Here is a 62230-nt window from a genome sequence, read left to right on the forward strand (position 1 = left end):
ATAGTCCCTCTGTCTCAATTTAAGTGTCTAAGTTTGACTAGACACGGAGTTTAAGAAATAAAGATATACTTTTGAATATTATGGTTTTAAATTAAAAATGTGTATAATATAATAAAATATCCTTTGAATCTGGTGATTATAAACTTGACATGTAGGATATTTGAATTGTCAACTTACTAAATATAAAAAGAGGCGGACATAACCAAAATAAGACAAATTTTAACAACAATTGAAAAATTAAGGGGAAAAATAAGAGGAAAAGAAACAAAATATGGAGGCTCACTAAGAAAAATCGCGGTATCTTTTGTAAAATATACAAATCATAAAAATTAACTAAAGTAAGTAACCAAATTAATCATGTTGGGCCTGTGCATGACATATATATAGTACATATATATATATATATATATATATATATATATATATATATATACACACAAGTGTGAATGTTGGGAGGAAGCATAAAAACTTTTAGAGATAAGTGTATATTAATACATCTGCATTCGAATTTCTAGCTAGTTTCTACCATAACAAAGTAAACACAGAAGAGTTTTTCATTTTGCATTATCATTTGTGTATTTTTTCTGTTTTGCCCTCCTGAATAATTCAAGAAAAGAGGTTTTTGTTGTTGTACAAGGAAATAAAGAGATTTAAGGTGCAAATCATTAAAAATAATAAGATAGGGTGCAAATCGAAAAAGAGAACACACATTAGGGATACAAAATGCAAGGAACTCCAATACACCCAGTATAGGCAGACCTTACTCCCATCTTAATTCTAGAAACAGAGTACCAAATTGTTTTTAATAAGCCTTTAAAATTTGTAGAAAATTGTAAGTAATTACGACTTAGTTCTTAATATTTCGAATACTAGTATACTTTAGTGATGAAAATGGTTATGCAAACATTTTTCTGTAATTGCTAAAAATGTAAATTTTATTTTTTAAAACAAAAATGAGTCAATATGCTAATTCACGCCGTAATTGTATGATTGTAGTTCTGTCATGTGGAGGAAGTCCAACTATTGATGTTGTTTTCACACCAATTATTAATGGTAAACAGAACTACAGAAATAGAACAGATGTCAGAGCAGAAATTATATGTAAAATTGGAAATTGGAGTAAAAGAAAGAGACAAATGAGGAAATGGATGCCGAGTCAGCATAGGGAATTGGTTTCAAACACGGCTCTGATTTGAGACGTTACAAGACGAATTTATGATATCCATCCCCCTTTTGACTAGACAATTGCCAAATCTTATTTTCTCCTTTGTCCTATCATAATTAATAATACTTACAGTTTTTTTTTCACCTGTTCAGTTTATGTGGAGTATATTTTAAGTATGATAATTAAATTTTTATTTATTATTTTGAAAAATAAATTCTCTTTTAATTTGTTAAACTTGATAAGCAAAAGAAGATTTATTCTTCTGCGTCTTTTGAAGGTTAAGCACGCTGTAATTTTGTTTGGCTGCAACTAGTAAAAAAAAAATCTATGACTCGGCATCGGTAAAATTCTCAATTTCTCGTATATTTCTGGAACTTTACCCCAAGAGTTTTGAGTCCTGACGAGGAGAAACAACCACTGTTAATTGCTAGGGGGGTTGAACATAGAAAGTAGTAAAAACATTATTTAAAAAGGAATAACAATTTTAATAAAATAAAAATGCTATGTGAATTATAAAATAGGCGTGAAAGCATGTGAAATGAAGAAAACGATGATTTTCGATTATGTAACATAGCGTGATGATAGTGACATTGACGAATTATTCATCCGCTAATACAGTGCATCTCTGAAAATTGTGTCGTTTATGTTTGGCCGACCTATTGAACTCTCTTCTCGTCACGTGCAAGTTTCAATGTTCATCAGCTAGCTGCTCAATCTCAAATAGGTTGGCGTTTGGACATGAATTTAATTATGATTTGAAATTATTTATTTTGCCTAGAGACTGCTTTGAAGAAGAAATTGTGTTTGAACATACAATTGGATTTATAAAGTTGTATCTTTTTTCATTGTGGCGTTGAAATTTAATCAGACTTAAATTCACAAATTAATTTGGACCATATTTTACGTTCGAGATGTATTGCTACAAACAAATATTATGACTAATATAATCGAATGTATTGATTAAGTCTAACATGTACGGATTTAATTGAAAGACCAATTCTATTGGGCTAATATATCTTGTTGGACTTCACATAATGAGTTCGCTCCATAGCCCAAGGTCCATGTCACGTGTCAAATGACGTGGTGAGCCAAGTCAAGGACCAATAAAATCGTGCCACGTGCATAAGGGATGTAGCATGCCAAGTCAATATAAGAACCAAACAAATGTCACTACGTGTTCAAATGAAATGGTTCAACCAATCATATACGTACGCTCTCCCCTACAGCTATAAATAGGGGTCTTCATTAAGCCAAAAGGAATCAACAAAAATACATAGAGAAGCTCTTCTCACCAGAGGTGATCCGTGAGTATTCCTCATACTAAGAAGTGTTCGTCTCCAAATGGCGAGCCACAAGTTTCCATACCTTCACATTTGTGATCAAACCTTGGCTCCGCATTCGTGGTGGAATTATAAGAACAAGTAATCCGTCAATTCAAGATTAAGCAAAGCCCTTGATTGATGGTCGTGAGGAGAAGAATCAGCGGACTACATCTTTTTTTATTTAAGATTTTATAAATATTGTAACCCCTCGCACAAATCATTGAAATCAAATACTATTACTTGTCGTTATTTTTTATCTCTTGATCATCATTTTCCAGGAACGGAAACTTAGTCGTTATAGATTTGGCACACCCAGTTGGACCAAGTCAGTCGTTCATCTCTTCTCTTACAAATTAAATCCGCAATGAAAGATGGAAGCTCAATTTTTGTGGATATTTCAAGTCTGGTCTTCAAGTTTTAGCAAGCTACAGCCCGATAAACCTGAAGTAGGTAGCATTTGAAGACGCGTAAATTTTACTGTATTCTAGATAGGATTCTACAAGACGAGTCCAATCCATCTTCAAACTCCAAGGTTCAGTAGGGTTTACTAGAGGCTACTCTATCCTAACCCTAGCTTACACCTATATATACGAACACATATTTCCTTAAAAAGACATTTCGAAAATCCCATAATTCTCTGGGATATTCTCAAATAGATCAAGGCATCAAATACAACCTTTATCAAACTGCCCGATGTTCTTGGAGATCAAATACATTACAAGGAGGCCATCTTGCGTTCAAGAAATACGCTATTTATCAATAAATATTCGCGTTTCTTCATATTTTGTTTGTGGTTGCAGTATATATAAAAAATTGTTGCAAATAAATTCACGCCCAGTGAGACCAAGTCTGTCGATTAACTCTTCTCACATTAATCAAATATGCGTAACCGCAAAGATGGAAGCTTCGTTTGGACGTGTATTTCAAGTCTGGTCTTTGAGTTTCTTCAAGCCTATAGTTTGACAAGACATGAAGCAGGGGACATTTGTAGACATCGAAATTTTATGAGACTCTGCAAGATGAGCTCAATCCATCTTCAAACTCTAAGATTCGTTAAGGGTTTCTTAGAGGCTACTCTACCCTAAACCCTAGCTCACGCTTATATAATGAACGCATATTCACTTGAAAAGACATCTCGAATATTCCATAAACTCCAGGGATCGATATTCACAAAGATATCAGGGCATCAAATATTGCATTTCAATTCGAAATACCGATCTGTTGCTCGACGTTCTTGGCGATCAAATACATCTCAAGGAGGTCCAACTCATCCTATGTTCGTGAAGTATGCTAACCATCGTCACATTACGGAAAAAAATTAAGAATCAAGGAAACAAACAGAATTGTATCTGCACTGTTCATTAATAAATATTCTTGTTTCTTCATATTTTGCTTATGGTTGCATTTTATTTTTCACATATAAAAAAATTTGTTGGAAACACTCACAATTTGAAAATCCCACAATTTGTGAAAATTAATTTTTTTACTCAAATTACCGTCAAAATGGTCAGTCGCAAATGACAGTGCTATCAAAGATAACTCTCGCCGGCGGATTGGCACAACCACAACTTGATCGGATTGAGCAGGTGTCGCCATCCGGCAAAGGATCTGGTTTTTTGGGTAAAGGAGGTTTGGGTAATTACTTTTGCAAAAAATATAAGACTTTATTTTATTTTTTTGTAAAATTTTAAAATTATTAGTCAAGTTTTAATTAAAAAAATAAATTAAATCAACAATTTGGAATTAAAATTCTACATGTTAGATGAATTTGGTATTTAGAATCAAAATTAAGTTGAAATTATGTTCAAAATGTCATAAACAAATACAATATCAAAACATCAATTTTAAGTCCAAATTGCATGTCCGAAGGCCTTCTTAATTTAAGAAAATTCAATTGCTTTTATCAAACGGATAAACATAAAATAAGGTATTATTTGACCTAAACATTCCCTATCAATTATGCATTGAAATTTTGAGTATTATTTATGTGATAGTTAATTGTAAATAAATCATTACGTATATGTAGATGTATATTTAGATTTAAATAAATAAATCTTAATGCACATCTTAATATTCAGACGTGTCATCGAATTCAAACGTTTTAGACTTAATAAAATTAAAGGAGTACTAAATATATTTTTTACAAACTTTTTTTTTTTAAATTTGAACTACAAATATTTATTTATTTTCAACTTCAACTCAAATTTTATTAACATTAACACGTCATCTTTAACAAATTGGGAAAAAACATAACTATACAATAATAGAAAAATATTTACAAAACCTTATCAGAATTATTTAATCAACATTGAATGGAAGTAAGGAGATGTTATATCCCGTATTTTGTACATTGGGATATTCCGAGCTAACCGTGATAAGTTAAGGACAAAGTTATATTTTTTTTCCGATTTTGTTAGAGTGCATAAAAGTTGCATATTCGTCTTTTCATTGGTATGGAGTATTAAGGGTAAATTTGGAATAAGGAAAATTAGGGGCCAAAGGTTGGAAAAAATATTTCATGAAATAGCCACAAATGGCCATGTGGCCGTGGGGTCATGTGGGACCCACACATGGCTAGCCAATTGTTTTAAGCCATGAGGTGTACATGTGTGCACCTTGTATTTGTGGAGGCTAAGTATATATATATGTATAGGTCATGACAAAGCAAGACAATTCATCTTTCCATACTTAGAAAATTCAAGAAGCTCGAGAAAAGAAAAGATGGAGACATTCGGCCATGGCTTGGCCGAAATCGGTGTCCAAAAATTGTGATCAAAAAATAAATTTCTTCTAGATTTTCTACCAATTGGAAGGTCCTTATTAACATGGGTAGTTGTTGAGCAAGCAAACTCTTCTTTCTTGCAAACACAACCCTAGCCAAGTGAAGAGCTAAGTGGAAGAGGTAAGGTTCAATCTTCTTTTACATGTGTTATGGATGGTTTGAATGTGTTGTAGTAGGTGGAAATGAATGAAATTCATGAAATTATGTATGTTGAAGCTTGGCCGTGTAGGGGCTGTTTTTGGTAGAACATGGTGAACTAATTTTATGTAGTATTTTGGTTGTTGTTTGTTGTGGATTCTATGATGTAAAATGAAGGTTTAATGATCCAAGTTGAAGTTATAATCGTGTGGGTCGATTTGGGAGATAATGTGATTTTAATATAGTTTCTTGAATATTATGAGAATAATGTTGTAGCGTGTGAATTGTTGGTGTAGTTGATGAATTTGGAAGAAAGAAATGTGTTGTTGTTGTTTCTATTGGAAATGGAGGGTTTCGGGTAAAGTAGTATATTGATTGGGTTGTTTTGAATATTGCGCGGATTGTTTGAAATGTTCTTGAACCTCGTTTGAATGACCTCGGATTAGTACTTGAGCGTGTGAGCGTTGATGTTGGTTCGAATATATGTAGTTGAATTGAATATAAATGGAATGTTGTCGAATTATGTAGAAGAGGGTTGCTAGCGTTATAATGCGTTTTGAATTGATTATTGATGTTGTTGATATGGTTGTTGGTACTGTTGTTGAAGATTTGGCCTAGTTGAATTCTCGGGGTTGTTGAATTTACAGGGGAAATGCTGCCCAAATTTCTGTAGATAAAGTGCTAGCTTGGAATTGGATTCCTAAGTGCTTATGACTAATGTTTGGTGTCTAACGACGTTGTTGTAGATTTTGAGAAGCCGAGATTTAAGTTCAGATTAGCTTAGGAAGCGGACGAGGTATGTAAAGCTTACCCCTTCTTTCTTTTGGCATGTCTTAGGAGTAAATAGGCTATGATACGAGCCTCGGGGTAACTCTATTCTTAAAATCCGAGCATGTCTACGATTCTTATTCACCTCTTGATGTTGGCACTCTTAATATGGTCATATTATGGTCCTTAAGTCTTATGTATGATTGGATTTCAAATGCTGCATAAGGAATTTTTGTTCGTAAAAGATTCTATGTCTAATAATGACCGTAACTTTCATAGACGGAACCGGATTGCTTTGATATGTTCGCAAATGATTCTATAACAAATAATGTCTCTAACTTTCATAGGCGGGCTCGGATTGGTCTGATACTTGTCCGTGGACCCCCGAGACTTTTCTATGTTTAGTCCTAATGACCTTTTTTTTAAAGAACTTAACATGATTGTCGTTTAACCCTCGTGCGTCGATTACTTACTTATTCATCGAGTCTTAAGAGATGATTTATGTGCATGGTTTCTCACTACTGCGCGTGCGTACCTCAACATCTTTCACCGAGTCCCGGCCGGGTATGTATTCGTGCACGGTTTCACCGCATTGTTCACCGAGTCCCTCACTAGAGTCGGGTACGTATATATATATATATATATATGATGTGATGATGTGATGACATGATGTGATGATATGGGGATGGCGGCCGAGATGGCATATGATGATTCTATTCACCGAGTCCCTCACTGAGGGCGGGTACGGTATATATATATATATATATATATATATATATATATATATGATGGCATGATGACATGTATATGATGATTTTATTTACCGAGTCCCTCACTGAGGGCGGGGCACGTTTTATATGTACACGTTATGCATGCATATATACATGATGATTATTTATTCATGTTTCAGAGTCAAGCCTTATGATCTTCTGTACCCCCTCATTCAGTATGATCCTGTTTACTGTGTTTCATGCTTTACATGCTCAGTACATATTCCGTACTGAACCGCTTTCTTCGGGGGCTGCGTTTCATGCCACGCAGGTGTATACAGATGAGTAGAGGATATTAGCAGAGGATGTTCCAGCGGGATTGGCGAGCTCCATTTCCTTCCTGAGCGCCGCCGAGTCGAATATTTATGTTATGGTATTTTGGTTTATGTTAGAGACTTTGCGGACGAGTCATGTATATAATATGTCGGTCTTGTAAGTCGGCTCGTGGCGGGGTGTATCATTATGCATTATACTACAGATTTCATATGTTTACAGATTTTACGTGGTTTGAGAAAGACGAAAAGTATGTTATTGTTTGAAAAACTTTCATTATGCATTCATGTCATGATTAAGGGCCCAGTATATTTATGAGTATCACGAGAGTCAGCGGGTTCGCTCGGCCCTAAGTAAGGGTCGGGTGCCCATCACGCCCTAATAAGTTAGGGTGTGACAGGAGAGTTACACATCGTAATGATTCTTCTGTTAAAGGAATGTAGCTGGGCTAGATTACGGCCACGTCATTAACAAACTTGACTCCCTTCCTGCATTTTTGCTAAAAAAGTTATCTTCCACATCAACAATTGTGTTCCTACTTTCTTTCCATTTAAGTAATCTGATTTTTCCGTATATTATATTTATTAAATTATACTATGTATAAAATACATCATTATACATCTAAAAATAAATTATATCAGGTATATATAATATGACACCTTAATACCATAATATATGTTAAATTATACTATGTATAAAATACATCAGTACACCTCTAAAGATGAATTATACCATGCATATTATATTATAACTCAATAAAATTATAAAATTATCTTATAATTGAATTATACCATGTATATAAATATATTAGTATGCATAGAATATACTCCCTCCGTCCCATATTATTTGGCATTTTAGTAATATGGGACGGAGGGAATATATATTAAGGGAGTGCATATAAGTTAAATAAGAGAGAGAAAAGATGATAAGCATAATGAATCCTAGTTTAGTGGGATACAATTTTTACATCTTCTAATTATCCGCAAGTTTTCTTCTAATATTTTTAAAAAGATAATAAAAAATGTCATTTTTGAGAAATTTTATGAGTTGTGCTAATTATGTTCAAACTCTTAAAAGGGTGACAAGCCACCTAATTTTTATGTAATTATAGTAGGAGGGGGTTAAGTGAAACTAAAGCCACGTGTTGAAAAATGAGAATGCACATTGTGAGCTCAGTCATCACGCCAAAAAAGTAAAACAAAAAACAAAGAAAAAAGAAAAGAAAGAAAGCAGAAATAAAAATTATAAATAAATAAAAAGACATACATAATCAAAGGGAAAGTTCAAAGTCTTCCACGCTTTTTCTTTCTGTGGTTACCTCTCAAAACCCAAATTATTCTCATCAACTTTTTTTTTTGATCCTCCTAAGCTTCTTTCAGGTAAATCTTCACTATGATTTTGTGAATTTGATCAATTTTAATTATTGGGTATCGAAAATTGAGCTTCTTTTACTAATTGGAGTACTAGGATTTTTTTTTTCTTTTTCCTTTCCCTGTTTTTTGGTTCAGATTATTGAGTATTTGTGTAACTCTGATGTGGGTTACATTTTCTTTTGGTTTTTTATAGAGTGGTATTAGGTATAAGGGTTAATTAATTGAAGATTTTTGAAATTTGATATATGTTGATTATTTTAATGTTAAAGATGGTGTTAGATTGTGGTGGGATTTGGGGGGAGTTTTTTTAGTATTGCTGATTAGTTTGAGATGTTATTCTCCAAAGTTTGTTTGACAAAAATGGAATCTTGGGGTTTTTATCTGAGCTGATGTTTGAAGTGTGATAATCAATTATGAAGTTATAATCCAAGACCAGAAAATTGGAAATCGATATCACGTTAAACCAAAGAGAAACTTAACTCGAGTGAGACGTTGTTACGTCTCTATGTAGGATTTGGTCCTTTTTTTGTTTTTTTTTTGGTAAGACGTTTTTCTTGAGCCGAGGATCTATTGGAAACAACCTCTCTATCCCACAAAGTTAGGGGTAAAGTGTGCGTATACCCCACCGTCCCCAGACCCCACTTGTGGGATCACACTGGGTATGTTGTTGTTGTTAGCATTTGATTTTCACCTGCAATGAAGTAGTCATATTACGAGTGTAAGTAAAAGCAGGTAAGGTTGATCATTTGGTGTGGGTTTTCTTAGGTTCTTCTAATTTTGCACATGGGATTAGAAGGCGGGATGTTTGTTGCTTTATTTAAGTAGAGTAATGTCCTAAAGGTTTGATCTTTCGACAGATGGAGGAGGGCAAGATGATGTCTGAGGATATTTTGACTTCGGCAGTGGCATTTGTGGAAGGTGGAATTCAGGATGCTTGCGATGATTCTTGCAGCATATGCCTTGAAGAATTTTCTGACAGTGATCCTTCTACAGTATGTATTCTTCACATTATCCGGTAGTACTGTTAACAGAATGAGCTTCATCGTAGAGTAATATAATCTTTCAATTTGCAGGTGACAGGCTGCAAGCACGAGTTCCATCTTCAATGTATTCTTGAATGGTGACCTCAACGATTCCTTATTAATTAGATAACTCATTTCTAAACTGTTCTTTCACTTATCTTTGTGATGCATAATGCCTTTTTATGACTTTCCGAAAAGATGACATTTTGTGGACATCGGTGGCGGCCTTGGGGCCTTTCTTGTTCCTCTAAATGCCGTAAAGATGAGTTTTAGGCTTTCTCACGGAAAATTAGAATGCTCTATGAAGTGCATTGGTGTGAACACATAAGCTAGACATAGAGTATTTTGACAATGCCAGAGATCCAAATACTGCCATTAAGAATGACATAGGGCTATTGGAATTTGTCTTTGTGTCTGATATAGTCCTCTGTGCCCAACTTTTGGATTCCGTGGTTTTGTTGGAGGATTATGTGCTCTGATTGGAACAGTTTGCTTGAAGATGTAAGAGAAAGGTGGTTATATCGATTTCAGCATTGTGATTCTTTCTGATAAGTAACACACCCATAAATAAACAGTGCTTGATGTTGCTCACTGATTGAGCCTATAGTTAATGTGGAACGAAGTCGTAATAGTTGACTCATAAAAGGTGTGACATCTGTAGTTTCTTCCATGATTCTGGTGTTTCATCTCATCTGTTTAGCTTTTTTTCCGACTGCCCAGAGAGCAGGAGGGAGGGGATTGTTCTTAGTCTTACTGTTGGTTCCTTGCTGTGTCTGTTTGGAATAATAAAAGAGTGAACAAACTAATGAAAATTCACGTCTTGAATCACCAAATTATCTCCTATTACCATTATTCGAACCAAATCCATTTGGAGAAGGTTAAATGCAAATTGCATTGATCAATTGAATCATGGCTGTATCCGCTATTTTGATTTTAATTTTTTTTTTAACATGAAGATAAAATTAGAGCGTTTGATTTATTTTATTTTCTTATTATAAATTTTTGGAACAAAGTTGTGTTCCTTAGAAATTGTCACGGAAGATAATCAGTTGAAAGTATATGAGTTTTCAGGTCTTGACTATATATGCTGCAAATGCTGAGACTAAAAGTGCATGAATAGAGCTTTATTTGACAGCACTAATATCCTGATAATTTTGAATGTATGTGCTGTAGGTGTCAGAGAAGCTCGCAGTGCCCCATGTGTTGGCAGCCTCTCAGCCTGAAAGACCCTAACAGGTTCTGCCTTACTCTCAAATCAGCTGGTTGTTTATCATTTTGTGATCTTCCTTTGTCCTCTTTGAGGCTGTTAATAAATGTGCTTCTCTTGCAGCCAGGAATTGTTGGATGCAGTAGAGCACGAGAGGAACATCAGGATGAATCCTCCAAGAAACACCACAATCTTTCACCATCCAACTTTAGGAGATTTTGAATTGCAGCATGTTAGCATTTTTGAAGTCTGCTAAAATTTCTTTTTCTTATAAGCTGTGTATGGTCATTTTTGTGACCAGATCTTGTGGCTCGTTTCTTTCACAGTTACCTGTAAGTGCAACTGATTCTGAGCTTGAAGAGCGTATCATTCAGCACTTAGCTGCTGCTGCTTCCATGGGAAGGTCACGCCACCTTGTTAGGAGGGAAGGTCAGCGAGTCAGGTCATCAGCTCAAGGTCGTCCCCATTTTCTGGTGTTTTCAACTAATACAAATGCTGCTCCTCCTCCTCCTCCTCCTCCTCCTGCTGCTGCTGCTGCTTCATCTTCTACTCAGAGGAGTGGGGGTGAACCCACTCCTGAAGTCTCGGTTTCTGGTCAGGATTCTCCGATTATTGCTGTTGGAGAAGGTTCAGGACAACTACTTACTCAACCATCTTCTTTTCAAGCTGATGATTCTGCCTCTGGGTCAGGATCAAATGCTGCTGCTAATCAACTTGGGACTTCGCCAAACAATAGGTAAGTTTGTTTGTCAAGCTTCCCAGAGTTTTAATGGCTTCCTCTTCTTTTTTTATGTACATAAGTTACATATTATAGTCATGGGAATGAATCCTCCAAAAATGTAATGAGAGCGCAATTACTACCACAACAACTGCGCCCCTCAACTTTCACAGCAAAAGGGCCTTCTTGTGTATTTTGCCCTTTTTGATGGCTATCTCATGCCTCTTGATTCCCGATCACCATTTTGTGTGTAGGCTCTCTTTTTCTGATATACAGCTTGTATATGGGGGTTTATCCCCGTCTTGTATATGGGGGGTTTATCCCCGTCTTGTATATGGGGGGTTTATCCCCGTCTGTTAATAAAATTATTTACCATGTTAAAAGAAAATTTCCCGATCACCATGAATGAAGAGTGGGTGAGCAAGATTCAAAAGGTATCATAAATGTTTAATTTTAAGAAAGAGGGAAGGGGAAAATAAAGGACAAAAGACAAATAAGGCCAATCTATTCCTTATTTGTGCTTATTATTGAGTTCCGATATTGTAGGAGGATTCCTTCTCAATCTTCTCCTAACAATCAAGACAGAGCTGGCCCATCAGATTTTCAGTCTTTTTCAGAATCTATTAAGTCTCGACTTAATGCAATGTCAATGAGGTACGTGGAAACTCTAATATCATCTCTTATAATTGTTCAGCTAACCTCTTTAAACATCAGAAAATTTTATTTGTTTGTAAGCCCTATTTACTTTCTTTGATCATCATTTTTTAGATGCAAAGAATCTTTAACCAAGAGTTCAAGGGGCTGGAAGGAGAAATTTTTCTCTCGCAACAGTTCAACATCGGACAATGTTCCTGAATCTAGGAATGAAGTCAGTGCAGGTGCTGCCCCTGTATCACACATGATGGAGCATCCGGAAACTACAGATAGCAGAACCGGTTCAGGTGTTGCCCCTGTATCACACATGATGGAGCATCTGGAAACTACAGATAGCAGAACCAGTTCTGCTGAATCAAATGCATTGGGGGGTAATTTACCTGTCGGACATGCTGAGCAGCATATACCTGAGACTGATGATACCCATTCTTTAAATGAGGATGATAGACAAGCCCCATGTGCTGCAAGTTCCGGTTCAAACTAAGTTTTAGATGAGTCAAAGCATTTTCTCTTAAAGGTACTTGTCTTCTTCTGAGAGTTCCAATTCATTTTAGTCTCTCCACCCTTCTCCAAACACAAAAGAAAAAGAAAAAAAAAAAGAAGAGAGAGAGAAAAGCAAAACAGAACAAAAGGAGAGGGGAACAGTAGAGAAAAATGGAAGTTTTTCTCCATGAATATTACATGCTGGTGGCTTTGTAGTCTGCAGTGAGTTTGGCACTTAGCACCTAGTGATATGATGATAGGAGTTGCTCATTGTATTTCAAGTGCATACTGATTAGTGACAGTGACACAGAAAAGCCTTGTTGTGTGAAAGCAAGTTGCTATAGCAATATACCATCGAGCACATTGACTGCCTTAATTGTTACGTGGCTTCCGCTGCTTTCTGGCATATCCACATGACTAGAACATATCTCTGTTTGAGATGTAAATTTTGGTCATTATCCAGAGAAAGAAACCATTGCTATTTTGAGGATAAACTTCCGTCCTTATCTTTGTAACTTTCGGATGCACCAACAGAACTTGTATTTTTGGTATAGTGAAAGTGCGGTGGGAGGCTTGGAAAACATGCTAGAGTTCTTGGACTCCTTTCATACGTAAAGTCCTAGAATTCCCAATCACTTTTGTAACATGTTAGTTCCTTCTTGGTGCTAGACAGCTTAATAAATTTATTTTGCTTATAAAATAAACGGAGAAAGAACTTCGATTAACAAGAATTTGATGTATGGTGACATAAGAGGATGCTAGATGATATTTTAATTAATCTAGTACCAGTGTGAAACCTTACGATTGAGTTGATTTATCTATGGATATGAGTTATCGGCTAGTGGTCCCGCCCCAAAAATGTTTTGAAAAAAAAAAAGTTGGTTTATGTAGTACAGTTGGTTTAGCTAAGTGTTACTTGTTTTCAAGATGCTGTATTTTACTATTTTGTTCTTCTTTTATTATGTTTTTTGAGTTTTTCATCTGCTGTGGTAATGTTGACGTGACCTGACTATTAATGGAGTAGTACAGGATTCGAGGTCACCTCACATGGTGTGAGCTTCTCATCCTTGACCAGTTGGTGAGGGATCCAAACCCACTATCAACAATCCCCTCCCCAAAATAGCAATAAAATTTAAAACATGAAAGAACTATAAATGGGTAGTAGGGTAAATAAGGCAAAGAGTGCCCTTTTTCCCCGCTTCCACTACATTGTTTAGTTGCCACTTCCCAGGGAGGAAAAACCAAAATTCAAAAGAAGGGACCTTTCAAGATTTCGTGCAACATTTTAAAGATCTCATGTAGCAGTTTAAAAACTCAAATAATCTTAAGCGTAGTCGGTCTTTTTCTAAGAAATTATATAGAATCTTGAAAAATCACATGATATATTAAGAAGCTAACTATGGCTTCGTTTTTGGCACCTAGAAATTTCATCAGTTGTGTTTTGATAATTTTGCAATATCACCAAGATGTTATCTTTCAGAACTTTCATGCTTAGATGGAATTTTTTTCAATTTTTCTTCACTGAGAGGCCTCACACGTTCTCGAAAATAGATTAAGAAAAAAGGACTAAAAAAAGTGGAAACTCTTTTGTCGAATCTTCAGCTCAGTATTCTTGTAAGATACCTATCAAAAAAAGATTTCTTGTAAGATGCATATGTTAACATATCAGGGTGCAAGAGGAGTAGGCTGAATGTTATACTTCTGGTAATTGCATGAGAATAGAGTAGCTGTCGTAAACGATAAATTTTTCGAGGCAAATTTGATGGAGAAACTTTGCTGAGAAGACTCTACTACTGTAAATGGACACTTTGTCTACGCAGATTCTTTGATCAAAATGTGCATCAGAAAAATTTGCACCTTAAGCTAGAAATGCATCTACTCCATCTTCAATAAGCATATAAAAGTCTAGTATGGAAAGATAGAAAGGACTAATGAGGAACTTCCAGAATGTAGATCATTTATTCTTCTGTGTGCCCTTTATGAACTCTAGAACCTTGTTGTGGATGTAGCCACTTCAGAAAATCCCTTCTGCTTTTACAAGTATCCTAGAATTGGTTGTCTAGCTGAATATTCAATTTTTCCTGTTAAAAGCCTTTAAAACTGCTGTTGGGTAATAACTAACTAGGGAATCCAATGATGTGCTCGCTGTTCTCTAGCGGTAGTGCATTCTCTTTGTTTTTTTTTTGTTTTTTTCAAAATGTCTGAGGGTGGTTAGAAATTTGAGCTTATATATTATGAAGTATAGTAATTAATTAAAAAAAGAAAAAAGGCAGGGTTCTTAATGAGTTGTTTGGCAGCAAATTTGCATGTTTGATACATATGACTGCTTCCTCTAGGACTTCAGTTTATGAGACTATGCTTTTCAACCTAATATATAGTGACAATCTTCTGTTTCTGATGGCTGAATTTAGCAATACCCAGCACCCCCCACCCCCCCACCCCCCAACCCAAAACGACCCACCTCTCTTAAACAACCCTAGTGCTCTCTACCTTTATTATGACATTACGATGTGTCTAAAATTTGTGCTTCTACTGACATCCTTTCAGAATTTCATTTACTGCTCTTCCCTTGTCTCTGTAGGTTCTGCAATATGTACTGCCTAATATATACTTTTACTAATCAAAAAAGTAATTTATGCTCTGCCTAATAATGGTTATTCAACTGAGTGGAAGATTCCATTACTATATCATGGAATCTTTTAAACTTCTAAGAAGGCTTGGGCTACACTGCGTAGCTTATATGCTAGGAATAATAGTAGTGTGCAGAACTGCTCCTATGATGGATTCCTTTGTAAGTTCATAGTTTCGTACTGAATTTGCTGTGACCAGACAGTTCGCAGATATAGTTGATAAGGTACTGATAATGCTAAGCTGGTATTCACGGTTTTCGAAGCTTGGTTAGTTTCACCGTCATGGAGGACTTGTCAAACATATATCCATATAGACGGATATTATGTTCTGACCAATATCAAGTCCTATTTGAAGCAGCCTTGCAAATACCACATAAGAGAGAGTTTTAGCTGTCTCCTATGACTTCCTTTTAGTACTATATGGTACAAACCAAATTCCTCTAATCAACTATCAGAAGGAAGGTGCCTTTGTTCTTCTTTTTCCTCGTTATCTCTATCTTGGGTTGTTTCCTCTTGAGCCGAGGGTCTATCGGAAACATTCTCTCTACCCCAACAAAGGTAGGGGTAAGGTCTGCGTACACCCCACCCTCCCTAGATCCCACTGGGTATGTTATTGTTGTTGTATCTTTCTCTTGGGTGTTTGGAAGGGCCGCGTCAAGTACCGAAATCATCTGCAAATTTCTTGCAGTTCCGTACACTCTAAGATAATCTCTGGTTATATTTCTTTTTGGATAAACGACACTATCTGTCTATTACAATGAATTTGCCCCTGCTGCAGGTGGATACTCATGCCAGCATCAATGATATATGGTGTGCATCTTATTGGATCTGTGGTGAAATGCTATTCCGTTGAAGTGCAACACTGAATGTAATCTGCGTCAATAAATTAGAGGGATTGATGCCCTAATTTTGTGCAAGCTGTGTATATGTATGATAATATAGATGTAAATTGACCCATTCTGGGTAGTAGGACTGAGGAATACAGCTGTTCTCATTTATCTTACATGAACCCTCCTTTGTAATCTTCATAGACATTGTTGGACAGTTACTTGACGAAGGTTTTCTTGGGATCCAGTAGCACCACATGCTCGTTTTTAACAGACCTCAATTAGTTAACTTCAAATGTGTAGATTGATTAATCATTTTGAAGGTGCCTTGTGTAATGTATAGTTGTATGATTTGTGATCATATAAGGAGTCTTCCTAGCGTTTTGTGTATTGGCTTGTTGGTTACAGAAAAGGCAGATGAAATGGATGGCAAATCAAGTGATCTAACTCTTGCTTTTTCTTTGTTATTTGTCAGTGAAATATGTACATATGCTTTTTTTTTTCCGAATGCACAGTTCATGAGTTACTTGTGCAAAACTCGTTCTTATGCCTTCCAGGGTCTCTATATAACGACGCAGTATGTTATAGTACATGACATAATGATTGAATATGACTTTGTTGCTCCAAAACCCAACACCATAGGTTTAAATCCTACAGAGCATGATTTTTTTCTTCTTAGATCGAATTATAGAATTATTCATTCAGTTTTAAATCACTCAAAAAGCTTATTGATTTTGAGTTCCCATTTCATTTATTTGGGTAAGGAGGCTGTTAGTCACCCGGGTTATGGATTTTCTGTTGGTTGATCCTGGAGGTCACCTCTTTTTCTGTGCTTGCGCAAACTTTAAAAAGGAGAGAATTTCATAAACACACTTCCATTTGTCTCGCACAAAAGCAAAAACAAGGAACCTTGCATGGTTTATGTAACACTGGTTTTTTATAAGTTTAATTAATAACACTGGTTGGGTCTCTACCAAAGGGTTACAGCTAAAACCAACTTCCAAAAGAAACAAAATGTCCGGAGAGAAAATTACATTACAGAGCTGCTACCCAAAAGTACATGGAAGCTACATGGAAGTGGGTGGCTTGGAAGCAGACTGCTGCAGCGTAGCAAGACCAGCACAATGATGACTACTCAAATTTCTTTATTAGAGAAAGGTCTGTTAGCATTTTCTCAATAGCTTCCTCGTCAAGTGCACGTCCTCTATTCTGCAAGCATGGGAAGTATGTCAGTTAGCTTGAGTTTGTTAAAGAGTAACAGGAATATTAATTGCTGGATGATTGGAAGAATAATCGGGAAAATAAAAACAATTTGCAGATTTGAACTCTGAGCGCATTTTCTAAAGACTTCCTTCAGCCTTATGGTGAAATATTAGGATCACACACACGGATGTACAAGCAACTCTGAATTAGGTTGATGCCTTGAGCAAATGAGACAGCAGATAATACAGTGAAACGACAAGGATCAATTTTAAACACCTCCAAGGTATTCTATTTTTGGCAGAACTACAGATTGGAACTCCAAAACCAGCTACGAGATGTAAACTTTGAGCGTTAAATCCCTCAAAGGACCGAGTAAGACAATGAAAAGCCGCCTTACAAGTGCAGAGATTGTCTAAGAAATCCATTTGAAGCAATTTGGATGTGTTGTTTGAAATTATAAAGTTCTGAAAGTACTAGAACTCTAGATATCGGCAATACAATATATTCTTAATGTTAGGTTTCTCCTGTTTTCTATTGGATGAAATACTACAGAGAAGCACCAAATATTACCAGACATCATTTCAGCTGAACCTGAAAGCTAGAGGAAGAAATACACCAAGGCAACCATATGCAAGAATTTTTTTTCCCCTTTGAGAAGGGCCCATATGCAAAAATGTTTTAAGCATGAAATCCAAGTTTGTAGTGATTTGAGTACAGGCAAACTCATGGCTTCATAATTACTTCAAGTCCTGGTCAAGATCCTTTTTCCTTAAACAACTTCACATATCTCATTTCAAATGCTGATTGATATACTTTTAACGAGTTGCTAAACCCAAGAAGACGCATCATGTTGACTCAATGAACTGACTGGGCTTAAATAAACGTGAAGACAAATTTAAATCAGCTGGTTGTTATTTCTAGCTCAATCATCTGTCATGCTTGGTCATGTTGAGTGAGTTATAAAATCCGGGACTGCAATAAAAGCTAAAGGGCCTAGATCAGAAATAGATTGGGGAAGAAAATAAACAAGCACTGGCATTCTGGCAGTGAAGGGGCAGGGAGGAGCTTGTTTGTAAGATTGACTAAAAATATTCTTTTTAGATTGACTAATAACCAATTAAGATTGAATGGAGATCACACATGAGTACCTTGATGGATGGGACCATGGCAATACCTTCTTCAACGGTTTCTGGACAAAGATTCCCAAGAACGCAGAGCTGCACAATATTCAAACTTATAAACTGCAGTTCCCAAGAAGATATTTACAGAGGTACATGTATGAAGTATATAAAAAAAGTTAAAAGGACAGATACTTACCTCAAATTCAGCAAGTGGATACCTACTTAGGATCCTGAATTGAGGTTAAGGTCTACATACTATGAAAGGACATGTTTTTGTAAATGCATAAACGTCAAAAAGAGATACTGAAGTTTTTCAATATAAGCCACAGGTAGAAGAAGGATACTCTCGAGCTTGTCTAACAGCATCAGGGTTCTTGTACCGACTGAAACGCTTCACATATTGCAGTGACTTTTCAAATACCCTAGAAGACAAAGGTAACCAATTACAAAACTTGAGAAGGTGATGGGCTAAGCACATGTTATTTCTTCAAAAATCACATATTTAGATGTCAAAGAGTAAAACCACTCCATTGAACTTCTTCCCCCTTTCTAAGAGGGTGAGGGGAATACTTAAACATCAGTTTAGCATAGTTTTCCTTGAGAATATTTCGCTGCATTTTGCCTATATATAAACATGAAAATTTCACAAAGTGATTGGCATAAGTTAAAAGTTGATATGGAAGAGTCGGACACCTACAACTTTTTGACGGGCACTTGGTGAAAGGAGCACATTACTGATTCTATTTATGAAATAATACTTTCTAGTGATGCGTGGGGAAACCCCGATATACAGGTATACCAAAAGAGTAGCAAACCTACACTAGAAAATGATTCTCTACGAATCTCGCCCAAGCACAGAGTACCAATTATTTCATATAAGATAATCCAGCTTGTATTTAAAAGAATCCACTGAAGAATGACAAAATCTGAGCATATAATGACATAACAAGAGCATGTGGATTTATATACATACTGTGAAATCTGATTCGTTGGATCATCAGACATCTGCTGAAGCTGCTCATACTTGTGTTCAAGAATCAATGCGACTTCACAATTCATAAGACATTTGGCCTTCAAAAACTCTGGAACCAAAGTAACAAAAGAAGTTACTGAACTTCATCAAGAGCTATGCTGTTTGCCTGAATATGAACAGGAAAAAGACTATAGAATTTGAACAAAACAAATTCCCACTATGATTAATAGGAGATAAGCTGGAGGGATCAGGGATGATAAGGGAGGGGGATACAATATTCTTCTCAATGATTGGGTATTGAAGGGTGGGGCACACACTTAACTACTTCCCTCCACATCTTTTTTGAATGGCAGGAAAAAATAGTTTAAGGCTTTAGTGGATTCTTGGAGCAACGTTAAAGTTGTCTCCGTGTGAACTGTAGGTCACGGTTTTGAGCTGTGAAGCAGCAAACAATGCTTTCATTAGGGTAGGCTGTCTACATCACACCTTTTGGGGCATCGTATTCCGCTCCGTCATTGTCTACTTTTTGGTCCTTGCTGATTCACACTCGAAATTATGTATCTACTTATCGTATTTTTACCCCTACTCTGTAGTTTTGTAGCAGGTGGTTTCGGACGTTTTCTAGCTGATGCTAGAAGCAATAGCGGAAATAGGTTCATGTTCCGCTTCCAAAGTCAGTCATCTGCAGTTCACAATTGGGCAAAGACGACTCTCCAGTGGTTCTATTCCTTCTTACTGTACTTTTGGGTCAACCCAACTGCACCGGCTGCCCTTTTTTAGGTTTTAGTGGATTCAGAAATAAACTTCACATAGCAGAGTATCTACACGTCTAACTCTATTTCTCTCCACATGGTCCATATAACTACTTAAGGAGTGATTTGCCAAGGACAAAAGTCACTGTTTGAACAAAAAACAGTCTTTTTCTTGTGCCAGTAAAAAGCAACATATAATATCAAGTCTCTTCTCATAGACATTAATCCAATCGAAAGAACCACATACACCATATAGTAACCTTAGCCAAATAACTATTTTTTTGTGTGCAGCTTATTTTCTTTTATGATTAAAACTCCTCTATTTATGAGTAAAATTGAAAAACAATCCCCCTTTTTTTAGTAGAATTAAAAAAAAAAAAAAAAAATTGGGCCTGCATCAAGAAAGCTATGAAATCCAGTGTAAGATACCTAAAACAAGAAGCAGGTATTGCATAGTGTAAAGATTTAAATATAAGAAAGAAATTTCTGAAACAAAAAACATAAACTGCAATGCTAAATTAAAATAGGAGAAAACAAAAGATTTTAAAGTATTAAACTCAATATTCAAGATAGTTAAGCAGTTGATATAACAACAAAAGCAATATATTAAAGGATAAATTATTTTACCATCACCAATCTTGAGCTCAGCGGCGTTTTCTTCTTCTTCTCCTGACATCTTTGATTGAAAGAAAAATTGCGAATTAAAGAAAGCTTACTATAAATAGGCAAAATTTTAAGACTTGAGAATTTACGTTTATGTCCTCGAAGTTTCTTAAATTATGGTTATGCCCCAGAAGAAATCCTCCTCCTATTTGGATAAGGAGAATAACTATTATTGAAATGAAAAGCAATAATGTCAAATCTATTAAATACTACGCCCTCCGTTTCAATTTATGTAAACATTTTTGGAGTACGAGGGTCAAAGTCAAACTTTATAACATTGACCTTAAATTTTGACATAGATTTTTCAAGTTTTTAAAAATAAAATTTATATATTTAGAAACTACATTAAAGGTCCTATAAGTCATGATAATTTATAATTAAAATAATTTAGAAAAAATATAAGGAAAGCGTGGTCAAAGAATTACCTCGTAGACTCCCCAAATGGTAAATGGTTCACATAAATTGAAATAGAGGGAGTAATATTTTTAGTTTTATTTTATATGATTGAAATAATATACACCGACAACAATAACATACGTAGTGAGATCCCACAATATGGGGTCCGAGTAAGATAGAGTGTATACGAACTCACTTACCCGCGGGGAGGGAGGCTATTTTGAAAGACCGCAAAAGAGAGAACAAGACAAAAAGGTCAGATAACGACAAGCATATCAAAGCATTGTGAAATGAGAAATAACAAAACGAGAAAGTCATGCTACAATAGTCTGGAAAGAAAGGAGCAGTAGATACCATAGATACATAATATAATCGAAGTACAAGACCCAACAAATATAAGCAGAAATCAAAGGGCAATAAATGAATGAGCAAAACTACGACTACTAGTGCGAAAGAATAAGCGAGACTACCTACTAGCCTTCTATCCTAATATGAGTCCTCCACAACCTCCTATCTAAGGTCATGTCCTCAGAAGTCGAAAGCGGCACCATGTCTGTCTAATCACCTCTCCTGTCTACTTCGTTTAACTCCTCTACCTCTCTTGAAACTGTCCATAGCTAACCTCTCACACCTCCGCACTGGGGCATCTGTGTCTCTCCTCTTCACACGCCCAAACCATCTCAGCCTCGCTTCCCGCTTCTTGTCCTCCACCGATGCCACTCCCATTTTGTCCCAGATATCTTCATTCCTAATCTTATCTCTTTTAGTGTGCCCACACATCCACCGCAACATTCTCATTTCCGCGATTTCATCTTCTGAACGTGAGAGCTCTTGACTGGCCAACAGTTCGCCCCGTACAACAAAATCGGTGTCTAACCACCACTTTGTAGAACTTGCCTTTAAGTTTTGGCGGCACTTTCTTGTCACACAACACTCCGGAAGTGAGTCTCCATTTCATCCACTCTGCACCAATACGATATGTAACATCATCATCAATATCATCATTTCCTTGTATAATAGACCCGAGATACTTGAAACTTCCTTTCTTTTGGATGGCTTGGCTACCAAGCCTCACTTCCATTGAAATAATATACACCACTGATAACTAATAAGATTGTAGGATTGAATTTTATGAATTCTAAATTATTGAATAGCGTTATCAAGCGTTAGTAATTGATTCTAAATTAAATTTTTATATATATTTAGTAAATTTTGAACACAAATATAAAATTTGAACTAAGGCTAAAGCTACTGGCTCGACCGAACATGCTGACAGCCTATTGGCTCCAACCCTTTATTTGATAAGAATAGTCAAATGCTCATAAAAATTTAATAGCGCAAGGAGTTAACAAGAATAAATTTACGTGCCTAATATCATAATGTAAACAAAACATGCGCACTATTTAATGTTTAAATTAAAAATAAATATATGTTAAGGATCAAAAGCGTTTTATATAATTTAACATGTGGGTATTATATAAATCGAAACGGGGGGAGTATGTATATTAATAAGTCAATTTTTTTGATCTTCTTATTTTTTATTTTTTAATTCAAAAACCAAAACATTATTCATGGATTAGAAACCAAAAAATGAAATCAGATAATTAAAAATCTAGATTTAGTATAAAAAAATATACAAAAGGAACCAAAAAATGAAATCAGATAATTAAAAATCTCGATTTAATATAAAAAAATATACAAAACATATGTAGCTTACCTGTTTTTTCTAACTCCAAATCAAATATAGTCCAAATGCCTACTTAATAAACTAATAAGCATGTCTATCTTTAATAAATTTGCTAATTATCTACTCCATTTGATTATGGTAGGAGAAGGCAGTGAAAATTTACCCTCTTGGAAAGCTATTTTGGGCTCAGCCATCAAGCCAAAAAAAAAAAAAAAAAAAGTTAAATAAAAAAAGAAGAAGAAAGAAAATAATTTTTTTAAAAAATAAATAATGAAAGGGAAAGTTAAAGTCTTGTTCCTTGCCCTTGCAGTCCTTTCATTTCTGTGGTTACCTCTCCAAACCCAACATTCCTCTGATCAACTTTTTCTTTGATTGAAGTTTATTTAAGGTAAGTTGTCAGTAGTTGTATAATTTTGTGAATTTGATCAATTTTAGTTATAATTGAGCTCGTTTTACTAATTGAAGTACTGGGTAGTTGTTTTCTTTTCCTTTTTCCTTGTTTTTTTGGTCAGACTTTTGAGTATTTGACCGACTCAGATGTGGTCTTGGGAATAAGGGATAATATAGTGAAAATTTTGAATTTGTTATATGGTGTTTATTTTTATATTAGATTGTGGTGGGTGTTCAAGAAAACTCTTTTTAGTGATGGGATTGAATTGTTATTTACAACTCTGTTTAACAAACATGGAAATCATGGGGTTTAGTCCCCTATTTGTTATTCTCTGAGCTGATGTTGGAAGTTTATTAATCAATTATGAAAGTCAATTAAACTGGAAAAACAGCTGTTGCTCTGGATATCATATTAAACTGAAAGAGTTGAGACTTTGTATTGTCTATAGATGTAGCATTCGGTTCTCAACCGTAGTGAATTAGTCACGTTACCAGTGAAATTGAGAGCAAGTAAGGTAATTATTTGGTGTTAAGGTCTTTCTTTAGGTTTTTCTAACTTTGCTTATGGGGTTACAAGTCAGAATGCTTGTTGTTTTTTTGGTTCCTTTCGTAGAGTTGAGTGAGGCTTAAAGGTTTTAACTTTTGACAAAAATGGAAATTTTGGGTCTTTATCTGAGCCGCTGTTTGAAGCGTATTAATCAATTATGAATGTATAATCCGGGACCAGCAATTTGGAAATGGGTATCATGTTAAACGGAAAAGAAACTTAACTCAAGAGTGAGACATTTTATTGTCTCTATGTAGCATTTGATTTTCACCTGCAATGAATTAGTCATATTACCAACAACTACAACAACAACAGCAGCATACCCAGTGTAATCCCACAAGTGGGGTCTGGGGAGGGTAGAGTGTACGCATACCTTATCCCTTCCCAGTGTAAGTAAAAGCAGGTAAGGTGATCATTTGGTATTAAGGGTATTTGTTAGGTTTATCTAACTTCGCATGTGGGATTAGAAGTCAGAATGGTTGTTGCTCTTTTGGTTGATTTATTAAAGTAGAGTAATGTCCTAAAGATTTTATCTTTTGGCAGATGGAGCAAGGCAAGATGTCTGAGGATATTTTAACTTCGGCTGCAGCATTTGTGGAAGGTGGAATTCAGGATGCCTGCGATGATGCTTGCAGCATATGCCTTGAAGAGTTTTCTGATAGTGATCCTTCTACTGTACGTATTGTTAGCATTATCCTGTGTTACTATGAACAGTATGGGCTCGATCATCGAGTAACATAACGTTTCAATTTGCAGGTGACTGGTTGCAAGCATGAGTTCCATCTTCAGTGTATTCTTGAATGGTGATCTAAATGATTCCCTATTAATTAGTTATCTCATGTCTAGACTGTTCTTTCACTTATCTCTATGATGCATAATGCCTTTTTTATGCTTGCCCGAAAGATGACATTTTGTGGACATTGATGGCTGCCTTAGGGCCTTTATTGTTCCTCTAGTGCTATAAAGATGAGAGTTATACGCATTCTTGTGGAAAATTAGGATGCCTTATAAAGTGCTACTGGTGGGTTCCCAAAAACCCTACATAGAGTATTTTGACAACGTCAAAGATGAAAATACTCCAGACCCCACATGTGGGAATATACTTGGTATGTTGTTGTTGAAAGATCAAAATACGGCAATTAAGAATGACATAGGCTTTTGGAGTTTGTCTTTTTATGTGATATATTCCTCTGTTGCCCAACTTTTAGATTGCATGGTTTTCTTGGAGGATTATATGCGAAAGGCAGTGACTTGATTTCAGCATTGTGATTCTTTCTGATACGTAACTTGTCCATAAATAAACTGTACTTTATGTTGCTCACTGCTTGTGATTAGATGATGTGGAGCGTAATCACTATTGATGACGGAGAAAAGGTGTCACTCCTGTAGTTTCTTCCATGATTTTTGGTGTTTCATCTCATCTATTTAGCTTTTCTACCAGAGTTCCCACAAAAGAGGTCCAGAAATCAGGAGGAGGGGGGGCTATTGTTACTGTTGGTTCCTTGCTGTGTCTGTTAGGAACAATAAAAGAGAGCAAAATAATAAAATTGACTTTTTGAATCGCCTAATATCTGCTATTTACCATTATACGCAAGTGGCTTCGATCAATTGAATCGTGACTATATCCGTTATTTCTGATACTAAAATCAAATAAAGATTAGTTGGAGCATTTAAGTTTTTAATTTTTGGAACAAAGTTTTATTCCTTAGAAATTGTATTTGTCACTGAAGATTCCAGTTGATAGATTATGAACTCTTTGGATCTCCAGTTGTATATGCTGCAAATACAGGGACTAAAAGGCATGATTGGAGCTTTATTTGATAGCGCTAATATCCTGAATAATTCTTGAGTGTATGTGATGTAGGTGTCAGAGAAGCTCCCAGTGCCCCATGTGTTGGCAGCCTCTCAGCTTGAAAGACACTAACAGGTTCTCCCTTATTCTCAAATCAGCAACTTGTTTATAACTTTACTATCTTCCTCAGTCCTCCTTCAAGGCTGTTGATAAATGTGCTTATTTTACAGCCAGGAATTGCTGGATGCAGTAGAGCACGAGCGAAACATCAGGATGAATCCTCCTAGAAACACCACAATCTTTCACCATCCGACTTTAGGAGATTTTGAATTGCAGCATGTTAGCATTTTTGGATTCCATGAATTTTTCTTCTTCTTATAAGCTGTTCATGGTCAATTTTGTGACAAAATCTTGTGGCACGTTTGTTTTACAGTTACCCGCAAGTGCAACTGATTCTGAGCTTGAAGAGCGTATCATTCAGCACTTAGCTGCTGCCGCTGCCATGGGAAGGACACGCCACCTTGCCAGAAGGGAAGGTCCGCGAGGTAGGTCATCAGCTCAAGGCCGTCCCCATTTTCTGGTGTTTTCAACTCATCCAAATGCTCCTTCTCCTGCTGGTGCTTCATCTTCTACTCGAAGGAGTCGGGGTGAACCCACTCCTGAAGTCTTGGTATCTGGTCAGAATTCTGCAATTGTTTCTGGACAACCAGTTACTCAACCATCTTCTTTTCAAGCTGATCAGGTTCCTGCCTCTGGGTCAGGATCAAATGCTGCTGTTAATCAGCTTGGGACTTCCTCAAACAGTAGGTATGTTTGTGTGTCAAGCTTGGTTCGTAGTTTTGATGGTTTCTTCTTTGCTTTAGCTCCACTTGAGTTACAATGTTACATATTATAGTCACGGAATGAATCCTTCAAAAATGCAATGAGTTCACAATTACTACCACAAAGAAGCCGCCATCCTTGCCTTTCGAGATTGGGGCACAGCAAACAGGCCTTCTCGTGGATTTTGCTCTTTTTGGTGGCTATCTCAGGCGTCTTATTTCCCATTCACCATGAATGAAAAATGGGCAAAACAAGATGAAAACATATCATAAATGTTGAATCTTAGAAAAGAGGGGGGACGGGACAAGTAAAGGCCAAAGAACAAAAGACAAATATGACCAATATATTCTCTTATTTTTTGCTTATTATTGAGTTATGGTATTGTAGGACTCCTCCTCCTCAATCTTCTCCTAACAATCAAGACAGAGCTGGACCATCAGATTTTCAGTCTTTTTCAGAATCTATAAAGTCTCGACTTAGTGCAATGTCAATGAGGTATCTGGAAACTGTAATATCATCTCTTATAACTCTTCAGCTGACTTCTTAGACATCAGAAAATTTATTTGTTCTAAGCCCTGTTTACTTATTTTGATCGTTGTTTTTTAGATACAAAGAATCTTTAACGAAGAGTTCAAGGGGTTGGAAAGAGAAATTTTTCTCTCGTAATAGTTCAACACCAGATCATTGTGCCGAATCTAGGAGTGAAGTCAGTGCCGCTGTTGCCACTGTATCAAACCTAATGGAGCATTTGGAAACAACAGATAGCAGAGCCAGTTCTGCTGAATCAAATATACCGGAGGATACTTTACCTGTCGGACTTGCTGAGCAGCATATACCTGAGATTGGTGATACCCATTCTTTAAATGAGGATAATAGGCAAACCCCATGTGCTGCAAGTTCTGGTTCGAACTAAGTTTTGAATGACTCATAGCACTTTCTCTTAAAGGTAACTTGTCTTCTTCTAAGAGTTCCAATTCATTTTTGTCAAGGAAAAAAAATAAAATAAAAAAAAATAGAAAGAGAATGAGACCCAAAACAAAACAAAAGGGGAGGGAGAACTGTATGAGCAAAAGAGAGGCTTTCCTCCAAGAATATTACATGTCGTCCCCAATGAGTTTGGCACTTGAGCACCTAGTGCAGCTGGATATGATGATAGGAGCTGCCTATTGTATTTCAAGTGCATACTGATTAGTGACACAGAAAAGCCTTGTTGTGTCGAAGCAAGTTGGTATAGCAGTATACTACCATGTAGCGCATTGATTGAACTGAGTTGTTACGCGACTTCTGCCGCATTTTGGAATATCCACATGATAGATCGTATCTCTATCATGAGATGTATATTTTCATCTGTGTGGATAGAAAGAAACTGAAGCTATTTGAGGTTGTCGATAGATTTGTATGCCATAGCTATTTTGAGGTTGAGGATAGACTTCTATCCTTATCTTTGTAAAGTTCAGATGCCCGACAGGTAGTAAAAGTGCAGTGCAAGGCTTGGAACACATGCTAGAGGGACTCCTTTCATGTGTAAAGTCCTAGAATTCCCTAATCACTTTTACAACATGTTACTACCTTCTTGGTGCCAGACAGATTAATAAAATATATTTTGCTAATGGAAAACTGAGAGAGAACTTTGATTAACAAGAATTTCATGATGGTGACTGAAGAGGACGATAGGTGATATTATAATTAATTGTATACCAGTGTGAAACCTTACAATCGAGTTGACTTATATGGGGATATGAGTTGTAGGCTAGTGGTCCCACACCGAAAATGTTTTGAAAAAGAAAAAGAAAAAAGTTGATTTATGTAGTCCAGTTGCTTTAGCTAAATGAGTTTTGCTTTGCTGGAGCCATTTTTCCCATTTTTTTTTCTTTTATTATGCTTTTGTTTTTGAGTTTTGCATCTGCAGTGGTATGTTTGATGTGACCTGACCATCAATCCTCCTTCTCCTTCCAACCTCCCTCATATAGCAACAATATTTTAGAAAAAATATCTATGGACTATGGGTAAAGAAGGCAAAGGGCACATTATTTGTTTATTTTTTGCTTCCACTGCATTGTCTAGTTACCACTTGCATCCAAGGGTGTGACCTAGTGGTCAAGGTAGTGGGTTGAGAACCACGAGACCTTTGGTTCAAATCTTAGCGGAGGTAAAAACATTTTAGGTACTCTATAAGTATTGGTACTCCTTTTGAAGTTCCTTTATAACTGTTATCTTACCTGTTAAAAAATGTATATTATGTTCTTACCAATATCCTTTCCTATTTGAAGCGGTCTTACTAACACTATAGACAAAGGAGTTTTAGGTGTGTTGCTATGACTTCCTTTTAGCACTATACCGTACGAATCGAATTCCTCTAGTCAACTAATAGAAGGTGCCTTTCTTGCAAGAAAATCACCAGGTGTCCTCCTTTAGCCAAATCTTCTGGTGATTCTTCATAAACTGACATGGAGGCTGTGTCGCACCTCCTTTTTAAACAGGGTCAAAAGTTAAAGAGGGGCGCGGAATGGTCCTATTTGTGTAAATCTCTGACTTTCTTGTTGTTGTTCTTCCAACTCTTTCCCCCCCACCCACCCCCCTGGTTGGAAGAATGGCGTCTAGGATCAAAGTTTTCTGCACTTCTCTTGCCTTATATTCTATTGTAATTTCTGGTTATATTGTTTTTTCTTGTCTACAACATTATCTGTTTATTACAATGAAATTGTCCCTCCTGCAGGTGGTTACTCCTGCCACCATCAATGATAGATGATTTGCATCTTATTGGATCTATGGTGAACGCTAGTACGCCGAAGTTCATCACTGAATGTAGCCTGCTTCAATAAAATAGGAGGGATGGATGACATCATTTGGTCCGAGCCGTATATATGTATGATAATATAAATGTAAATTGGCCCACTCTGGATAGTACTGATGAAAGGCCCACTCTGGATAGTACTGATGAACACAACTGTTTTCTTTTAGTTTTACATGAACCCTCCTTTATAATCTTCGTTAGAAATTGTTAGATCATTTTTTTTTATTGGAGATTCAGTAGCATTGGACGTTCACTTTTAACACGAACCTCAATCTTGAGTAACGTTGAATGTGTATATTGATTAATCATTTTCTAGGTGCCTTTACTTCTGTTATGTTCAGTTTTATGATTTCTGATCATATATTGAGCCTTCTTGGCGTTATGTATCGGCTTTCTACAGATTTCATTCCTTTCTCTTGCTAAATTTTCGTTGAGGGACTTATGTATCGGCTTGCAAGTGGTTATACAAGATAAAGGCAAGGTGAAACAGCTCGCAAATCAAGTGGTGACAACTTTTGTTTTTTCTTTGTTTTGAAAAGCAAGATGTATAGCAATGACGACATGTATAGTGCAACCAATGGTGCTAACTCGCTTGTTGCGTTGCTTAAGCATTCTCTTATTTGTGTCTCAGACAAGCAAACACAGCGACCCTTCTATAGTTTAATAACACTGTAGTCAGATGCTTAGATTTCGGAGTAGGAGAGAAATGAACTCCAACTATGAGAGAAATGAACTCCCAACTTTTGTATTGATCAAATTTATAAAAGAAAACTGCCAGAAGCTGCATTCTACTATAACAATTCAGTACGGAAAGATAGATTGTCACTCCGTTACAATTTGAACACTGCGATTGGTTCTTATTCCTGAAAGAAGTTCATTGACATTTAACACCAAAGCCAAACTTGAAACTATCCTTTGACCCATGATACGATACGAGAATTAGGACTGTCCTTCGGCCTTGTTCTGCCACCATTCCATGAATTTAACCTGAGCAGCCATGGTGTCCATCCTGTATAGCTGTAGCCAGTGGTTGGCAACTTCCTGTCCAAATGTCCAGCCAAAGACAGCTCCAGCTCCCAGAGACAGTGCAGTACCTACCAGACGGAACAACAATAAACAACAAAGTCGATCATCTAAATCAGTATACATGACTACCCCAAACCAAAATTTGATACACTAAACCCCATTCTGTTTCTGTTCTCCGCAAAACTTATGGTGAAATCTGCTGTATATTTAAGTATAAATAAGTTGCAGAGACATCCATCAGTTTTTTGCAGGCACTGAAAGTATAGAACCAGAACTGTATCAACTTTGACTCAAAATGATCGTAATGACTAAAATAGCTGGAATATTACGTATGTTCCTAAAAATTAAAATTGTGTAAAAAGTGGTCTATACAAGATCTGTTACTTTCTTTAGGCTGACCATGTTGAACTTTGTTCACAAGGAAAATAGGGGGCATGCGATGGAAGTTGCCACATTGGTGGAAAATAGTCTTATAGACTTCAACTATAAAAGAATATAGCACAAATTTTGAAGAAGGCAAGAGTCAGTTTTAGCCCACAACTATGCAGTCAGAGGTAGTAAAGGACAGAGCAAAAGAATCATCACATGTACAGGTTTTCTTATGGGGCACACACTTTGGGAAGATCGAAGGACTGGAATCTAATGTAGAGCCTTTTTTCTTTTTGATTGGTGGAATCTAACATAGAACTTTAACACGTCAAATATTCTAACTCTTTAACATTTTGATATGAACACTTGACACACTAACATAAACGATACCTAGAAAAATACTTAACCTGTTTGCAAAAGACACAGTTGATTATCGTGTGGCAAAAGCTTCTTGTAAATTCAGATTTAGCAAAACATTTATGAATGAAGTTACAATCCAAGATAACTAATTCCTGGAGCCTCTGGTTCTTAAAAGACTTTAGTGCTCAGACAATGCAATGAATTGGTAAAAACGTGACAGCAATGTGGGGGGTAGAGGTGGGGAATTAAGTTCAACAAACCATGTAAACTCCTGGAGTACTTCCAAGCAACACCTGCAGTTGAAACAGCTCCAATTACGCCTCCTACAGCACTAATCTTTGCTGCTTCCCTAGCAGTCTTCAGCTGGAACGAAAAGTGGAAAATAGCACATCAGCTCGAAATGGAAAACGGGAAAAAATAGAGAATGGTTTCTAACAAACAGAAAGGAAGCAGCAGTAGGATTATCAGAGGGAAAAAATACAAAAATATGCAACTTCTTATCATCTGATGTTGGCAGCATACCCCACACCCTCCTGTGCACAGTGATAGACTGACCAATAAGCAGTTAACATGCACAAAAGAGGGAGGGAGAGAGACAACCAATGTTAATCTCTTCCAAGTAGTGGTGGCAATACATCAATACTCGTTTGAATACCGTGTCAAGTAGCTCAAATCGGGACATAGAGAGGAACAAGAATAAAAGCAGATAAGCTGAGGTCGGGGACGACTTCTCTTCTTTTTCCTTCAGAGTTGCTGGTGAGCGAGAGAAAAGGAGAATTAATAGAAATCGGGGAAAACCTCCAGAAGCATACAGACAGAGATATTAAGCAGGAGTAGGTGCCATTTGTATGCTTACTTGTATTTCTCATTTCCCCTCTCCCTGACTCCTCTCAAACTATTTGTAATTAAGATTCTTCTCCTCTTTGTACGCATGAATTGAAGAAGAGAAAATAAAACAAAGAACAGAATAAGATAGAAATAGTAAGACTATGTTTCTCCAACAATAAGTTAAACAAGTGTCTTTATTAAATTTTTCCCTAATTAGTATAAGTGTATTTATTAACTGCAAATGCTCAAAAGAGTTGAAGAAAAATGTTCTATGTCCAGAGAGAAAATAAAACAGAGTGCTCAGTGGTGCAGGTATGTGGACTTATTTCTTTTGAGAGAGAGAGAGAAAGAGATGGTGCAAGAGTTATGGTGTCCGAAAGAAAGGGGTGCTGAGTTTTCGCAGTGGTTTAGGGAGTGATTTTTTAAAAGAGAAAAAAATGATTATTTGAAAAGAAGATAGAAGAAATAGTAAGACTATGTTTTCCAACAGAAAAATAAGTTAAAAGCAATATCTTTCTCTTGGGGAAGATTGACAATCTTTATTAACTTATTCCATATTCCCAATAATTGTCAATGTAATCAAGAGAATTGTATTTATTAACTGCAAAGGAACTGACTCAAGAAGACAGTTATCAAAGATTTGAAATTGCAAAACCAAAGTTTGGAAGGATGGAAATTTGCTACAGAGGAAAACATGCTAAAAAGTGTTATGGTTTGCTGGATGACAAACATGGTGAATACTCCATGGATGCTGTGTGGAGGGCTCACTGGCCAATTCTTAGATGTAAAGTTGGTAATGGTTTAAAGGTATCCTTTTGGAATGATATATGGTTGGGTGACACAGCTCTAAAGGTGAATTTGGAGCATCAGCAACAACATGCTATTCTGAGATGTGGACATACTCTAGGTATGTGGACTTATTTCTTTTGAGAGAGAGAGAGAGAGAGAGAGAATGAGAGATGGGATGGCAAAGATGATTGGAAGACAAAAGTGGTGTCCGAAAGAAAGGGGTGCTGAGTTTTCGCAGTGGTTTAGGGAGTGATTTTTTAAAAGAGAAAAAATGATTCACTTTAATGTACAAAAGAGAGAGAGATGAGAGCGAGCAGAACCAGAAAATCATGGCTATTTTAGATCAGAAGAAAATCTCTTGTAAGAATAGAAAAATGCTGTAAATGTAGGAAGACAACAACAAACAACAAAGTCTCAAAAAAAAAAAAAGTACAAAGAAGAAGAGAATGACCAGAAAATCATGGCTATTTGAAAAAATAAAAAAGTAGGAAGAGGGGAGGGTAGGATGTACGCAGACCTTACCCCCTACCTTTGTGGGGCAGAGAGGTTGTTTCCGATAGACCCTCGGCTCAAAAGAAGTGTAATCAAAGCAGAATTTAAAGGAAAGAAAACAGCGGCAGCAAAATAGCAACATAAACAGAATAAAAACAAAAAAAAAGTAGGAGGCAGTGACCAGAAGATCATTTTATCAGTGAACTCTATACTTTCCGGCAAAAGCCTTTTCTGAATGCACTTAATTTCATGTGGGAACGCGATCCGGCATGTGAGCATTAAAGGTTTAGAAAACACATGTTTGACAACTTAAGGTGTTCAGACTTCAGCAGGTCACAGCTAGAGTTCATGTGTCTAAATGAAAAACAGTGTCAAGTATAAAGGGGGCACCAATGTACTTGGCCCCGGGAGATTTTTCCTTTTTTGATAAGGAGAACAAGTTGTGTAAGAAATTTGGAGGTGTGCGTAACCCCAATTTCTAGAATCAATGACAAATTAGGGCTTTAAACACCACCATTTGGCAATTTAGGAGAGACCTAAAAACAAGGCAAAACAAAATGCCATGTAGATAATAAAGCCAACTCCAAGTATAAATTCATCAACTATTAAGACAAGGTAAATTAGTAGGTGACTGCAAGAAAAAAGAAAGAAATTTTTTGAATAAACTTTTATCTATTGAGAAGACAATAAAGCCAAGAGATTCTCCAGGACACCACTCAATTAAAGAGTAGCTCCGAGAAAATTAACTAAACCAACTTCAGCTAGCACCACGAAGGAATTCAATTCAAATTTACCACCGATGAATGCCAATAGTGAATCAAACTTATAAACCAAAGTCCAGAGAAAGCATGAAGAATACACCGAAAGAATTAAGCACTGTGACTGACTAGATAACCAAAATTACATATCCAAGCTGAATAAAACACCCAAACTAGTTACAATCACAAAATCACCCAACCAACCAAATAGCGATATTGATATCCCCCCAGAAAATGACTGACTAAAGAACCAAATTAAGTTGAATAAACACCCAAACTAGCTAAATCACAAAATTACCCAAACCAAATCGTGATATACCCCATGAAAAAGTGTCCAAAATCTAACAGTATTAACAAATTAAGCGAAGACAGAAGGCAAGAAACGCATGGATCAAACAAAGGAGAGACCCATATGGGTAAAGGCCTAAATAGACACAAAAATCAAATGAAATGTATGCATATAAGATAGATTCGAACGAATAAAAATAAGGAAATTACAGTGGGTCCGTGAACTGGGTCAGAAGCAATGAATTCCTCAACATCGGATTCGGACCAAGAAGGGAGTGGCTTATCGCGCTTGATGAACCTGGAATAGTTGTCCAAGAAGGAAAATCGCTCGCCCCAAAATTCCTTGTATCCTTCCCAGTGTTTCCTCAAGAAGGATTGGGATGATGATGAGTCATCAGCCATTGTTAATCAGTGATTAATTCAATTCAATGATTTAGAGAAAAGCTGTCCTGGAAGTATTCCTAGGTTGGTGTGATGAATGATAGTGATAGGTGACACTGTTTCTGCATTTCTGCTAGCCGTACCCGACCCGACTCCTGACACGTGGATAACGGTTAGGGGCTGGGGTCGGGCTAGTGTTTGGTTCTCTAGAATCGTCTTCATTTATTTGCCTTTGTCCTACTTATTAACATGTCTTTAGAAAAGTTCCCTGATTTTAGATGTCATTAATACTACTATCAAAAATGTTACTCCTAATACTACTATAAGTTATTCTGACTGAATTAATTTTCAGACACATTCTAAGTATTTTAATTATAACAAATTATGACTAATAACATCTTTTGGCTATGCCACTTTTACTTCAAAGAAATTGACGAAAATACTTCGATTAGACTTTTCAATAATCGGTAGTAGTATTATTTAATTTCTAAATTTTTTTTTTCAACTTAAGCTTCTTAAAATTAACTTCACTTGAATGTTTCTAGTGCTTCAATATTTTGATAAACTTCTTTGAAAATTAATTTTTCAAAATATTAAAACAAATGTCATCAAGTATATGGAGATGAAACAATAAATTTCTAAAAAAGACTCAAAAAACTAAGCGCAGCGTGGGGAGTAGCTTATACCAACCGAATGATGGACGCTATCGTTCGTACTCAAGTGCCAAATCCTAGATGGCTAGATTGGCCTCTAAATGTTATAGTGAGTAAAACTAATTACTTTAGTAAAACTAATTATTATTATTATTATTATTATTATTATTATTCTAAGTGATAATAATTATTATATGACTTATTTTTATAATGAGTAAAATTTGAATCATTTTAATAAGATAAAATAGTTTGTTTGCTGACGAAATATTCATCAAAACTCACATGCATGAAAGCGTGGGGACTTTGTACTCCCATCTCTGAGCGAGTGACAGTAGGGGAGCAGTTACTACTAATAGGCACTTCATTCTCAAGAAAAAACACCACAATATTCAAGAATCTCGAAAGTTGTTTGGTGGCAAACTTTATACCGCAATTTATTCAAGAAACAAAAAACACCACCCTATGGTAGCACATTGCAATATTCATAGCCACAAAACTCAATATTTTCAGTCCAAAATTCAAAGAAAACAAACACTTTTCAGGCAATGAGGCCGGCTATAGTATTTTCCGGAGTATTCCTTCTGGTGGCACTGTACTGTGGTCTTGACCCTTTTAAGCACAGTGCAATTTCTGATTTGAAAGACTTTAAGGCTTACAAAGTTGAAGTGCCAGCGTGGTCTGAAATTCCAGTCGACAAAGACACCAAGAATTTGCTTCAGAAATCAGAAAACAAGTTCTTGAACCAGATTCAGGGTCCTGAAAGTATTGCATTTGATCCGCAAGGTCGTGGACCTTACACAGGTATAGCTGATGGGAGAATTGTGTTTTGGGATGGAGAGAAATGGATTGATTTCGCATATACCTCTGCTAATACGTGAGCTTTTTGAGTTGTTTTTTTTTTTTTTTTTTTTTTGGTGATTACGCCTTTGTTTCTTTAGTGTTTTTTTTTTATGTCCATTTTCTTGATCCTGAAGAAATGAGCTAATTTCTCTGGAAAGATATGACACTTTTTTTTAAATAACAAACTATAAAATCAGTTTTGGATTTTAAGGCCTCTTGAACGAACTTATTTATTGATGATTAAAGAAACAAGGTTAAAGTCCAGAGTGCTGTTTAAGAAATATGGGAGTTCTTTTTGTCTTCCTTGTAAGTCACCAAAGAATTCAAGTTAAATTGGTTACTAATTTTCTTGTAGATTTACTAAGTTCATCCTTATTACAACTATATCACTATTTGTAAACTATATATTTCATGCTCTTATTGAAAATCAGCAACATAAGTATCCTTTTTGCAAGTGCTTGAGTATAGCATTTATTTATAGCATAAACAGTAGGGGTGATACCTTCACGTGAGCCATATAAACAAAAAGAATGGAAGGGGAAATTTAGGCTGTTGACTTAGTGGACCTTAGTGCACTGGGCTAACCTTTTTGTCTCTAAAATTGACTGAGCAGGAATAATTGTTTCTATCCGTGGGAAATAGGTTAGAAGAACCTACTATTGTCTGATCTGCGACCACATCAATATTCGCATAAACAAAATACACTACAAAGCAATTGTCTCTCCTCTAAGGTATTTTCTTCCGCTAACTAATAGACCAAGAAAAGTGGAGATTTCTTAGTCCTAGAAAATTTTGTGCTCGAACAAGATTGCTATATCATGCCATAAAGGCTAAACAATATGGATCCAGTGAGAGCATGCTTGAAGTTTCCAGGGCTGTACTTCCAGTGTGAACTGACTAGCCTGAATTGTTGAATATCCTTCGAAAAGGCAAGCTTAGAGATGCAACATAATGTTTTGCGCATTTGACATGAGATGAAAGGCAGAGTTTACTTTTGGAAATGGGGAAGGACAACTTTGAAACAGCCACGAGTCACAAAAATCTAGGAAATATGTATAGAAATAGTAGGTAAATTGCTACTGTGGCATATCTAAATTGCATTACGTAAATGACTAGATCTATCCAACTTCCAAGTGCTTATCTTAAAGCCATGGATTAGGACAATTGTATCAGCAGGAGATAAAAGAGTGACAGACTATCTGTAGAATCACCTCTTCTAGTCAAGTTTACCAAAGAAGTATCAATACTCTATCCATATCTTGCTTGTATTGAGCTAGTCTTTGGATGATTACAGATTTGTATGGACGTAGTACACCAAAAAGTAAATCATTTGATTGTTAACTATCTCGGAACATTCACAAATTATGACAAACGAGAACTAGAAGTTCTGTCAACCCACAGTTTCAGTCTTAACTCTTACATTCCAGGGTCCTTTAGCATTATAAGATTTGGACATATATGCTACCTTGGCCACATTATCATTCTAGCTACAATCACTTTGGCTTGATGAATATGCCTGTTTCAGAAGTTGCAGGAACCCAAGCCTCTACCTAATTAATAATCTCTAACCAAGTTAACATGAAGCAGGGTCATAGTTATATTATATGATGCATTGTTAAGCACTGGAATCAGGTCGGAGCCAATCCTATTTCCAAAAGCTATCTTGTTTTGGTCAATTCAGGATGTCATGAAAACACATTCAGGAAATGATCTTCAGATTATATTAAGACAAAGTGTATTTTTAAGGAGAAGCTACAAATGTCACAGTTTTCTGTACTATCTAGCTTGAAATTGTCAAAAGAAAGTTTAAAGGACCATAAGTTCCTGCCCTGCGGAGGTGATTAATATTTAGTCATGGACTGACCTAGCAGGAAGAGTTTTCATAATTGACCTGCATCTGTGGAACTGATATTGTTTTCCTTTGTGTTGTCATTTTAATCTAAGTGTTACGATCCTGTATAATCTGAATTTGTAATTATTAATTGAAATTCTACGTAATTATGATTTATTGGCCATGCCAGATCTTCCGTGCTAAAATTGCTAGGTCTGCTAAGCTAAGCTGACGAAATCAACTTTTAAGATGTCATTGCTTCTTTTGCTCCTTATGAAATTGTCTTCTGTGATTGTGCTGCATATATCATCCTATAATGTTTCAAATTGCTTCTTATTTTTTATTTTTTTCTCTTATAGATGATTTAGATTTCAGCTCAACTTTCTGACTTTCTAATGCATTCTGTGATCTAAAATTTGCAGGTCTGGCCTTTGTGACCCAAAACCATCACCCCTGGGCTATTTAAAAAATGAGCACATCTGTGGTAGGCCTTTGGGATTACGGTTTGATAAAAGAACTGGTGACTTGTATATTGCAGATGCATATTTTGGGGTGATGAAAGTAGGGCCTGAAGGTGGCCTAGCAGAATCATTGACAACTGAGGCTGAAGGAGTGCCTCTGGGATTCACAAATGACTTGGATGTTGATGATGAAGGAAACATCTATTTTACTGATAGCAGCACTAAGTACCAAAGAAGGTAAATTGTGAATTTACTGTTTCTTCGGTTTTATGCAGATTTCTGGATGTAGTTAAACTTGATGCTGACTCAAGAATGAGACTTTGTCATAAATGCAATAGGCTATTTAGAAATTTAAACGCCTAATGTTTGGCATGGTGAACTTGAAATTGACAACATAATTTGAGAATGAAGAATTCCATTCACTACTAATTCTTATAATGGCAAATGGAACTATGGAAGACATAGGGGCTCCCTATCTTATTGGAGAAAAGAATGGTTTCTTTTGAAAACAATGCATATAGGACCGAATAAAGAAAGTTAATGCTGTGGCAAGGTGAAAGTGAATAGATGATCATGGAGAAGCTTAGGTTTCAATGTGGTTGCAAGGTTGCACCTAACTCTGCTAACATTTCTCCTTTTTGATGAATACCCAACTCTGCTAACATATAATGAAGATGTTTATATCTGATCTGGAAAAACTTTGCATTGCCATTTACAAGCATTATACTTCAGGTTTAATATAACATGGTACAAGTGTCATGTGTGTTACTTCTTTTATTAGAGTATTAATACCCGGCCCATCTTTCTCAGGAATTTTATGTTGTTGGTTTGCTCAGCAGAAGATAGTGGGAGGGTTCTGAAGTATGATCCTAGTACTAAACGAACCACAGTTCTTATGCGGAATCTCCAATTCCCAAATGGTCTGTCATTGAGCAAGGATAGTTCCTTCTTTGTATTCTGCGAAGGTGCCAAGGGCAGGTACGTTTCTTGACATATGGTTTGGTATGTTTACAGTATTAATAGGCATATAAGGGCCCAATAGATAGTTATTTCTAAATTTTTGAAGGATTTGCTGTATCTCCAATCAACTTTTTGTTCTAGTGCCTCATTCCAAAATCAGTCCTGTTCTAGAAAAGGTTTTGTGCTCCTGCAATGTTTACGTATATGCATGCCAAAGTACATGCATGTATCTTTATATATGAATACATACTGACATAACATATATACCCAACTTGGTAAAAGCTATAAATTCAAGAACACACTCATTTTGGATTTATAGGCCTGTACAATCCAAATTCTGAAATATTAAATTTCCTGTCTTTATTGCCTTTCTTAAAGAATCCTGTTGCTGACTTCACCTTAAAAGTTGTAGTATTAACATGCAATCGAATTACGTGTTCTCTCATAGGTTAAAGAAGTACTGGTTGAAAGGCGAGAAAGCGGGGAGCTCAGAAGTGATGGCAGTGCTCCCAGGATATCCAGACAATGTCAGAGCAAATGAGAGAGGTGAATTTTGGGTAGCAATCCACTGTCGCCGCACCATTTACAGCTATATAAATTCCAAATACCCGCAACTTCGTCTATTCTTGCTTAAGCTTCCTATCCCAGTAAAGATCCGCTCCTTCTTGCACGTTGGAGGCCAGCTACACGCTATTGTTGTGAAGTATAGCCCTGAAGGTAAACTGTTACAGATATTGGAAGATGGAGAAGGGAAAGTTGTTAGAGCTGTAAGTGAAGTTGAGGAGAAAGATGGGAAGCTTTCGATGGGAAGTGTGTTGATGCCTTTCATTGCTGTTTACCAAACAGAATGAGCTAACGAGTTAGTATCTGTTTACTTTCTGTTGATGCCTTTCATTGCTGTTTACCAAACAGAATGAGCTAACGAGTTAGTGTCTGTTTACTTTCTTTCACCAATGACCAGTTCTTTTTTACTTTCTATAAGGATTGAACTGGACAAAAAGCTCTCTTTTTAGTTCCTCATGGTTGTTTGTAGCATCAACTATGTTTGTAGTTTGTAGCATCAACTATGTTTGTAGCATCTACATGTGTGAATAATTTTCATAAAGAACTATTTCTCTGAGGGTTGGGAGACTATAAACTCTCTTTCTAGTTCCTCATAGTTTTGATATTTCTGTTGATGACAAGAATTCTCATAGGAAGTCTTCTTTAGTGGAGCCTCAATCCTTTGATATGTTAAAAGATCAAGTCTAAAATGTTTCCACATTTTTTCTGAACTCTTGTAAATGTGTTCTCGTACAGAAAATTGAACACTTCTCACAGAATATTGTCTCAAGTTCTTACATTGTTTTGATACGTGATAAATGGTCGTACACGCATTAGAAAAAATATGTCAATCCAGTGAAATATGGTGTGTTACAGGTGAATATTTGCGACAGGAATGAACCTTAGGTAATGAGTTCCGATAAGCAAGGTACTTGAGCCTTAATAATAAAGTTTGAAAATCAAAGGTCCGAGCCGATTTAGCCTCCATAGTATCACTTCTAATGGAGTAGCATATTTGGTCGAATTTCCGAGAAGTCAAAGATTTTTATCTTTTTTCTCAAAAGAAGTGCTTATTTTAGATAGTTAAAATGTTTGGCCAAGAACATAGGAAAAAAGATTACTAAGTGTTTTTCTATTAATAACATAAACAAATATTTTCAGAAGATGAAAAAAAGTAGTTTTTCCTCATTAACACTTTTAGGAGCTTGTCCACACACAAATTACTAGCAAAAGTATTTTTCAAATTGATTAGTCAAACATAAATCGATATTTTTCAAAAGTACTTTTGAAAAAACACTTTTTAAAATAAGCAAATATTGAAAGCATGGCCAAAACGATCTATAAATTGCACAACTTAGTTTTCTATGCACTCTTCTTTTAATTGATGGCTATTTAACAAGTAAGAAGAAGCATAATCTGTATGTCCTATAGTATTATTTCTGATTCCCAAAAGGTGTCACAATTTCTCAAAAAGCGGAGCTGCAATTTTCCTTTTAAATTTGATTTACATCCCAATAGTGCAAAGAATATATACAAGTCCGAGTCTAATCAATCGACCCATTTAAAAAAAAAATCAATTGAACCATTACCTACAATTCTTTTACTTTTCCGGTGACGCATGCACATTGACCGTAGAAGTTGACTTTCGTAAAACTGATTGCATAAGGATCCTTTACAAAAAGAAAAAACGTAAAGTTCCTTTGAGGAATTAATCTGAGGTCATTGATTGTTGGAAATTCTTACGGAAAATACTTGATCATGAACATTTATAGGAAACTCTTAATACTTGATCACTTAACGCTTATGGAAAATCTTGATCGATCGAACTTTGCAAGAAATTAACGAAAACGAGGCATGTCAATTAAAACACTATCCTTAAGGATATTTCACCCGGTATGGGTGTATCCCTCGTGAAATCTAGTACAAAACTAGGAGCCACAATCTAACAAAGATAAGAAAACCCAGCAATACAAAATTATAAGAAGTATTTCCGCTATATTTTTCACCATTAAAAGATGAATTCGTAAAGTCATATATAAAGCAAAAGAGTGAGCTTTTTAATCTTCTGTCAATGTCTACAAATTTAAGAGAAATAATGGCCATAAAGGCAATTGAAATGATCAAAATAAATTTCCAAATGTTTGGCAACTGCATTTTTCCTCTTTAATAAAATCATTAAAGCAATTCAATATTTGTATTAATTATCTTGACCAAACTTAATAACAGATGTTAGAGAAATTCCAAACTTGATTCTTATTCTTTTTGAGATACTAGTAATATTTTTTTTTAACATTGATATGTAATCAATTATTAGCATTCTATATCACAATTGACTACTGTGTCTAATTCCAAAATAATGGTGTGAATAGTCTTCCTTACATGTAGGGGTGTTCATCGGTCGGTTTGGACCGGTTCTGGGTTAAAATCAAAATCAAACCAATCTAGTCGGTTTTTAAAATTATTAAAATCAAATCAAACCAAATATAATACATATCCATTGGTTTGGGTCGGTTTTTCAGTTTTTAAGAAAATTAACGGTATTTCTCTCTTTCATTTTTTTTCCTACAATTAGGAGAGTATTTTCTATCCTTTTCCAACTTATAATCCATTATTACCCTTTTAATGTGGTAGCTATAGTTTCTTGCATTATGGAAAAAATGTCTTAGGATTTATGATTCTAATTAAGTGAATAAAGTTTATAAGAAATACAAAAAATAAATCTAGGTAAATCTCATATAGTTGTTTCTTTGAATAAATGAGTTAGAATTCATGGATTTCTTTTTTTAAAATCGGCTTAAGGTATAAAGTTCATTTGCCTATAAGAGATAAATAAAATTTTGCTTAAAAAGTATATAAATTATTTTAAAGTATTTACAAAAATTAATAAATTGTATATATATAATTATAAAAATTATGTATAAAATGTATCGGTTCGGTTTTTTCTTCGGTCTACTTTTAGTAAAACGAAAACCAAAACAAAAACAAATATTATCGATTTTTAAAAATTCAAAACCAAATCTAACCTAATCAAAATAAATATCGGTTTATTTAATCGGTTTAGATCGATTTTTAACCAAACCGTAAACACCCCTACTTACATGAATTAAAAGGGTCCTACATAGCCTACTTCAACTGCAGTACTAAGCTAGACTTTAGCACCCTTTAATTAATGGTCTTCACATTATTCATCTTACCAGTTATTTTCCAGTGCTTTTTTTTTTTTTTTTTTTTTTAGAGTACAGAGAATCACTTGGAACGTGGAAAATGTTTTTCTTCTTTTATCATTTTTCTTGGAACGTGGAAAATGTTTTTCTTCTTTTATCATTTTTCCTATGGATAAAGGATGCCAAATATCTTCCTCTTCCACCATGCCACCATACTATTGGAAAAACATCTTGTTAGGAAATATATCATCTTTTTAGTTTATTCTTGAAACTTAATAGGTTTTTTATTTGCAAATATGAAATTACATCTCAAAAATCAAAAATGAACATAATTAACATCTTAAACAAGGAATTGCCCCATTAACAACGAAATTAAAATCAACATTTCACCAAGGGACTTGCGTCTCTTATGTATATTAAAAAATGAATTTGCACAAGTAAAATAACATCTTGATAAGGGGAATTATACCAATCAAAATAAGAAAAAAAACTCTTGATAGGTAAATACACCCCATAAGTAAATTGGAATTAGATAAACTACAAGTTCTCAAAAATAAATCATAAATTTCATATTTTTTCTAGCGAGGTGGTGATATAAATTGCCAACGTATAGAATAGCAAATATTTATAATACACTCCCTCATTTGTCCATTAGACCCTTATATAGTTTGAAAAATCAAGACATAATTTACCATTTTATGCTATTTTACCTTATTATTAAGTATTCTTCATTTCTCATTTATTTATTTGCTTATTAAGAGTGTCCCAATTCATATATAGACAAGTATATAGACATGTGGACGGAGGAGTAATAAACAATAGAAATAATAATTAAAAAAAAAATTGAATTTTGATCTCAATCCTTCCATTTAAAAACTCAACTAATTGTGGAACTGAACTGGTGGTAATTGGTAAACTTTTTTTACAGCTAATTGTTTTGAGTTGGGTTGTCTTATTGAGTTTTTGGCATATGTAAGTTTCAACAATTAATTTGGGTGAAAAAATTAGTGGTTGATATTGTTCGTGATGATACTGGTTCTGAGGATGGCTTGCAATCTCTTGGCAAGTACTCTAACGTTGTGCTTCCCTCTCTGTCTCGCCTTCTTGGTGAAAAAATGGTGGCAGTATCTTCTAAATTTTGTGTGATTACTTCAAATAAAGTTTCACATTATACAGGTGCTTGAGACAAAAAAAGCTAAATGAATTACTCCCTTTTGTTCAGAGTTATACATAACACTTTAACTTGTTGGGATTGGAGGTGGGATTGAAAGATAATATGGCGATAATGGTTGGAGGGGATAGAATTTTTAGTGGTGGAAGAGGGGAGGAGTAAAATGGGTTAGGGGTGATGAGTTGGCAATGACATGTGGCATTCATCTCATCAATATCATTGCCAGGTAGGATAGAATGTCCAAGGTGGAAAACTTTAACGGAGGAAGGGTATATTTGAACCAATAGTATAACGGCATGAGTATATTTGAACCCAAAGTATAACGAGGAGTATCCCTTTTCCAATAGTACAAGGGTATATTTGGCCCTTTTCCATTTTTCCTATTAGCCTTTTCACGATGGAACTCTGATCATAGAATATGTAGGAGAGAATGGCAATGCCGTTAAATTATTCACGGCAGTGTGTTTAGTAGGTCATAATCATTTCTTAAAAAAAAAAAACATTTTCAGCAAAAATATTTTTGTGAAAATATTTTTTAAAATTAGTTGGTGAGTTATTTTTTTTAAAAAGGTATATATTAGAGAATAATAATAATAATAATAATAATAATAGCAAATTGGAGTTTATTTTATTGATATCTTTTAGTTTTAAAGATTAATAGTAATGTTTAAGTGTTAATAGGAGTAAGTAATATGAATTTAAAAGTTAGGATAGTAGTACGAAAATTGACTTGTGCCCATAAATGGGGCAAAAGTTATCTGGGATCATAATATTTTTTTAGCTAGTCGGTTTAAAAACATTTACCCACCAGGCTGTAACAGTTTGTAGCCATCGCTGGTGTATAACAAGAGTATAATTTTTGTATAATTAATGTGCGGATAGATTATACACAAACTATATATTTGATTACATACTGCATAATGGCTAAATGAAAACAAAAATTAAGGTTATTATTATTATTTTTTTGTGATCTTTATGGGTTGTTGTGCAGTGTAAAAATTTCAAGTTAATTTGCCTATTTTGATGAAAAATATTTTTCTTACCAAATATTAAAAATACTTTCTCATGAAAACAATTTCTTGAAAAATAACTTTCAATCAAATAAACCAAATTTCTAATTGTAACTTGGAAGGGGAGTTCCAACTTGGCTGTATTCGAGTGTATATTCGAAACGTATACTTCATCATATTTGAAGACAAATATATGGGGCGAAAGTGACCAAATTTCTACTCACTAAACTGCAACTTGTGCAATGATGATCTTTCATCGATTAGCGTTTAATTTTGTGCGTGCAAAAGAATATTAGTTCTCCTTTTCATTATCAGTTAGCAGAATGATGCATTCATATTACCAAATGCACTTACACTAAAGTCTTTCCTTACCTATACTTTGAACACTGACTTTTCATCCTTAATACAACTTACAAACAATTGAAAACTATATAACCATTGAGCTTTGTCACGTTATATATGGGAAATAAAATTGACACCTTAATTTATATTGTCATTTATTTTATTTAGTCTGGGTGCTGGGGATGGAGATGGAACGGTGCGGGGCAGGGCAGACTTAGGCATATGTTGGCGGGTACAACTTAGACTAGAAGTGTCAAATGGGCGAGTTGGGCTTGAGTCAGGTATGTAAAAATGGGCTGAGTTAATAAATAAGTGGGTTATTGACCCGCCAAAAGTTATTTGTGCTAAAAATTCGGCTATAATGGGCTAAAAATTGGGTCATTAACCCCAAGGGAAAACTACGTATATATACATGTTAAGGAGAAATATTTACGAAACGTGACGGTAGTTTTCCTTATTTACAAAACATAACGATATATTACGAAACATGACGGATTTTCATATATTTTTCATTTTTTTTTCCAGAAAATATACATTTTTTTTTTGCTCAAAGGCTTAAAAAATTACCTCAAATTTTTGTGTATGAAGGTTGTATGAAAAATGTATGAAATGTGTGAGAGAAAATTTTAATATAATTTTCATACGCAAAATTGTGACGAAAACTTTAAGCGCTTGAATATTGTATGAAAGTTATTCTGATGTTGTTGTAGTTGTATTAATTTTCCGAAACCTAATATGAACTTTATATACGAAAAATATTAATGAAATTCTAGACATTTCATACAATTCTCATGCATAAAATTTTGAGCGTAATGTTTAAGCCTTGATCAAGAAATACACATTTCATACGCTCTTCATACATAAAATTTGAGCGAACTTTTTAAGCCTTGATCGAGATATACACATTTCATACACAAAAATTTGAGCGATTATTTTAATTCTTGAATGTTGTATCAAAGTTGTATGCAATGTTGTTGTAGTTGTATTAATTTTACAGAAATCTAATATGAACTTTATACACGAAAATGTGAGCGAAATTTTAAGACTTGAGCGAGATACAAATTTTATACTATTTTCATACACACAATTTTGAGCCGATTTTTTAAGCCTTGAACGAGATATACACATTTCATACCGTTTTCATACACTAAATTTTGAGCGAGCTTTTTAAGCCTTGAGCGAGATATACACATTTCATACATAAATTTTTGAGCGAAAAAAAAATATATTTTTTAAAAATAAAAATAAAAAATAAAAAAATAATTTTTAATATTTTTTTTTTTTTTAAAAAAAAGCATATTTTGTATAGGGTTTGTAATGTCATGTTTTATAAATATAAAATTATCATCACGTTTCGTAAATATTTCTCCTTAACATGTATATATACGTAGTTGTTCCTTAACGCAACCCGCCCAATTTTAAACTAAATTTTAAATTCTTTGTTTAAGTACATAACAAAAAAACAAAACAAAAAAACTCCTTGTATTATGACTATATGTAACATATCAAATAAAAAAATGTCTTTTTAAAAATATTTAAATAAAGTTTCACATGGATCAATCTGGGCTATCATATATGTCCAATTTTTAAGGGGAAACAACATAAATTACCCATAAAATCTAAACTATTTACCCGTTATTGCCCCTATCAACACTATCTACCTTAGTACCTCTTCGAACAGTTGCATTATTACCCTTCTTTTGGGTAACTTTAAATTTTCCTATATTTGAAATCTTTAAATTTTCTCTGTTTGTTTAAACCCCATTTTCTTTGTTTTGTTCGAACCCAGCTCGGTCAAAAATTTTAAAAAAAATTGCAAAGCGAGTTTAAATTTAACTATCTTCTTTTTATTTATTTTAGTTATGTTTAACTAAAGTTTTTCTTAAGAAAAAATACTAACTGATTGAAGATATACACATATATTTTTTATATAACTTTTCAAGGTAAACTTTTAGTAATCCGCTTAACTAAAAGTGTGCCCTAAAACATAACTAAAAGTATGCTAATATAAATATAAGTTTTTATATTTAATATGCAAAAAATTTTATATTTTAAGACGTGTTTAAATTTTGTTATCTTTCACTCACAAGAAGACTTTTAGTTGTGTTAAACTAAAAATGCCGGAGGGGCGACTTTTAGTTGTGTTTAACTAAAAGTGCGAAGAGAGCGGACTTTGCCTATATATATATATATATATATATATATTTTTTTTTTTTTTACTTTTCAAGAGTAAACTTTTAATTATCCTTAACTAAAAAATATACCCAAAAGACATAACTAAAAGTATGCCCATAATTTTTCTTAACTTTTTTAAGGCATAACTTTCTTTTTGAAGCCTTATAAGGCAAAGTCTGTCCTTAAGGAAAAGTTCTTGCCTTGTGAGGGCGTAATTTTGTTATCATGAATTAAAATTACCTTGAGTATCATAAGGCATAACTAAACTATGTCTTAGGGAAAAATTTTTCTTCGTATTTTTTAGAATATGCGGATTCGGCATAACTTTAGCTTTTTTAAGATTATCTGCGGATCGGCATACACTCCCCGATCTTTGTCTTCTTGAAATTATTTTTTTATTTTATGCTTGAGTGAGGGTTCGAACCCGGAGCTTATATAAATTTTTAAGCGAAGAAGCGCGACTTAAAGATCGTAAATATGAAGAATAAAATTTAAAGATCGCAAATTTGAGGGCATGAAAATTTAAAGACCACCCCAAAAGAAGGGCAATCCGCGCAAAAAAATGTACCTCTTCAGTAGTGAATTATTACCCGGCCTGCCCCATTACAAGAACTGAATGGGAATCCCTTTACTAGGGTGACTTGGCATGACCGAAGCGGCACCTTTAGATAAATGAATCCTTATCTCTGTTTTGTCCTTTCTCACCCCATTTTCTTTGTTTTGTTGTCTTTCTTCTTCTTTTTTCTGTTAATTTCTTTTTCCTTTTTTTGGTAACTTATCTTCTTTTTATTTATTTTTTGTCCTTTTACTCTTTTTGTTTTTCTTAAAAGATAAAAATACTAACTGATTATTATAGACTAATAATATATATATATAATTTCACTACAACAAAAGTAATTAAAAAAAAAAAACTAAAGTCATTAACTAATCTATTAAAACCTAAATTAATATAAATATATTTTTTTATATTTTATATGCAAACAAATTTTATATTTAAGACGTGACTCTATTTTTATGAATTTTTCACAGGTAAAACTTGTTAAAGTTGATATAGAAATTAAATTACCAAAATGAACCAGTTATATGATCCATGTCAGCATATGATATATACCAGGTTTGTATCATAAAGGGCTGAGCTCTTTTTTGAAAGAATGAACAAGTCCTTAATGATTCCATCAGTATATGATACATACCATATGAGTATCTTATAGGACTGAGAGGTTATTTTTTCTTAGTATTTTTAAGGAATAAGTTGTGCTTTACTTGAAGGAATGACTTAGGTCCTCTATGATACTCCGTCGTTATATGAATATACCATGTGAGTATCATAGAGGACTGATGAGTGTTTTCTTTTGAAGGAATGAACAAGTCATTTATGATATCATGTCAATATATGATATATACAATGTGAGTATCATGGAGGACTGAGAAGATATTTTTCTTCATATTTTTAAGAAATAAGTAGTGTTTTACTTGAAGGAATGAATCAGTCCTCTATGATACTCTGTCATTATATAAATATACTATGTGAGTATCATAGAGGACTGATGAGTGTTTTCTTTTGAATGAATGAACAAGTCATTTATGATATCATGTCAGTATATGATATATACGATGTGAGTATCATAAAGGACTGATGAGTTTTCTTTTTGGAAGAACTGAATCATTCCTTTATGATAATGTATTAGAATACAATATATACCACCTGAATATCATAAAGGACTGAGAAGTTTTTTAAAAATTCTTTTTTAGGAAATGATTTGTATGTTTCTTGGAGGGTGAACCAGTCCTATATGATATTCTATCAATATATAAAATATACTATGTGGGTATCATAGAGGACTAAGGAGTGCTTTCTTTTAAAGAAATGAACAAGTCATTTATGATACTATGCCAGTATATAAAATATATCATGTGGGTATCATAGAGGACTAAGGAATGTTTTCTTTTAAAGAAATGACCAAGTCCTTTGTGATACCCTGTCATTATATGATATCTACCATGTGCGTATCATAAATGGTGAAAATAAAAAATTGTTTTTGAAGGAGTGAATCAACCCTCTTGATATAGTGCGAGTAGATGATATATCATGTGGGTCAGTCATCCATGATACCCTGTCAGTATATGATATATGCCATGTGGGTATCATAGATGATTGAGTTGTGTTTTTCTTAAAAGAATGAACCAATCCTCTATGATACCTTGTCAGTATATATTTTATGATATATACCACATGGGTATCATAGAGGATTTATTTATGTTTTTCTTGAAAGAATGAACCAATCCTCTATGATACCTTGTCAATATAAACCAATCCTATATATACCTTGTCGGTATATAGTATATGATATATACCGAGTTGGTATTTTTTGAAAAGTTTTTTTAAGCGATAAACTAGTCATTTATGATACCACTATCGGTATATGATATATACTTGTGTGTGGAATCATAGAGGACTAAGTAATATTGTAATGAATAAAGCTTATATGATACCATCTTTGATCGGTATATGATATATGTTAGGATGGTATCATAAAGGACTGCGTGTTTTTCTTAAAAGAATAAAGTCAATAACATGGTCCTCATGATACTTTTGTAGGTATATGATATATCATGTGGGTGTCATAGAAGGAGTGGATAGTATTTTTTGAAGGAATGAATCAATCTTCTATGATACGATGTTAGTATATGATATATACCATGTGACTATCATAGAGGATTGAGTTTGTGTCTTTCTTGAAAGGATGAATCGAAAAAAAAATATATATATATATATATATATATATGGTATATATATGCTTTGGTATCATAGAGGACTGAGTGTTTTTTTCTTGAAGAAATGAACCATCAATCACGTATGATACCCTATCAGTGTATGATATATACCATGTGGGTATCATAGTATACTGCAAAAGTATTTTTCAATTGCTACTAATTTGATATACTATATGCTAAAACAAATTAATTTTTTGAGAGTTAAAAAAAAAAAAAAGATAATATATCAGCTATCATTTTTTATTGATGTAACAAAATAAAAAAGGAGCCAAAAGTTTTGTAGAATTAGATTATGAAAAAAAGAAGGAAATAAAGAAAAAAATAATTTGACAAAAATGAAATTAGAAAAGGAGAAAAACGTACATGAAAATCACTAGAAATTTAAAAAGAAGAATAAATAAAAATAGCAAAAAAGGTTAATGAAATTAGATTATGGAGATAAAAAAGAGAAAAAAAAAGATTAAAAAAATAATTGAAATAAAAAAAGAAACAATAAATAAAGAAACAAAAACAAAGAAAATAAAAAATGAAAGAAAGGAGCTAGAATTAAAGATGGAATCAAATTATAGTGAAAAAGAAAATAAAAAATAGTATGATTTGGGGGAAAAAAATGAACAAAAAAGGAGAAAAGAAGAAGAAGAAAAGAAGATAAGAAGTAGAGAAATAAAACAGAAAAGAAAAAAAAAGAGACAATTATCTACAATGGCTTTAGTGGGTGGAAAGGATAAGTAGTTTTGGGGGTATGAAAGTAAGGGGGACATGGAAGGATAATTTTTTTTTTTTTTTTTTTTTTTTGTAGTGGGCATTGGTGTTCTTTCCCCAATTTTTAAATGGGTTGAATTAAGCAGATAAAAATGAGATGATATATATATATAAGGCACGTCTGTAGGACGTAGCTAATTTAAAAATAAAGCGGAGCGGGTGCCCCAAAAGAAGGGCAATTATTTTACCACCCGTAATTTCGACATATGCAGGTGCACTTGAGTGTGGATGTGGGGTTCAAAATTTTGACTGCAAGTGCAGGTTAGGGTTTAAAATTTTTAAATAATTAAGCGGTATTTTTTGCGCGGATTCTATGGGCTGATTTTACCACCCCTAATTTCGACATATGCAGGTGCACTTGAGTGGGGATGTGGGGTTCAAAATTTTGAAAAAATAATTTAATGGGGGGTGCAAGTGCAGGTTAGGGTTTAAAATTTTTACAAAAAGGAAAATTTAACGGGGCGGGTGGAGGCCAGAGCTATATTTCTGAAAATGAAATTTTGGTATAAAGCAATTGCTGAATATATTTTCTGTTTGTTAATTGTAGTTTGATTGAGACTAAACACTTGATGACTTGGTTCCATTAGGCTCAAAATAAATAGTAATAAATAAACTAAAAACTAAAAATAATGAAAATAAATAAATTAAGATAGGTAGTAGTGATCTACTGGGCCAAACATGTCGATTCTTGGAAGTGTCACTATCCGTCATTTCCTATTATGGAAACAAGTTAAAAGTAAGGGAACTCAAATGGATCAAAGTTCAATTTTCTAGCCACATAAAAACTACTAGTACTAACTACTAATTAATTAGGTTTTCTAATTATGTTGAAGATGACACAAATGTATCATTTCAAATCTATTCATAGGTGGTTATTTATCTAAATTATAGGCTCATTATTCTCTCGTTGGCCATTTTAGGAGGGGGTGAGATTTTTAATTTTGAGCACAGATTGCAGCTTTAAAGGATCAAACATATATCTAAATGTAATAGAGAAAATTACATTTTTTGTTTTTCATTTATCAAATAAAAAAATGAGAGGCACCCCCACTCCCCAATTGAGTACAAATTATTCATCACTAATCTACAAGTCGTGGAACTTACAATCTCAATAATTTGCGTTTAACCGATCAAAATTAGAAGTACACCTATAAATTTGGATTCAACTTATATCTACTACTTTCATTTTATTATGGATATTACCTCTAATTACCTTTAAGGTGGTGTGATCGTGTAACATCCTAATTAAACTCATAATTTTATGTTAGATGTGAATCTTTATCTCCGAATTATGTGTTGGGATTGAAGAAGCAAACTTTTTCTCAGGGTGATAAAATTGGCCCATGAAAATATAATTTATTTAATATGCCCAAGTTTAGGCAGGTTAATGACTCTCTCATTTTGATCCCTAATTTATTTAATCTAAAAGTTGTCTTATGTAGCCCAAATTAATCCATAAAAAACCTTGTCAAAACATTTTAGAAAAGATATTTTTGGTTTATTGATATGCTATATATATACATAACAAAAAAATTCTTAGGTACCTAAATAAATTATAAGAAGACAAATAAAGAAATAAGAACTTACTAAAGATTGGGTAAGTTGGGCTATGATTCAATACCCCCCCGAACTATACCCGAAAAGTCGATATCACACCTAAACTATACTAACGACCTATTACACACCTTAACTTAGTAAAGTAACGAATTAAACTACCCCTCGACGGACAAAACTATATATATATATATATATAATTTTAAAAAATGGAAAATAACTTGCTAAAACCTAATTAACATTACCGTTCAAATCATTTTCATCCACCCTACATTTACTTCACCCACCCACATTTACCATACCGTTTAGAACCACTAGGCCAAGACCTTAAATTTGGTGAAGAACACGCCCAAATCGGAGCAAAAAGACCGATTGTTTTTGAATCAAAGGTAACTAAGTTCAACTTTATTTAGCTTGTTCTCTTGTATTTTGCCGTTTTACTTTCTTTTTTTTTTTTTTTTTTGCATTTGTACGTACTCTTTAATTTCGTATGGAGCACTTGTTAAGTTGATTTTTTTTTTGTTCTTTTTTACGTTAAAGATTGTTATACAATGGCTAAAATAGGCTTAAGTAAGTTTTGTAAGCAAGAGGATGATCGTGAGTTGAAGGATGTGCGATGCAAACATGGATTTCTTTTGCCATTGTTGACTTCTTGGACCCAAGAAACCCAGGTAGAAGATATTGGAGTTGTCCATATGGTGTAAGTGAATTTTATTTCAAAAAATTGAACTTTGAAGAAGTGAATTTGCCTTTGAAAAGTTGAAAGAACGATTGTTTTTAATTCATTTTATTACATTTTAGGGTGCTAGATCATGTGATTTTTATCTTTGGAAGGATGCAGATCCAAGATCCAAATTTGTTATTCCTAAATTGGTGGGAAGAATTGGTGAACTTGAAAGATTTTTAGTTCTTTTGGAAAAGATGATTACAAGCCTTCTAACATGACTCCGGCGGAAAGCAAAATTGATATGAACAACACATAGAAATTCAACTAGAAAATTTTGGAGAAGACATTAAGAAGATGAAGGAAAAAAGAAAGAAGTGGAAGAGTAAGTTGGCTAAGTCCAAGAAAAGGGAGAAAGTATTTCATTATTGTGTATTTGTTTGTAGTAGTAAGTTTTCTATTTCAAAACTTTTTTTTAGAGGTGTTTCAATGAAGTTGCCAAGCTCTTGTTGTAGTTTGGCATGTCGTTAGCGGCATTTACTTTTGTTAGTGTTGTAAACAACTTGTTAGTGTTGGAATTTTGTGAAATGAAATGGCAATGTTGGGCATGTTGTTGTTGTGCAATTCTTAGTCTTGTGCAATTGCGTCTCAAAATTAGTAAGTATAAGGCATATAACGGTGACAACGTTTCATTTTTAACATTGAAAGAACTTTCATTAATCGAAGGCATAAAACATGAAAATAAATAAAAGAGACCTATTCTATGATTACGATCTCCGGTGCCTTCTTATTAACGAAGAAGCATATGCGCCCGTTGACCTCGCAAGCTTGAAATTCCAAAGCATTTCCTCTTTGCGGTCGGTTGTCATCAACAAACGCCTTCCATCCTTAGCAAAGACGCTTGTATGCACCCAACTTTATATTACGTATAGTAGGCGTGAACGTTGTATGAACAGCTTCACGGTCATGGTTTTTTGGAAGGAATTCAAAAGTATGGAAAGAAATATGAAGTCATCCTTGTCCACGTATGATTTTGTTAACTTATTCTCAAATGTTGTTAGGATGGTAGTCATTTTTGGTTTGAGGGTTGTAATGAGAATTAGTGGAAGAAGTATGATTTAATAAGAAGAGCGATTTGGGTGAAACGTTAACCACCGACCACCTCGCTTAAAGCCAAAGGAAATGGTCAAAATCTTGAATTAAAAACGAGTACAATGACTTCAAAAAGTGTACCAAGACTTGACCAAAAGCGGGCAAAATCGATGCCATTCAACTTGACAATTAAGGCTAACAAAGCGCGACAATTAAGGCTAACAAAAGCACTTGACAATTAAGGCTGAAGCTAACGTTAAATGCGATCCTGTTGCGTACCCGTGATCAAAAAGTGACTTTACATAGACAAGAACTAACGTTAAAGTGGGTCAAAAACAACGATTCGAAGTGCGATCTACAGTACTTTTACCCAACAAACTTAAATGCGATGTATACACCAAAACACTACGTATAGTTAAGGCAAAATACATCAAATCACAACTTAAAGCCTGTACCCAAAATATAGATTTGATGTATTTTGCTGTCGTAACTCAACTTGACCAAATGCGATCACATTTGCTAAACAAAAGTATTTAAAAAACTACATAAACAAATTCACAAAGCGATCCATTTGTACCCAGCGATCGATGAGATAGAATGGTCAAATTCACAAAGCGGTGAGTCTTCCTTGGCTCGTTCATGCTTTGACTTTAGTCTAGTTTGACTACACTTTTGTTCCTTCCTTATTGAAGAAACTTTCAGAGGGTCATAGCTTGTCTTCCTTTCACACCACTTTGCTTTGTCTTGCGGTTCACAGTGTAAAATTTTTGATGCTTCGAACCACTTTCGCTGAGCTCGAACACTCAAATGAATAGAACTACTTGTTAGTGGTCTTAATTTTAGGGAAAATGTTAATTGTTAAACATAGAAAATTTACATTGATGTCATTTGCTCCACTTTGTGTGTGCAACACTCCCGTTCCGACCATCTTTGGCCTTTTAGTAGCAACCAACTTCTGCAAATTATACCAAAATATTAGCAACTAGTTGACAACGAGCACATGAAGAATGTGAAATTGTGGCCCTTTTCGGTTGATCCACTTTGGCCTACCCGCGAATTGCCTTTCTTGGGCATTGGGCGGCGAGAGTTGGATTGACTTGAGCCGGCCAACATGACCGGGCAGGCCGACACTTGATGACTTGTTCCATTAGGCTCAAAATTTCCTTTTATTATGACACGGGGTATGACAACTGTGTCGTTTATTTCCTTTTAGATTTTCTGTTTTTTGGATTCGCTTGCTCTTTCCTCTGTGGTAGTAATAAATAAATGGTGGCCACGTATAAACTTTGAAATAAAGTAGCTATGAAAATAAATCTAAATTAAGATTGGTTCGACCTCTTGTGGTGAAGAGCGACAATTGCGTGAGGACATGGCCTTTCAAACATCCATTGATTTTGTCTAGGCGGATCCACAATATGTCTAAATGACCTTCGACAACCTCGTATCACATGTGTCGTTCCATTTCCTATTATGGAAACTTTCGATGCCTTGGAAAAAGTCATGAATCCAAATCCCTCGTCTGATTCTCTTCAATTTTGACTCTTATTTCTTCAAGCATAGTTATTACTCTTGTGCCACATAAAAACATTTCCCGTATTGTTGTACTAGTGGTATATTTCATGTAAACCTACTATCAACTTAATTCATTCTCCCAGGTTTCATCGGTCTAAGTTCTCATTATGTTCAAAAGTTGACTTTGCGCGCCTCCCCGAAAGATTCTTCTCTCGACAAATGTATTTTTAGGACCGATTGGCTAAAACAAATTTTCAACGTTGGGCGATCGGTGGTTATAAAAAATAGGCGATTGGTAAAGTAAAAGAACATTAGGGTAAAGAGTTATGAAATGGAGTGAATTCGACACTTAAATCTTACCTTAACATATACTGTTATAACGGCCATTTTCTCCAGGAAGATCTTACTTAAAAAATTCGAAACCAAGTCCATTGTGCTTGTTCTCAATCGACTTTGCCGGGCCGCATCAGTTTCCATCTTTACAAACGGCAGTAATTGACCTTTTGAGATTCCGCAGCAACCATCCAAACCAATGCGTATATGACTAAAACATATGTAGAATCTCTAGAGAAAATGTCTCATCACTAAGCCTAACTACACGTTGTTTTGATCTTAACAACTCGTCCTATCTAAAATCCTCCCAAACTCAAAAACATGGTATGAGACTCGGCTAAAACCTTGTTTCTTGCTCTTACACTCCCATAAAGACTCTTTCTTAATGAACTCTTTCTTAGTACAAAAATCCTATGTTTGGTTGTTCGCTTTATCACTCGTTATAGTGACTAGATAAGAATTTGGTATTGCAAAGCTTGTTCCTAGGTAGGGTCGCACGTGTGAATTGGATTATAAATCTTCACCTTGAAGTTAGTCTAGAGTCGATACAATTAAAAGCAGAGACAACCCTCTGCACACCCCACCCGCAGGGTTCGTTAATACATTTTCAATGCGTTTAACCGATCAAAATTAAATTCACTTTCAAATTGGAGGCATAAATTTGGATTTATCAACACAACTACGGTATTCCTTCTTTTTGCTTTTACTACTTTCATTTTATTATGGATATCGTCACCGGTCTTACCTTGTGGTGTCTAATTACCTTTAATCGCTCTGACGCACGGTGCGAACCCTAACCACGTATTCGGGAACGGGGCTATTTCACCCTATTTCGATCTTTTCCGACTGTAACATCCTAATTCTAAATCACTCATAAAAAAGTAGGGGTAGGATTTGATGCGGCAACAGATAGTAATAGGGGCGAGATGTGATATCTTTATCTCCGAATTTGATTCGTGTCGGGATTGAAGAAGCAAACTTGGAGAGATTTTGGAGAGGGCGGTATTATGAGTTGGTTCAAAGAAGGTTCCGTGAATGGCTCTGACTCGACTTGTCGAAAATACATCAAAAAAGATGGAACACCGCTAAAGTACGATTTATTTAAAAACGTGTTTTATACATGTTAAGGGTGGGACCGCAAGGGGCTGTTAACGTGTGACACCTGCGCCCAAAATATCCCCGTCCCATTTTGATCCCTAATTTATTTAATTTATCGGTCCTTCCCCCCCTAAAAGTTGTCTTATGTCCGTAGTAAATTAGGTTACTTGTCCCACAGGGTTTTGCCGATCCATAAAAAATCGCTAATCGTCAAAACATATTTAGAAAAAGATATTTCATAGTCGTTTATTGATACGTTTTCAAGCTATATATATTAAAGACGCGAAAAAAAACCCTAGTTCTAATACTAAAAATGAGACGATGGACTAACCTTTTAAATAAATTTTGTCCTCGGTCGACAAAAAAAATCGTCCGAGTTCGGACGATCAGAACTTAAAGGTTTACGATGAAGAAAAACTAAAAAGCGTAGTCGAAATATTGAGCGAGGTAAACTATAAAAATATATGATTTAGGACGAATATTGAAGATTTGTTGTTTGTCTTTTTGTCGTTTGATTTTCTACGTTTGGGCGTACGATGTGTGTGGGTTTGGGTGGGTTAGGGTGATAAACGGGTTTGGGGGTGTTAAAATGGGTATGGGGGTTAAAAATGGGTTTTGGGTATTAAAATGGCTTAATTATGTTAAATATATTATTATGACGTGATTATAAAATAAATTAGTTCATTTAATACGTGGCTTCGTCACAGGGCGAGTGTTGCCCACGACATTCCCGCGATTGGGAGTTTTGGTCTGTCGAGGGGTAGTTAATTCGGTTTACTAAGGTAAGGTGTGTAATAGGTCGTTAGTATAGTTTAGGTGTGATATCGACTTTTGGGTATAGTTCGGGGGGGTTTTGATGTCTTTTGCCATTCAATATTGTCTAGCTGATTCTGACCCAACCTATTTTAGCTCAAGTAATCTTTTGGTGGGTTGGGTTATAACTCATTATTTAGCTAATTTTGACCCAACTTATTTTAGTTCAAGTGACATTTGGGCCGGTTAATAACCCGCATGTTCTTTAGCTCAATCTAATTTTTCCGCTAAAGTTTAACACAACCCACCCATTTAACACTTTAAAAAAAAAATCTTTAAACTTATCGTTACTCTTTCCCTCTAAAAAACTTATTCTATTTATTCAAGCTTAATAAATTTTAATTGAAAAAAAGAAAAGAAAAAAAAAGAGGCTTCTCAAGTTGATTAACCGACAAGAGAAAATAGACTATTCCAGTAAATCGTACGGATCAAGATATACACTAGGATTAGTTGCATTTTGGCTTTTGGTGTGAAGGTAAAATTTAAATGAGTACTAAAAGACTTGTTATAGTGGTCCAAAATAATGCTGGACACTTTGAAAACAATCCACTAGTGTACTGTACCAATGGTCCCTTTTCAAACAGTCATTTGTTGGCTATCGCAGGAATAAATCCGACAATGTTGCGGAGATCGATTAGATGGAAGAAAATATTTGCAAATCTTCCTGTTTGAGAGTAATCTATTATTTGTTGTTTTGTGCATATCTTTTGTTCATGAATTTCTAGTGCAATGACTCTCGGTTAATATTGGTGGCAAAAGGCGATTTTAGCCTAAATCTGAGTGAACCAAAATGATTTGAATCAATAAATGAATCATTGCTAATCCTATCCAAACGTTAGCTAGGTTGAAACATATTGAGTCAAGATGGCTAAACAATACGCCATGGCCCAACTCGCTTTATTGTTTATACGGCAATTTTTAGTATTTTTGTCTACTTAAAATTTGCATGATAAGAAAACTAAGGGAAAAACCTATATATATATATAAACCTTATCAAATATTAGTTTTTTTTTTTTTATATATATAACATATAAAACAAACAAAAAAAAAAAATCTAACATTTGATAAGGTCTTGCAAGTGTCAATTTGGATTACATATGAAGTCCAAATCAAGCCAATGTTTGGATAAGCTGAATTTGGACCGGTCAATATAGACTTCATGAGTTAATAAATTAATGACGGATCATTAATCCATTAAATTTTGAGTGAATGACAGGTCATATTTTCATTGATTAATTTTCCGCTCCTAATTTTATCAAACTCTTTATGGTTTATATTTATGGACGTTTAGGCCTTAAACAAAATTTTGAGGACTTCTTCTGATTGAGATTTATATGTTAACGTGGCTATTACTATTAAGCAAGCAGTATCGGCATGTTGTACCTCCTGTTTCATTCGTTATACTCGTTATGAGCAGTGAAGTGACTAACCACAAATTTGCCCTTCGTCAGTTCGAGACATAACACTTATTATGGTATTACGTTTCAAACTAGAGAAGTTTGTTTTTATAACAACTTTCTCTAATTTTTTTTGAAACCAATTGCACATTTCATTACCTATTTTATGGTTTTAAAAAATTTCAACAGCGTACGATTTGCTGCGTTATTTATCGTTATGTTACAGCCAAAAGCTTATCCTTTCTTGGATATAAATCCTACTAGAGCCGGTTTTGTTTCTATTTTCACTTACATATCAGGACCATCGACTTATATTTGCAATATCGAATTTGACTTTTCAGAATCCTTGGTCCTGACATATATATGTATTCACATAGGCCACTCATATTCTCTCAATCCAATATATAAAGCTGCTATAACTTGACAATCTCTTACTTTATATATAGCGATCCCCATAACTACAGGTGTTGGGATCGTTTGGGATATAAATCCTACTAGAGCCGGTTTTGTCTCTATTTTCACTTACATATCAAGACCATCAACTTATAATATCGAATTTGACTTTTCAGAATCCTTGGTCCTGACATATATATACATGTATTCAGATAGGCCACTCATATGCTGTCAATCCAATCTTTAAAGCTGCTATACCTTGACAATCTCTTACTTTATATATAGCGATCCCCATAACTGAAGGTGTTGGGATTGTCTGGCATAACGCTCTAACGCACGCCGTTATGGCGCTTTGGAACACTGCTAATTATAATCGCCACTTCCTGCAAGCAACTGTCGGTCACAAATGGAAATAATTATACCCTACATAGATGCTTCTAATTTCTTTGGAGATTCTCAATGCAGCATGCGTTGAAATCCACGTAGCTACTTATTACTCTAAACTTAAAACAAAATAAAAAAATGAAATGAAATTTAAATTGGTCGAGAAAAACAACCGCGCTAGTCGAAATTTGGGGAAAGATATGCAACACTCTTTAGGCTCTCCTGATCAAATTGAGAGTTCGCTTTGCCAATCCATGATTATCCTGCACCCAACAATTTGAGGAGTTGGCTAGATACGGGTTCAATCCCTGCCTTGAAAAATTCAGGACTTTAATTTGGAAAGATTCTAGTATCCAACCCATCTCATTCTGTTGACTCCTCGTTGTCATAATTTCTGGTTTCGATTAGAAGTAGGAGTCTCATTCACTCGTTTATGGAAGTGCCTTTTGTTTCCATGCATTCTCCACCGAGTCATCCAGTGATTAGCCAATTTAATCCTTTTTTCCATCCGATGATCTTCACTCTAGAGCGGACTCCGTTCGACCTGCTTTGATTGCCTAACTATATATATCCCGAGAAATGGGAAAAAAAGGTATGTGGACTAGTTTATTTGAATTAAAAGAAAAGACTGAAAGTGATCCCAATCAGATTCTTAAGTTTTTATTTGGAATTCGGTTTCTTGCAATATTAGTTTTGGCCATGAATAAGTTAAATCTATTATAGAATTGAAAAAAAAAAAAAAAGTAATTTAACACTCCAAACTCTCACAGGTGTTTATAGAAAAATACAGCTAAATCGCGACAAAAGTGAAACCAAACAATTTGCTAATCAAATGCCACTGTAATTAAGTAACGTGTAAATTGTGTGTGCTGTCAAATCAAAACACTAACTCTACTGTTGGTATGTCGCGAACTGTAGGCTGTCACGTTCATATGTTTTGACGATTATGAAACGACTTAAAAAGTTTAGAATTAAAAAAGTTAAAGAGCAAATCATCAAACTCAAAGTCAATCTCCTCTCCCAAAGTTATTATTTTATCTTTTAAGTAATTACCTTCAATAATATGGATTATCGTCTTCTATTCCTTCATTTTTTACAAATTATACTAAATTGATATCTAGCATCATAGTATAACTTTTCTCGCTCTTATTATATCACATTATTACTAATTATTTGATTCTGTTTTCTTTCTAAATCTAGTGAGATCGGTTTGAACAGTCAACAATATCGAATAACCATTATGCTATTGCTTTTACTGGGGGTACACGCGTTGAGAAACAAGAGTGAAATTTGGTTGGTGTTGATGAAATTTTGTTTCCTTTTTACTCTATTGGTATGAGATAACATATACTTGGTTAAATAGTCGAAATCAAATCCAAGCTAACAAAAAATTATAATTGAAAAAAAATGCATATTTACGTTTTAATTCTTGAAAAAGTTCTCATGGGTGCGATAACATTATTTATACTAACATACTTATTTATACCGTGAGATGTTGCTCTAAATTCTTATTCATGGTAGAAATAATTTATTTGAACAATGATGATTCATTATATAGCCAATTGCAACTTATTTAGGATTAACGCATAGTTATCCTATTCGTCGAAAAATAATTTATTTCGAAATTTGTTTTCTAACATTTTTTCATACCATTTGATTCTATCCTTATATTATAAATTTCAAAAAGAATTTAAAAAAGAAATACAGATGTATTGATACCTTTAACCATTTATTGTACAT

At 34.6% G+C, this 62230-nt stretch overlaps 5 protein-coding genes across 8 annotated transcripts; 3 read left to right on the plus strand and 2 right to left on the minus strand.

Moving 5' to 3' along the window:
- Window positions 1-8443: 8443 nt before the first annotated feature.
- LOC132052663 (E3 ubiquitin-protein ligase RHF2A-like) lies at window positions 8444-16522 on the plus strand. Its single transcript, XM_059444302.1, has 9 exons — window positions 8444-8597; window positions 9449-9583; window positions 9665-9711; window positions 10787-10849; window positions 10944-11052; window positions 11147-11556; window positions 12085-12192; window positions 12307-12709; window positions 16084-16522. The coding sequence occupies exons 2-8, from the start codon at window positions 9449-9451 to the stop codon at window positions 12674-12676; spliced, it is 1242 nt and encodes a 413-aa protein (XP_059300285.1). The 5' UTR covers window positions 8444-8597; the 3' UTR covers window positions 12677-12709; window positions 16084-16522.
- A 509-nt stretch (window positions 16523-17031) lies between these two features.
- On the minus strand, window positions 17032-20963 carry LOC132052666 (DNA-directed RNA polymerase II subunit 4). The gene is made up of 6 exons (XM_059444309.1): window positions 20809-20963; window positions 19430-19538; window positions 18801-18878; window positions 18653-18686; window positions 18484-18552; window positions 17032-17341 (listed from the first exon to the last, which is right to left on the minus strand). The coding sequence occupies exons 1-6, from the start codon at window positions 20855-20857 to the stop codon at window positions 17264-17266; spliced, it is 417 nt and encodes a 138-aa protein (XP_059300292.1). The 5' UTR covers window positions 20858-20963; the 3' UTR covers window positions 17032-17263.
- Window positions 20964-23186: 2223 nt separating this feature from the next.
- On the plus strand, window positions 23187-29606 carry LOC132052664 (E3 ubiquitin-protein ligase RHF2A-like). 4 transcript variants are annotated; one of them, XM_059444305.1, is made up of 10 exons: window positions 23187-23315; window positions 24408-24539; window positions 24621-24667; window positions 25729-25791; window positions 25887-25995; window positions 26090-26333; window positions 26418-26463; window positions 26866-26973; window positions 27085-27424; window positions 29195-29606. In XM_059444305.1, exons 2-9 carry the CDS (start codon window positions 24408-24410, stop codon window positions 27389-27391), a joined length of 1056 nt encoding a protein of 351 aa, XP_059300288.1. In that variant the 5' UTR covers window positions 23187-23315; the 3' UTR covers window positions 27392-27424; window positions 29195-29606. The 4 variants fall into 4 exon arrangements, with proteins under 4 accessions (XP_059300288.1, XP_059300289.1, XP_059300286.1 ...); XM_059444306.1 differs by having other exon boundaries at window positions 26090-26201; XM_059444303.1 differs by having other exon boundaries at window positions 26090-26463.
- A 407-nt stretch (window positions 29607-30013) lies between these two features.
- On the minus strand, window positions 30014-34585 carry LOC132052665 (succinate dehydrogenase subunit 6, mitochondrial). Its single transcript, XM_059444308.1, has 3 exons — window positions 34393-34585; window positions 31288-31390; window positions 30014-30366 (listed from the first exon to the last, which is right to left on the minus strand). Exons 1-3 carry the CDS (start codon window positions 34582-34584, stop codon window positions 30212-30214), a joined length of 450 nt encoding a protein of 149 aa, XP_059300291.1. The 5' UTR covers window position 34585; the 3' UTR covers window positions 30014-30211.
- A 945-nt stretch (window positions 34586-35530) lies between these two features.
- LOC132052667 (protein STRICTOSIDINE SYNTHASE-LIKE 3-like) lies at window positions 35531-40182 on the plus strand. Its single transcript, XM_059444310.1, has 4 exons — window positions 35531-36090; window positions 38310-38585; window positions 39159-39326; window positions 39757-40182. Exons 1-4 carry the CDS (start codon window positions 35762-35764, stop codon window positions 40157-40159), a joined length of 1176 nt encoding a protein of 391 aa, XP_059300293.1. The 5' UTR covers window positions 35531-35761; the 3' UTR covers window positions 40160-40182.
- The last annotated feature ends 22048 nt before the right edge of the window (window positions 40183-62230 follow it).

Source organism: Lycium ferocissimum, chromosome 4 (assembly GCF_029784015.1).
Source record: "Lycium ferocissimum isolate CSIRO_LF1 chromosome 4, AGI_CSIRO_Lferr_CH_V1, whole genome shotgun sequence".
Classification (NCBI taxonomy): domain Eukaryota; kingdom Viridiplantae; phylum Streptophyta; class Magnoliopsida; order Solanales; family Solanaceae; genus Lycium; species Lycium ferocissimum.

Coding starts and splice junctions, on each gene's coding strand:
- LOC132052663 (XM_059444302.1), top strand. CDS start 9,449: ATGGAGGAGGGCAAGATGATGTCTGAGGATATTTTGACTTCGGCAGTG. Junction 10,850..10,943: donor AGCCTGAAAGACCCTAACAG/GTTCTGCCTTAC, acceptor CTTCTCTTGCAG/CCAGGAATTGTTGGATGCAG. Junction 11,557..12,084: donor GGGACTTCGCCAAACAATAG/GTAAGTTTGTTT, acceptor CCGATATTGTAG/GAGGATTCCTTCTCAATCTT.
- LOC132052666 (XM_059444309.1), bottom strand. CDS start 20,857: ATGTCAGGAGAAGAAGAAGAAAACGCCGCTGAGCTCAAGATTGGTGAT. Junction 19,539..20,808: donor TGAGCTCAAGATTGGTGATG/GTAAAATAATTT, acceptor CTTTGGTTCCAG/AGTTTTTGAAGGCCAAATGT. Junction 18,687..18,800: donor GCTGTTAGACAAGCTCGAGA/GTATCCTTCTTC, acceptor ACCTCAATTCAG/GATCCTAAGTAGGTATCCAC.
- LOC132052664 (XM_059444303.1), top strand. CDS start 24,408: ATGGAGCAAGGCAAGATGTCTGAGGATATTTTAACTTCGGCTGCAGCA. Junction 24,540..24,620: donor CTGATAGTGATCCTTCTACT/GTACGTATTGTT, acceptor TTCAATTTGCAG/GTGACTGGTTGCAAGCATGA. Junction 26,974..27,084: donor CTTAGTGCAATGTCAATGAG/GTATCTGGAAAC, acceptor GTTGTTTTTTAG/ATACAAAGAATCTTTAACGA.
- LOC132052665 (XM_059444308.1), bottom strand. CDS start 34,584: ATGGCTGATGACTCATCATCATCCCAATCCTTCTTGAGGAAACACTGG. Junction 31,391..34,392: donor ACCCAGTTCACGGACCCACT/GTAATTTCCTTA, acceptor TTTTCGTTCCAG/CTGAAGACTGCTAGGGAAGC. Junction 30,367..31,287: donor GTACTCCAGGAGTTTACATG/GTTTGTTGAACT, acceptor TCCGTCTGGTAG/GTACTGCACTGTCTCTGGGA.
- LOC132052667 (XM_059444310.1), top strand. CDS start 35,762: ATGAGGCCGGCTATAGTATTTTCCGGAGTATTCCTTCTGGTGGCACTG. Junction 36,091..38,309: donor GCATATACCTCTGCTAATAC/GTGAGCTTTTTG, acceptor TAAAATTTGCAG/GTCTGGCCTTTGTGACCCAA. Junction 39,327..39,756: donor TGCGAAGGTGCCAAGGGCAG/GTACGTTTCTTG, acceptor GTTCTCTCATAG/GTTAAAGAAGTACTGGTTGA.